This window comes from Oryzias latipes, chromosome 10, assembly GCF_002234675.1.
Source record: "Oryzias latipes chromosome 10, ASM223467v1".
In the NCBI taxonomy this organism is placed as follows: domain Eukaryota; kingdom Metazoa; phylum Chordata; class Actinopteri; order Beloniformes; family Adrianichthyidae; genus Oryzias; species Oryzias latipes.
In genome coordinates, this window is record NC_019868.2 from 20,182,698 (window position 1) to 20,254,786 (window position 72,089).

Sequence of the window (72,089 nt, forward strand, 5' to 3'; positions counted from 1 at the left end):
CAGTTTATAAAAACATGCTTTACAGGCCATAAACTGGCCCTAGTTGTGCATGTGAAGCGTTTGTATGTGTTTGGCCGTTCAACAGACTGGTAAGCTGTTCCGAGTGCATTCCACCTTTGCCTAGCTGGGTTGGCTCCAGCAACTATTTGACCACTTAAGGAATTCAGCAGGGTCTGAACATGAGTGGATTACTTCAAACACACGTAAACATGTGAAACTGTGTATTGAAAAAAACTTCAGCATTATCAAAATCCATCCATCTTTTAAACCTTTCAGAGTCACAGGGCTATGAGCGCCTATTCCAGCTACTGTTGGGTGAGAACAGGGTATCATACAGGTAGGTCACCAGTCCATTACACTGTAGCTGTGTAAAGCTTGTATGTCTGTGTGTGTGACCTAACGTCCCCACATCTGCAGGTGCAGAGTTGATATATTTGAGTTGAAACATAACAGGGGGGGTGGGGAAAACAACTATTCCTACGAGAACTTTGATATTTCTCGTGGTGTGGTGTGAAATCCTGCCAAAAAGCCAAGGCTTGTGAGTTGATCACATCCAAGTCCTTCCAACTACACATGCCTCCCCTCTAAAATTATCATCTCAAGTAAAGTATTTTCAATTGATGGTTATACATTTTAAGTTATATTAAAAAAAAAGTTACCCTTCTGCGGGTGGTTACTCACACAAGCTCGGGTCCTCTACCAGAGGCCTGGGAGCTTCAGGGTCCTGCACAGTATCTTAGCTGTTCCTAGCACTGCGCTCTGTTGGACTGAGAGGTCTGAGGTCTTTCCAAGGATCTGTTGTAGCCACTCCTCCAGCTTGGAGGTTACTGCCCCGAGTGCTCCAATTACCACAGGCACCACTGTCACCTTCACTTTCCAGGCTTTCTCCAGTTCTTCTCTGAGTCCCTGGTATTTCTCCAGTTTCTCATGTTCCTTCTTCCTGATGTTCCCATCTTTTGGTACTGCCACATCCACCACAACGGCTTTCCTCTGTTCTTTATCGACCACTACAATGTCTGGTTGGTTCGCCATTACCATCCAATCAGTCTGGATCTGGAAGTCCCACAGGATCTTTGCCCTCTCATTCTCTACCACCTTCGGAGGTGTTTCCCATTTTGACCTTGGGGTTTCCAGTCCATATTCTGCACACATGTTCCTGTGTATGGTTCCAGCCACTTGATTGTGGCGCTCCATGTATGCTTTCCCTGCCAGCATCTTACACCCTGCAGTTATGTGCTGGATTGTTTCAGGCACCTCTTTGCACAGCCTACACCTTGGGTCTTGTCTGGTGTGGTAGATCTGAGCCTCTATGGCTCTGGTGCTCAGGGCTTGTTCCTGAGCTGCCAGCATGAGCGCTGTAGGCCAGCCCTTTCTAGCCATTGGTAGAACTTCTTGATATCAGCCGCTTCAGTTATGGTCCGGTGGTACATCCAATGCAGGGGTTTGTCCTCCCATGAGGATCTGTTCTCCATCACTGTATCCTCTGCTCTGACTTTACTTTGCTAAACGTCACTTTACTGCTGCCGCAGAAAACAGAATTTCCCTCATTGTGGAATAAATAAAGTTAAATCTCATCTCATATTGGCCTAATGGTGGCGCTAGAGAACAGGTCAACCCACTGATCTGTTTCATTATCAAGGGGTTATTTATGTTTCAACAAATGGCTCGGTTGGCTGGGTGGCTCGGTTGGTAAGGTGAGAGGCTACCACGCAGGAATCCAGGGTTCAATTCCCGGAGGGGAATAAACAATGGTACTGAGTCAATTACCATATCAATGGCGAGCAATGAACATCACCCAGTGAGGGTCCTTAGGCAAGGCCCTTAGCGCTACTGCCTCCCGAGCACAGTTAGGCTGCAGCTCACCGCTCCCCCATGGGATGGGTCAAATGCGGAGACGAATTTCCCCATTGTGGGATCAATAAAGTACCAATTAAACAACATGCTTTACGCTTTACATAAAAACTTGATAAAAAATTACATGTAAATTATTTTCTGGAGCCAAATATCCCTGGGGTCAAATTTAGCCCAAGGGTGAAATGTGTGAGTAATATTTGAGGATAATACGAGGGTTAAGATATTCACTTAACATATTAGCAATTTTTTAGGATATTCTTGGACTCTGGGAGAAAACTGGAGAAAACCGACGCATGCATTGGATGGAAAACTACAAACTCTATGCAGAAAGGACCCGGCAGGGATTAGAACCACGAAGCAGATTTAAATCATTCACCAAATAAAGAACCTATGTGTGGCTCAAATATAATATTACCATTAAAGGGAAATGTCCTAGAAATGTCAAATTTGTGAAATCCGTTCATAAAAAAAAAATTAAAAAAAACAATACAAGGAATATATCTTAAACTTTTAAGGTTCTTGAAAAGAATTAGGGGGGTTCTTGCTCTGATAGTTTTCAGAAGATCATTTCGCCAGTGTGGAACAATGTGTGAGAACACTGTAGACTGAAGGCTGTGCCTAATTGAAAACTCTAAAAGCTCTCCTCAATGGAGGAGCTCATGAATAAAGACTCAGGCATCTCTGCAGGACAACAGAACTTTGTGTGCTGGAGTGTTTAGAAAAATTGCTGGCTAATACAGAGCATTCACACTGCCAATGCAATCTGCCCTGTCCATCATTCTCTGTGCTAAATTATTAAATGAATAGCACACTGTTCATCTAATGCTAGATGTCAGGTTCTGTATTTAATCTCTGGGGTGAAAACTGTAATCACTCATGTGTCACTCCTCAGTCAACCACCTGTAAGCCTAGATGACACATTGAAGGTCACAATTGAACAAGTTGTTGCATCCATAAATCAGGTGACTTTAGCACCGCTGTTTGTGTCAAAGCTATTTACTGCATCTTGAAATGTTGCCCAGAAAACAATTTAAGTTAAATATTGTTGTCACAACTTTATTAATTAATCATCTCACCCCCCTCACTTCTGCTAGACACAAACAGCCTAAATGAATTCAAGGACATTTTGATGGAAATTTAAGAGACTCTTTCTCACTCAGGGGTACAAGACATAACTATGTGGTGCTTAAAGAAATACTCTATACAATCCTCCAGACCTCTTCAGATTATTGGTGAATCCTTCAGTGTGATTATACAATGAGAACAGTCTCAGAGATTTGTTGAGGGTATTTTTCAGAAGGGCTCTTGTAATTAAAGGTGGATAGTGTGCAGGGACTTCAAAAGCCATGTGCTGTGATCGCTTGAGCTTATAAGCACACGCGTTACTGGCCACCATCATGGCAATCATTACTTCTGGAATGCATGTTATTCAGTGTTCCATGCTATTGGAGCCAGAATCTGACCTTTAAACATCTCATTCTGCTGAAATCCAACCTTCATGCAATAAAAATGGAGTAGAGAGAGGATTTAGGTTTTGTTATGAAAAGAAAAAGACATAAAACTGTGCCTACGTTCAAAAAAGAACGTAGGCACAGCTCATCACTGACGGAGTCGGAGCAAATTGTTTAACTAGATACATCTCTTAAAAAAGGCATGACAGCATTTCATGCAAGGAATTGTGCTCTTATGAGCAAAAAAAAGCAGAATTTAGTTTTTTTCCTAAATCACAGAGCTCTATTTTAGTCTTTTATTATCCGAGTGTCATTTTCTTATGTTTTAATGTACAATTTATGTATTGTTTTACATCTGTGTCTTGAACTATTTTTTTGTGAGGCACTGCAGATGCAAATTAGCTTTAAAAGCTATGGTTGGATTGCAAAGCTTATTTTCCTCATGTGATTGATGTTGATGTAGACCAGTATGGCCTTTATTTAATATACTTTATCTATTCATTAAAAGATAAATATTTTATACAGTGTCTGGCATTTTGCTTTGTGTAGATTTCCAAGTCACATGGCATGCCAGCAGTACTTCCTTATGATATCCTTAAAAAGTAATTGTGACGGGGTTCTTTTTTTTGACTGTGAAAAATAAACTAAGATAAATCAAATAAGATAAAATAAGACTAAAAAATAACATGGTACAGTCAGAGATTTAGAAGAAAAAAATGAACAAAAAACAATGGGATTTTGTTGTTCCCAAACAAAACACAGAACAGCATTTTGGAGAACACGTTACCACCACTGTAACCAAGACTGCTCTCTCCCTGGAACTGGAAAAATGTCCTTGTTATACAAGGTTTAGCCCCTCCTACAGGCCAATTAATTAAACATAATTTGCTATACAAATTACTATCTTTGCAAATACAATTTAGAAATGTACTAAACATGAGCCAAAATAGAAATATTTTAAAGAGGATGCATACTTCTGAATAAAGACACAAGCTTGAGTTAAGAAACCTTTAAATCATTTCAATAGGAGAAATACAAACATTTGACACGTGAAGTCACTTCCTGTTTCCTGTTGTAAATGGGTACATATGATGATGTGTGCAATGCTCCGGTTTGAAAGTGTGTAGTAAGAAGTCTTGACAGTGAGTACAATTCTAATTAAAACTTTATGCACCCTTAGATTTAAACAAAATTCACTGTACAGTGTGTTGAAATCAAGTGATTTATTTGTGCCTTAAATCCCTGCACAATTCTTACAGGAAATGTTAGCTTTAAATTGCTTCTCAAAAGATAATGAAGCATCCACTGCAAGCCAAAATATTCTCGGCCACAATGGCAAATGTAGGTGGATTGTTCAGGCAATCAAACAGAGGAGGTCACATATGTCATTTTTAAAACAAAAAAAACCAAATGCTTGAATATCTGAAAAAAAGCCCAAACTAACGCATATTGGAAAATTGGACAGATGTTTTGCAGTGAAAAGGTGCAAGTACCTATAAACTTAGAGAGATGTCTCTATAAAAAAATGTTTTACTGATTTACGTTTTGTGTAACCTTTTTATCTATAAATAAATGATCATGCAGAAAGTTTCATTTATTTATACATCTGTTGAATAACAAAACAAGGAAATAGAAGGATTGTTCATATTATGAGAAAAAGATTGATGGTAATCCAAAAGAAGGAAAAAAATATTAGACAAATTTTAGGACAGTTCCAATTAAAAGTTTTGCAAAAACAACGTTTCAAAATAACTTGTGAATCACATAAAATGATTTTGCACGTTAAATTCCTAAAACTTTCAATTTTAAGTAGCTTTGGAAACTTTGTACTTGAAAAGCACACAGTGGGTGGACAAAATGTTTTCCACCTGGCACTGTTGTACAAGATTTTTATGAAGGTTTCCCTTTTTCTGACAAAATTCTGGCAAATCTGTATTTCTGACAAACTGCCAAAGAAAGATTGAAAAAGGAAATTGTAAAGTTGTTTTTTTACAGTTGTGTGTTTCATTCCAATATTTGCACACAAACAATCTACACAATTAACCTTTTTCCACCTGAATCAAAGAGTGCACATAATGAGAGTAATTTGTGCAGGAAATCAGTTTCATGCTTGCATAGCCTGCCAGTAACAACAATCATGTAGCTCACGTTACTAAATTTATAGTATCCTGATTGGCAAGAGGTCTGCAGGTAAACAGCCACGTTGTCTCTGGTAAACTGTTTTAGACCAGTGTTTTGCAACCTTTTTTGAACCACGGCACACTTTAACCTTGACAAAAACTTGAGAAACTCATAGTCTGTATTGATCTACAGCCCCTCCGCAATCTCACATGCATGTTTGTGATAATTGTGGCAGAAAAAGCTTGAAGTTGCAGCAATAATAAAAGTTAAGTCAGAAGATTTAAAAGCTGTTTGATGTGTGTTTGTTGTGGTTTTAAGACGTTTAACAAGGAATACTTATTGTGCGCTGAGACGCTGTCACTTTAACCCAATGCATCATGGGAGATGTAGTGCAAATAGCCGCCGAACGCAGAAAGACTCGCGTCTCTGAGCTTCATTGTTTTGTTCACTTAATCCACGGTCTGATACCGGATCCCGCGGAAAACTACATCGCTAAAGACGAGCTTTAGCTGGTATTTTTGTTGGAACTGAGAGACTTTATGAGCAGAATCGGAACAAGGAAGTGAAGACTTTAACCACTTCTGATTGGGCAGACTGATGACATGTGATTAAGCCTCCAAGACTGATTGGTGGAGATAGTTAAAGGGGCGGGACTTTTCAGAAAACTTCTGATGCTACGGCTAAATCACGGTACAATTATTCTTATCAAAATGTCTTTATTGGAAACTAACACAAAGAAAAAAGTATTTTATGATATTTCATATTCCTAACTACTCAGTGTTTTATCAGGGCCTGTTTGGATGACCAAAGAGCTGATATCCTGGAGATGGTAAATGTTCTTAGATCAGTTAATGAGGGCAATTTCCCACGGCACACATGACCATCTCCCACGGCACACTAGTGTGCTGCGGCAGACTGGTTGAAAAACACTGTTTTAGACAAATGTGGAATGAGTGGGCAGATTTTTGGTCTATTAGGTAACATTTTTGGAACTCACCTGTAGAAATTGATGTTGGATTGTCAGTTTGGGTGAAATGGCTATTTTGATTAATATTAATTTATTTTTTTTTGGCAAACAATTTTAGCAAAAGACTTCAATCTTTGACTTTTGTTTTTACTTGGGGAATTTTAGCTATTTGGAAATCCGTCTCTTTTCCTCATTTGTACTTCCACATTAATGGCATTATTTGCATTGGGAATTTGTTGATTTCTGTTGTCTTCTAAAGAATTGAAATGAAATCAGCTGGAAGCAACGAGAGTAGTGGTAGCTTAGTGGTTAGTAAAAAAGGGTCTCAATTCAAAAGGTCATTGGTTTCAAGACATTAGACTAGCAACATTTTTAATGGGTGGTCAAGATGCTGACCCACCGTGATGTAAGAGAGAGAAGCCTTAAATCCTAATTTATTGTAGACGAAAATTAGTTGCTCAGAGGCCATATGTGGATCTTAGCATTGTTCATGTCTTCACACTTTGACTAGCTTTTTCAAATGCTACTGTACTTGAAGTGAAATGAGGAAAGCATGTTTGGCAACATTTTGGTACAAACTTCAAAAGAGCATGCATGGCTGGTGAACAAATTTTGCTGAATTTGTGGGCCATCTGACTTCACAACACTACAGAGCGTTGTGGGTGGTGGTGAACAGTCCTCTGTGCTTCATTATGTCCCCCAGAAACCTGTCAGCACTTTGCCACATTCATGTTGATTAAAATACAGTCTACAGCAAAGCAATGCTTGTTAATACTTCCTAAACTCATCAGTGTATTTCATTAAGACTAATAAAAGCAATTATGTAAATTAAAAAAATTAGAAAAGTCTGGTCATAGAATAGGGCAACTGTCTCCTCACAGGGGTAATACATCTTCCAGCAGATGTATTGTAGGGTTTAGTTACCTGAAAAGAACACATCAAACTTGAACATTTGCTATAATAAACGAGCACAGTTGTTTTTGCTTTAGGGCAATCTCAGAATAACTCAGTGCCGGTCAAAAAGCTTTTAAGAACAATTTATAATTATTACTGCTGTGATCTGGGCATAATTCTAATGGAAGTTTCATTTCATGAAAGTCTTTTATGTTTCAGAATACTGATTCCTCAGAGATCAAAGCAAAGGAGCTTTTTTTTATTTCTTTTTTTTAAAAGAGCAAACGGCTTATAGAGTGGGCACAAAGTCTGGTAACAGTTGGTGGTACAAATAAGTGCTTATAAGCCAATTTCACACTTTTATGACAACAGAAATTAAAAAAAAAAAGTGGAGAGTAAACAGGTTTAAACTTACTCTCTGCCATGATTGGGAACATTTTCAATGACTTAAATGGCCCTAATGAGGTAATCAGGACTGTTTAAAGATTAATGAATAAACTAGTTCTTGGTCTGACCACCTACGTCTTTGTCAGGAAAATTTGCAAGCTGTCCAGTTAGAGCTCCAGGCTCCCCCCTTAGTGACTGTCAGGTGATACAATCTGCTTTCCCGGGTTTACTATCAGCAAGATGCAGTCAATACTTATCACACCTCCAACAAAGCCCGCCACATGTGGCTGATGGATCTGCTGTTTTGAATACATTGTGCATCATTTAAGCTGCCCAGAAACCTCCATTGATGCTGACACTTGAGAGAAAGAAGGTAACAGTGCAATTTGCAGCTCAACGTTAGCGTGCACATAGCAGCTGGTTTAAGGCTCGTTCTGGTTCCAGCTACAAATGAATGAGACGTTTCTGTTTCCTGTAAATGTAAGCATTGAATATAATAAACAAGTATACCTACTGTTTTACACAATGTGCCAAACCTGGAAAACTACATTCTGTCCAGCTGCTAAACACAAACTAGACATTTTTAGTGAAAACCTTCAACACGTGGGTCTGACTGGGATGCTCTGCAATAAATAGCCAACGGGTTTGGGTGCATAAATTCCACCATTTTTCCTGTCTCCTTTTCCAAAACGTTAGAGGTGGAGTGACAGTTTACACATTATTGTCTGGTGCTGTAAGGTAACAGTACATCCCCCTGAGGCAGCCATGTACCACTGTGCTATCTGTCTGGCACACTGCTGTCAGCAGAGTGTGGACTGTCCTTGTCCTCTGTAATCGAGGAAACAACATCGCTTTTCCAGTCTAGAGCTGAGCTTCTCTCTGAAGTAAATGGGACAAAGGCTGACAGGATCTTCAAGATGATAGAAGCAGTTCTTGAAAAGAAAAACAACTGGACTCTCATCTTTCATCTTTTCAGTGAAACGACTACAGGGCTGCTTATATTTCCATCATATCAATACAAAAATACAGGTAATAAATCTTGTGACGTGTGATGGTAAAATGTAATATTTTATATATGATAGCATTTTATATATGATAGCATACAAATATTAATCACTTAATCATTAATCACAGGTGCAAATATAGGAATATTAGAATGTGCAGGTAAAGGAAAGAAAAGTTATGCAACTCCTAAAAATCTGTAATAATACATAGTCAGAAAAAAATGTAGCTTGTTTGAAAAAGAAAAACAAGAAAAAAAATCCACATATGTATTAAAGTATTAATTACTGTGTTTATTTGTAAATCCAGTTGAAATATGAACGTATTTATCAAAAGGTTTCCCAAGTTTATCTTTCATAAATTGTTTTTTTCCTTGCGATGATTGTGGATGAATGTTTGCATCTGTGTGTGTTTGTATTTGTTGCTTTACGAGGACAATGCCTGGCATCAAAACTGAAATGGGAGGGACTCTTTTCTTTATAGGGACATTTAATAGAAGAGTGCAGTTTCTCTACTTCTAGTTTGGTGCAACAATAAAGTGTAAACAGTGGTTCACTCTAGGTTGAGGTTAGGCATCATCTGTTTGGGTTAAGCTGTGTGGTTGATGGAAGCTAATAAAAAGTCCCTATAAGAACTGTGTGTGTGTGGCTCAGTAAGTTCACATAAGTAAAGAATGTTCATATCATCTATTAGAAGAGTATAAATGAGGTCTACTGTCCACCAAAGGCATGTCATAAAAAAAGCTATTACACCATAAAATGAGTGCTTAAGAATATTAACCTGTTATGCCACTACCTCCTGGTCATATTAAAGTGTTGCACTCCTCCACTAAAGTAAAAAACAAAACAAAAAAAAACATGCAACTACAGACTTGTTTTACATGCAGAGCAGTAAAGCAAAAAAGGCTAATGTTAAGCAGAAAGCAAAATTAAATGGATATAGAAATTACAAAAACCCACAGTGAGTTGTTTTATTTAAAAAATCAAGATTTTTTTTACAGATTTTCCCCCCAGTCTGTTAAAAATAAAAGCAACTTGAAAATTGTTCAAAATATTTCTAGCGTCACCTTGTTGACACACTTCTGACCAACAGTGTACAACTCCTGTGCTTTGTTCAAATTGTATCAGATACACAGTTACTGTAAAACTGACACAATTATCACTGAACTGTAAACGCTAATGACACGGAATCAGTCTGTTAAAATTCAATTATTTTTGACTCGGGCAAGGTTTCTCATGCTAATTTGAACAACGTGGACAAAATTTTATTTTTCCCGTTGCCACTTATGCAATGCAACAATCTATGATGTCAAAGTTGGAGGGTGATCTGTCCGTCCGTCCGTCCTTTTTTTTATTGTATTGAAAAATCTGTTCTCTGAAATGTTGCGATTGACTGATTTCCCAAACTGCAATAAGGGTTATGCAGAGGATATTTCTGTGAGGAGATTGCATGTTCTCTTGCTGCCTGCACATTTTTCCTTCAATTCAAAAAGAAGCAGGTTACACGGTATGAAGAATAGTTAGAAACTGCCTTTAACTTTTATTACACTAACTTTTACTTTTTATTACACTAATGGTTTAAACTTGATTCATTATGTATTGTCATCTTATATTACATTTGAAGAAAGCACAGCCAAACTATTTTTCTCACAGTTTCTTCTCATACTCCCTTTTTTCTGTGCATGCGTGATCTGCTGAGCAGGCCTCAGAATTATCTTCACTTTAGCCTTGGAGCTCCTCTCCAGCAGCGACCTGGGGGCGTGAATTTTACACGGGGTCCATCGGACGATCTTCTGAATATGCAAATGCAGGGTTTATATACCAAGCCCGTCTCTGAGCTCGTTGGTTCGGACTTTGAATGCACCATGTTCATCTGTCTGTCCCCTTCGTGTTTGCACGAAGTAAAACCTCCACAAAAGATAAGTAACTGTCTCTAAGTCATTATTCATTTATTTTTGTGTGCAAGAAACTGATGGGGTATGAACCTAATATATTTAATACAGTCCTTTCTAGAAAATCCAGTTTCTTCACACATGGAAAGATGATAGTGGCAGTAGTGGTGGTAGTAAATCTCCTCTTTGCCTGATCAGAGCTGATTTCAATGGATTCAGAAAGTGTACTGAGATTTGCTTATACCATATTGTCCACACCATAACTTTAAAACTTTAACACTATAATGTGGCTAATGCTTCTAATATGGCTAACATGTAGCATGTCACAAGCAAGTTCTAGAATTACTGTAAGTGCTATTTATACTGTCTGACTGACTGACTGATATCTGATGCTTATTTCGCCTTATGCATGACAAAAGTTGATGCATTGATGGTGCGCCTTATAATCTAATGTTCCCTATAGTGCCAAAAATGTGGTACTTTAATTCTAAACTATTTTAAAATTTGTGTTAATATTTAATCCATGTAGGTTTCATTATGTTCCTCCCCCCCAAAAAAAGTCCTCCTGACAGGGTTGTTCTTGTTCAAGTCCAACGCAGACCATATTTGACACTGGAGTGAACAAATGAAGCAATTAGATCACAAATAAAATAACTGCTGCTCTTTGCGTATCTTAATGTTGGTCTTTGAAATACCAGATGACTGTGAATCTTCATTAAACAGTGATATAATGTTGCCCCACAGACTATTTCTGCTTTACAATTTTATTGTCTAATTGTAATATCTACTCTTACTGCTTGCACGTATTGTAAAACAATAAAAGTCCTATTAAGCAAAATTTAAGTACTGCCTATTTATCTGCCCACAGCAGTGCTATATCTGCCCCCTCCTCCCACCCAGTAAGAATATCAATTATTAATTTCCCAATCCTGAATGTTGGCTTTTAAAAAGAAAACTCATAAATAGTTGACTAAGAGGACCACGAGGATAGATTACTGTGACCATACTTGTTAGTTACTAAATGTAAACTATACTTTAACAACCAAAAAAATTCATGAACTTATTTCTATTTAATGTTTCAGTCTATTTAACATTTTCAGAGCAACATTTTTAAATAGGAAATGTAGAAACTACGCTGTGTGAATTTATAAAAAAAAAAGTGAATGGCAAAGCAAGGTCACAGAAACGAAGAAAAAAATCATTTTGGTGCACCTCGAGGCATACTTACTGTGTGCTGCTAACATGGATGAAAAGGCCCTTCATCATCACCACCTCCACAAGATTCTATAAAGATGTATGAAACCTGAGGGGGACTGATGGCATCAGCAGAAGCACATGCCGAAGCATTTTTGAAAGAGAGTGAAACATGACGGAAACTGTGCTCTCTGACCAATACATGGTTATTTGTTTTATACCAGGCCAGCGATAGCTGATGTTTCACAAATTTACAATAACTATGAAAAATAGATGTAAGCTGCAGCATCAGTGACTCTACATATGAAATATTAAAGATTAATGCATAAATGTGTGACAGTGTAATGATGTGTAAAATTCGTCACAGTGCAACACTTCTTTTTACTTGTTTCAAGTCTTCTATAATCAGTTCAGACTTTAAATATAGTATTTCTATCTGTCACTACCTACAGATATTATAAAATAAATGTAGCTAGTATACATATTCCATCTACCCTAACGCCAACTATCCTGTCAGTGTTCTTACCCCTAATTCTTAATTAAGCAATACATACTAATACATCAGCACATGGCAACCTCACACGCAAATGTCTCTTTTTACAAACAAGATTTGCATTTCCTTCCACCATCACAGTTCAAAATAGCTCATGAAGCTCAATAATTAAAAAGGTAATTAAAGCATTTTCTACGTGTTTCCTTTGGATACAATTAAAACTAAGCTCAAAAGAGATGTTGTCTGCATGTAATCAAACACACAGCCTTTTGAATAAGCAGGATGGGAAAGAGATGTACAGATTTTCCTTGAAAACCATGATGGCTTACTGGTCAGTAGTGTTGTCACCACCGGATGCTCCAGACTGACTTCCTGCCTTCTGTCAGTGGACATTGGGACGGGATCACTGTCAGCTTCATCAAGAATAACTCAAACTGCACAGAGGATCAAGGAATGATCGCCCAACATGAGACTGAATTGTTGCACAACTATTTACTCCATTTGTCAAGGGTGAAGGAAGAAGTATCAAAATCGTAGAAAGCACAATAAAGAGCTAACGGACAGTTTTCTGTGTAAACTGATCTCTGAAGTCCAAACTCTCAAATGAATCACACATCTGTTTATAATAAACCTAATGATCTGTTCAGAGAACTCTGGTTTACAGTGATGGACTGGCAAGTTGTGGCTGAAGTGACTGGTGTTTGTAAAAAAGCAAAGTTCTTGGGTTGCAGGTTCTTGGGAAACCTTGTCCAAAATTGCATACATCTGCTTGAAACAGAAAGATGACCAGCAGAACGGTGGCAGAAGAGCCTGCAAGGCACATTAACGTTGGGAGTGGGGTCATCTGGACCCCACAAGATAGTACAAGGGTTATTCGCTGGTCTTCAAAAATGTCTGAGTTTTATCTTTAATGAGAACTTCTCAGTAAATACATGCTCTCTGTATTTTTAAAGTGCTGCTGCTTTACCTTAGATATAGGTGTATTAACTTATCTTTTTTCTTAATTACTTATATACTTTATAAGTGTAACTAGTGGAAAATGCACAGAAATGCTGTTTGGGAGAGTGTCAAAGCACAAACAGAAAAAAATGCTATGACTTGGGATGTGAAACAGATAACAGAATTTGGCAGGTTAAGCAAGACTGGAGACTGCAAATTGTGCAGCTGTGTCATCTTTCTTTTTTTTTTCATCAATATTGCGACTTTTTCTGGTGAATTTATTCGGTTTGGTGAGCAATGTCTGGATCTATCATTCTTATTTCTAATGGAATGATCGAGGTATGAAGAAGCTTTTTGAGGGTATGCACAACTGTGTAATTCCACTGATCCTTGTAATTTTACTGAAGAAAAAGGAGGTATCAATGAAAAAGGTGACCACAGATGAAACAATGCTTTCAAAATATTTTCAAATGAGAAATTTCTCCCAGTAGGCAAAACTAGCATGCTCATGCCAGCATAACGCAGGGTGCCTGAAGGGTTGATGAGCTCCCTTCCAAACTCACCCTCTGTAGTTAATCATCAACATCATTACCTCCACCAGCTGCCGGGTTTGAAAGATGTGTATTGTAGTGCCAGTAGTGAGAAAACCAGGGAGAAATTTAAACCCTTCACAAGAATAAAATATGTAATATTGGGATACAAATTACCTGTGCTGCTCAGGACATAGTCATTGTTTCATAGATAACTGTCTCCCTAGAATTATTCAGTGCTGCCTCTGCTTACACAAGGATCAATATTATGACTGAGAGGAAGTCCTCCACTGTGTCCTTGATATTCTGCACTGTAAATGAGTTACAGAAATCTTGTAACTTGTCTGCCAATAGCCAAGAGCGGTCAACACAACGTGAACATCTCGTAAAGACTTTGGCATTATTCAAATCAGTGTTGAAACATTGAAATTATCCATCTGCCAAAACATGTAGATTAGCAGTAGTTAAAAATATTTTTAATTTACAAAATCTGTGACCAGGTGTGAATTCATGATAATTTTAGTTTTTAGAATTGTTGTAAGGATATTTTAACAAAGAAAAATGTATTCCCTCAAAAAATACTTTTTTTTTTATTTGGCCAAAATGGTTTATAGTCTTTCTACTGACTTTTGAATTTGTTGTGTTATTCTTTGGTTTTTGTTGCTAATCTACAACTAGTTTAGGCTAAAGATCATGTTGCATTATAAGACATTTAGCCTCCTTCCTTGACATCTAAGTCAAAGCGTAACTCTTTACTTCCTGTTTAAGGCCTATTTAAAAAATAAAAGCAGTTTGATTAGTAAAATTCGTGAATACCTTTAGTCTGGTTCAATGCCTTTTTCATTTTTATTTTTTATTTGAAATCAAAACCAGTGAGGTGAATTTTAAATACCAAGTCCTTTTATTTCATACATTCAGATTAAAACCTAGTTTTGATAGGGTTTTGGCCATCTGATAGACAGATGAATGAACTCCTCATCTTTAGAACAGCCAAACCTAATATGCTAAAAGAGCTGTTAAGGCTTGTTTGTCCTCCTTGTTTGCTCAATTTGGGAAAGATTGCGGTTTGGTGATGTCACTTTCAGCCTAGATGGCAGCAAGCTGAAAAAAAAGCTGGCTTTACTACAGCTCAATGCTGGTGACGCCACACACCTTCTGTCCATCCGTTTACACTCATTGATCCAGACTGCAAGTGCAACATGATTGATAACATAGCTAATTGTTGCATCACCTCTGCAAGAATGATCGAGAGAGAAATTTCGTTGATCTAAAGGCGCCATCAGAGGCAACAGAGTAAACATGAGCATATGATAGAAATGATGATGGAAATGCAATGGGACACTGGCTAATTTTGGTATTTTAACACATTAAGTTGTGTCAAACAAAATTAGGCCCATTCCCACACATAAGCCTGGGAACTACAAAATTAATGTGTGAACCACTTAGTTCACTTAATTAAATCGCTAACCACATATGCACTATATTGTAATTACTTTTTATACTTTATGATAGGTAAGAAAAATACATAATAAAAATAATAATGATAATAACAATAACAATAATAAAACCACATACAGCATAGTGGTAATGCATGCTGCACAGTCCATCCCTCTTTTCAAATGGAAAGTTCTTTAGGATTGGTTTTAAAAATGCAGGATCAATTGAGGGGAAAAAGTTAAAGATTTTGAAGTAAATAATAGGGGTGTGAATTGGTAAGAGTCTGGCGATACGATGCGTATCATGATACGCATATCAAGATGTGATATATATATACTGATATACTGTATCCCAAGATGGTACAAGAGACAATATTTCACTTTCTTTTTAAGAGTAAAACTTTGTCTGAATATGAATACACCTCTCCCATAAATAAAATGGTAATAAAAACATTTCATTTAATGATCAGAACAGTAAGCCCTGTAACTTTTTCTCATATACAGGTTGCCTTTACCCAAAACAAGTCCATTGTGCTTTTCTTTTGGTAAAATAAGAAATGTGTTTTTTACACTCAACATTGTCTGATTTTTCAACTATTTTTTTTCAGTATAGGAAAAATATAGAATATAAAAATATAAATAAGAAAAAAAAGAAAGAATAAATGTGTTTCAAGTATGGTTAGGTGCCTCAAGTATGGTTGAGAAAATAAAATGCTGTTTCTTTCCAACACTGATAAATGTAGACGAGCAAGTACTTTTAAAATGGTGCTTCAAAAATGAAAAATAAAATAAAACAAAAAAATGTGCCAGTTCTTTCCAGAAGCATTTCAGCGTGAGGAATTGGCATGACAGGGTGAAGGAGAGAGAGTGGATGTGGCTAAGATGCTTTATTTCCTTCTTTCTGACACAAGCTTAAGTAAACATGTATTTCACCACTAATCACCACAACTGTTTTCTGTTTTGTTTTTTTCATATATATTATTTTACATGCCACTCTGATCCATCAGGTCCCTGAAATTTTTAAATTGAAGTTCAGCAGCTCTTGAAGCAGGAACAGAAATCCAGTTACTTTTTCTAACAATGTTGGAGAAATGACCTTAAATGTCTTTTATGGCCAGATTAAAACACAAGCCAATAAAGAATTCAATTTGAAGACTAAAGATGAAGAAAAATGTGAAAATAAAAAGGTTTAAAACATAGAATAAACGTTCAACTTTGCATTTTTTTAGGAGATATTGGTGTAATTTAATTTTATTATAGTATATCAGGTTGTGTTTTTATTTGGTTTCTTCAGTGAAAATTTTATCTAAAAACTGTTATTTCTAATGTTTTTTTGTTTTCTTTTTCTCAGAATTAAAGTTTTGTTGTCTATGCAAGGTCACATGTTGTGTTGTTCTGAACAATCTTTATAAATTAAATATTCAAGGTGGAGTGGTAGCAGGGTTAGCCTGATTGCAGGCGGGGCTGTGGGTGTAAACCGTGAGCGGGAGCTGAGAAATAAAGCAGCAAACAGGAGAACATGGAGCTCCACCATGACACCCATAAATGTAATTGCTACATCTATTTAAAAGTTTAATTCAAATGCTTGCTCTTTGTTGACCTTGATGGACATGCTGTTAGAGAGGAAGTGCCTTCAACAATGTATTGATCTACATCAAGTGGGGGCTTTTGTCTCTGCCTTTTGCATCAAAGCGACTTTTAAGATTTGTCCTTTTTTTTCATTAAGAAGTATATAAAAGAAGCCTAATTTATTTGGAGTAGAAAAAGAAGTGTGCAAGCCAGCATAGCCATTAGGCTGCATCAATGCTGCAACAAAAATTACATTAGAGCAAAACGGACTGAGACAGAATACATCTGCATTTTACTTAATGAGCTTCCACAAAGGCTTTTTTGTTGTGATTCATGTTGCCACAGCAAGTTTGATTCTTAGCCATGTAAAAAAATTCTAATTATAAGCAAAGCTCGGACCTAAACAGACAGAATTCACACTTGCAAATTCTTCTTAGCTTAGTGGTGTAAACGTTTTGTCCGTGTGAGGTACACTGACAGCTTGTTAGTGCCCGCACAACACCACTGTCTAAACTGCTGTTCATTACATATGGCACCATTTCCTTTGGGCGTACAGCATAATTAGCTGTTCTCTAACTGGTTCTGGTATTAGGCAACTTGCTTATCTTTAAAGCAAATTACCAGGGAACATGTGCAAGGACGACCAATGACTGGTGCTCACTTATTACTCGGCAGCGATGCCATTTCAGGTTCTTAAGGACTGCAAGACAAAGACCAAAAGCCAATACTGTTCAGGCACCGCAATTAATTCTGAGCACAAAGTCCATAGTGCAGCTCAGTAATTGGATAATCCTGCTCTGCTATGTCTAGGATGTTTACTACAAATCTCATTTGAACCGAATTTCATCAACATTACTTAAAGCTTCAACAGCAGAAATGTTCTTGTTCTGAACCCGAACAGGAGCAAACAAATTGTAGCCTGTGGTGTCAAACCACGCTGATAAATGTTCCTCCTGCTGGTTGGCTGTGTCTTTGCGTTCACACAGTTATTATCACACTTTACAAGTGTTTGCTCAAGAATTTTCACCACATGGGAAATGTTACTTCCCTCAACATGTGTCCTGGAAAGGAAAACAAAACAAAGCAAAAAAGCTTACCAGTATTTCCAAATGACTATGTCAGACCCTCAAGTTCCTTCACCAAAGGAAAAGTAAGGGCATTTGAATTACAGGCAAGACAGGATGATATATCAGACCTCGATCAAAGAATTCCATTGGAGTCAGCACTATTTGGCAGCATTTTGCTGTGATGATAGAGAAGCTGAGTGAAAGCTTTTGAAGACAAATTTGTCATGGGGGTTATTTTTACCTTTATGATGACCTTGCAGTAAATGAAATAAGCAACAAAACTATCACACTTATGAACCACACAACTCTTTCTTTACTCTGGGTTTCGCTCACATGTTGAGGCCACATTTTGATTCAGACTGTCCAGTTTGACCTAAAACGTCCTACATTCAACAGAAGTATAATTTTGAAGGCTCTAGCAATCAAAGCATCTAATATCTAGCAAATGTTTACTTTCAGAAAAAAATGACCTGGTGCGGCACCAGCTTTGGAAGATTTTCTTCCTTAAAAAGTGTCTGTATGTTTTGCGCCTGCTTCTCTGTTTGAATTTCTTCTTTAGGAGACAAAGCCTTCAGCAAAGTGGAATTTATTCACACTTTTCTTGCTTGGTGCTCCTTGTTTCACTGCAGACTGATTGATTTGACTTTGGCAAACAGTCTGAGTGTGATTTATGACCAAACTGCACCTGAACTGAGGATTTATTATCCATTACTGCTGTCTGTCAGACAACATTACAATACACACCGTTGTTTAACTCAGTCTACCAAGCACTGAGGTACCACTCAGAGGATACATATATTCGGATAAATGACATTTAAGACATGCAAAGTATTGGACACTAATAAGGTGTCAGAGAGGCTGTTTTCTTATCTTCAAGCTGCTCAGTACTTATAAAGCATAGTAGCAGTAAAGAGAGGAATAATACGAAAAAAATTTTTTTTTTTGCATTTTTAATTTTAGCCACAGCAATAACCTTATTTTTAAACTAACAATAATGTTAAACAGAGCTCCAACTTTACATTGGTTGCTCACATACAGTGTGGGGAAAGTGGTTTAAATGACTAGCTGTAAACCAAAGGCCTGGCCCCGGTGAACAATGTGTCAAATGAAAACCACTCCAATCAAGCAGAGTGGTCTGAGCAAGGCATCCAGAAGTTTCACAGATGTGACACTTGATGCCTTTACACAATTGATTTTCTCCATTTTTTCTTTTTTCTGAGAGGTTCTGGTGAAACGTCTAAATTTACAAAGAATCAAAACTAACCAGAACAAGGTTTTATAGGACTAGTCTTATTAACACTTTGTTGACTTTAGCTGATGTTTCAAACAATGTGGCCCTCCTCTTTTGGATTTTCCTGTATGTATCCCCACGGTGAATCATTCACCTCTATCTGACTTTCTCCTCTTCATGCTTCTTGCTTACAACAAATATCCTCCTATGAAGTTCATCCTTGTCTTTCTCTTCTTTCCTGGTAGTTCCAACCCTTTTGCCAACATCATCTCTGCACCTCCTCTCAACATTTTCAAATCAGCTTAACCTACCTTCCTGCATTCTTTGTAAACTTTGAATCTTAAAAATGGGAAGAAAAAAATATTCCTTTTAGAAAACATTAACTCTAATTATGTTCAGTGGTAAAATTGACAATTCAAAGCCGCAATTAAGGAGGACCACATGCTGATTACGTTGTACTTTGAAATTAATTTAATTAAGCATTTCTCAGTGTCTTCTATTACATTCTACTTAAACCTCTGGGTTGCTAAGCATACTTGCTGTTTGGTTTAATTTAAACTACTTCTTACCACTTAGCTTAATTTGAAAGCTAATTAGGAGCCTTAAACATTGTTGGTTTCTTTCTAAGCATCAAGAAAAATCCCACTAATATATTCAGTTCTAAATCTGTATTTTTTTATCCCAACCCTCCATTCACCTGCCACTCAACTGTCTGACTATCTGTCTCCCACAGACCACTGAATGACAACTGACTGACACCAAGATCTGCTCAGTGGAGCCCTTCCCTTAATGACGGGGTCGTATGGAGATGTGCATTGGTTTTCATATGTGCTTTAGGGTTTTTGAATTTCATTTACTCAGTGGTGAATCGATGAGCTAGGGAACATTACTACCTGAAGAATTGAGAAGGAGCTGAGTTTATGTGTTGTGTTATAAAAGCAGAAGGTTTCTTCCAAATTTCCCATAAACTAACATCAGCAGCATAGTTGCACAGATCTTTACAGTCTCTTACTCATTTTGTCATGGAACTTATTGATTCTAAGAAGACATTTTGCAATGTCAAAAAATGTTTTAACTCAAAATAATACAATTTTAAGGTTATCCTATTTTTTAACTGTACAATCATGGTTTACCTATGTTTAATTCTAGCCAAAAGACACATTCTATGAAAGTTCTTCCATCAACACAGAGAATGTAAATTTATGCTTTAAATTTGCAAAACACTGCCTTCAGAGAGTCCAGGAACAACGATGCCTAATAGAGTAAGCACATCTTTTAAGGACAAAATCAAAAGAATAAAGGAGAAATGTAGTTGTTGTACTGCCTTCTGCGATTAAAAAAAAATTATCTTATGCTTTTACCTACTTGATCAAAAAGGAAACAAAAAAAAAAGACTATTCGCACGTAATTTTTTAAATATGTGCACCCAGTGCTGAACTTTTTTCCAGGGTTATGGGTAGGGTTACGGTGAGGTTAATACGTGGAACCAACAACAACATTTATAGCAACAATATTTTGCCTTCTAGTAGCCTTCTACGGGTCACACTTAAATACGTACGGATAACAATATATATATATATATATATATATATATATATATATACATACATATATATATACATATATACATATACCTCCAACAGTTAAGGCAAGTCCTGAGAAGCCAGCTCAATGGCAAGAATAAGACCCGGACAATAAACAGCTACGCATTGCCAGTTGTCAGATACCCTGCAGGAATAATAAGATGGCCAAAGGCAGAGATACAGACCACGGATGTTAAGACACGAAAGCTCCTCACCATGCATGGAGGGTTCCATCCCAAATCCAGCACCCTAAGACTGTATGCTAGCCGAGGGAGGAAGGAGGCCGAGGACTAGTGAGCGTGGAAGCCACTTACCAGGATAAAACATCCATGTTGCATGAATACACAAAGCTCAAGGCCCCAACTGCGATGTGCTCAGTGAATATCTCGGGCAATGGAGAGCAGAGGATACAGTGCTGGAGGACAGATCCTCATGGGAGGACAAACCCCTGCATGGGATGTACCACCGGACCATAACTAAAGCGGCTGATATCAAGAAGTCCTACCAATGGCTAGAAAGGGCTGGCCTACAGGAAAGCACTGAAGCACTCATCCTGGCAGCTCAGGAACAAGCCCTGAGCACCAGAGCCATAGAGGCTCAGATCTACCACACCAGAAAAGACCCAAGGTGTAGGCTGTGCAAAGAGGTGCCTGAAACAGTCCAGCACATAACTGCAAAGTGTAAGATGCTGTCAGGGAAAGCATACATGGAGCACCACAATCAAGTGGCTGGAATAATATACAGGAACATGTATGCAGAATATGGACTGGAAACCCCAAGGTCAAAATGGGAAACGCCCCCGAAGGTGGTAGAGAATTAAAGGGCAAAGATCCCGTGGGACTTCCAAATCCAGACTGATAGGATGGTAATGGGGAACCAACCAGACATTGTAGAGGTGGATAAAGAACAGAGGAAAGCCGTTGTGGTGGATGTGGCAGTGCCAAGCGCTGGGAACATCAGGAAGAAGGATCATGAGAAACTGGAGAAATACCAGGGACTCAGAGAAGAACTGGAGAAAGCCTGAAAAGTGAAGGTGTCAGTGGTGCCTGTGGTAATTGGAGTACTTGGGGCAGTAACCCCCAAGCTGGAGGAGTGGCTACAACAGATACCTGGGAAGACCTCAGATCTCTCAATCCAGAAAAGTGCAGTGCTAGGAACAGCTAAGATACAGCAGGACCCTCAAGCTCCCAGGCCTCTGGTAGAGGACCCGAGGTAGTCTCATCCTCCAATATTCCAAAATACTCTTTAGAGCTTTTACTAAAGAAATGCTCAAATTTAAAACTGAACTATATCTTGGGAACTAGATGCAATTTTTTAATCATTACGCCTCAAACAATGTAAATTAAATTAAAGCAAGAACTTAACAGAATCGGTGATTTATTTTGAAAGAATAATGTTGCGGTGCAGCAATTTAAATCCTGGCTAGTTCTTTCTGTGTAGAGTTTGCATGTTCTCCCCGTGCATGCGTGTCCGGGTACTCACACTTCCTCCTACAATTTGAAGACATGCTTCATAGGTTAATTGATAATTATAAAAATTGTCTCTTGGTGTGAATGTGAATGTGGTTGTGTGGCCCTGTGATAGACGGGCGACCCTTCATCAGAAGGATAGGCTCTAGCAGCCTCGTGAGGGAGCCAGCAGGTTCACAAAATGGATAAATGAATGGAAATTCATTCTGGAAAATTACCACGGCTCTCATATTTCCATCACTTACAAGGTCCAAAGGTTTATTGTGTCACTAGATAGAATTCTCATCTTATATGTCCTCTGTGTAGTAAGAACACAGGTAATTAATTTTGATTGCTACCAGTAAATTTTGTATTGTTACCGTTCATATTCACCTCTATTTAAAAACAAGTGATTTAAGAAAACAAGCCTTAGTTGGCCTTCGGTTTACGTAATGCTAGGTATTCGTACTAGGGGTGTAAGAAAAAATCGATTCGGCAATATATCGCAATACGACATTTGGCAATACTTGTATCGATTCAAAATGCTGCCAGATCGATATTTGTTTAATTATTTCTGAGCGTCCTTCAGCGTCTGACTCTTGTTGTCCACTTCACCCTCCGACCGCTAGTTGGCAGCAGAGCACACGGAGCCTCTTTGAGCAGCTCTGGTCTGCACAAGACAGCAGGAAGACTGCCGCCAGAGGTAGCTTTTTCTGTTGTTATGAGACATGAACTATTTAGTTTTTACTTGGAATGGATACAAAACAGAAACTCTGAGCCATGTTGCTGCCAGTAAGATATGAAAACGTGGATTGCTGTGCTTTTTAGCGGCTCAGATAAATAAGATAGACAATGAAGCACGGCAGCAGCTAATAGGCTAATGCGCTTAGGGAATGATCAGGGATGATGAGGCAGACTCAGGTGTGAGGAACAGACAAGGCAGGAAGGGGAAGGTCTGGAACGAGAGGTAGGTTAGACTTTCAAAATAAAACAGGAAACCTCACACGAGACAACAGGAAGCTTGATGAGACATGACAGAACCCCCCCCTTAAGGACCGACTCCTGACGGTCCAGGAGCCCCAGACCTAAAGAAATCCGTCAGGAGTGACCTGTCCACAATAAAGCGTTCCGGAATCCACTGCCGCTCCTCCGGACCGTAACCCTTCCAGTCCACCAAGAACTGGCGACCCCGGCCCCGCTTCCGGACAGCCAGAATCTTCTGCACCATGTACACCGGACCCCCACCCACCATTCTGGGCGGAGGGGGTGGCTCCTAAGGAGGCATCAGGGAACTGTCCACCACCGGCTTCACCTTGCTGACATGGAACGTGGGATGGACCTGGAGGGACCGGGGCAGCCGAAGGCGGACTGCTGCGGGGTTGACGACCTTGGTGACGGGAAATGGACCCACGAATCTTGGAGCCAACTTTCTGCTAGGAACGTGCAGGTTGAGATCCTTGGTTGAGAGCCAGACCTTCTGACCGAGACGGTAAGTGGGGGCGGGACGCCTCCGGCGGTCAGCAGCCACCTTGACCCTGTTCTGTTGACGAACCAGAACCTGCCGGGCTGCTGCCCAGACGCGGCGGCAGCGGCGGACCAGGGTGTGGACAGACGGAACCGCAACATCTGGTTCCAAGGCTGCAAACAGGGGAGGCTCGTATCCGAAGACACACTTGAAGGGTGAGATGCCGGTAGCCGAAGTGGGCATGGTGTTGTGTGCATACTCAACCCAGATCAAGTGCCTGCTCCATGTTGAGGGGTTCTGAGAGACCAAGCACCGGAGGCCGGTTTCCAGCTGCTGATTAAGGCGTTCAGTCTGGCCATTGGATTCTGGATGGTATCCAGAGGTCAAGCTGACCGTAGCACCGATGAGCCGGCAGAACTCCTTCCAGAACCGGGATATGAACTGAGGCCCCCGGTCCGACACAATGTCCTTCGGGAAACTATGGTACCTCACAATCTGGTTCATGATAATTTCAGCCGTGCCTTTAGCTGAAGGCAGTCTAGGCAGGGCGATGAACCGTACCATCTTGGAGAACCTGTCCACAACTGTTAGAACCGTGGTGTGTCCACGTGAGACAGGAAGGCCGGTGACGAAGTCCATGGAAATGTCCGCCCACGGTCTGGAAGGAACAGGAAGCGGTTGTAGGAGCCCCATGCGACGACTGGTGGAAGACTTGTTCCTAGCACAGACTGAACAGGCGGAAACGTACTCCCGGACCTCCTGCTCCATGCGAGGCCACCAGAACCTCCGAGAGATGGCGTGCATGGTCCACCTTACTCCCGGATGACAGGAAAGCAGAGAGGTGTGGGCCCAGTGGATCACCCTAGACCGCAGTGTCGGGGGTACAAATAGGCGATTCGTCGGGCAACCACTGGGCGTTTGCACCCCACCGCTAGCCCGCATTACCTCAGATTCTATCTGCCAAGAAACCGCTCCAACCACACAAGTCAGTGGAAGAATAGGTTCAGGTTCTGTGGCAACAGGCGCGGGGTCGAACTGACGAGACAGGGCATCCGGCTTGACGTTCTTGGACCCCGGCCTGTAAGAGAGGGAGAAAGAGAAACGATCAAAAAAGAGCCGCCATCGGGCCTGGCGAGCATTTAGTCTCTTGGCAGTCCTGATATACTCAAGGTTTCTGTGATCTGTCCAGACAATGAAGGGGTGCTCCGCCCCCTCCAGCCAGTGCCACCACTCCTCCAGAGCCACCTTGACCGCCAACAGCTCCCGATTGCTGATTTTGCCTGATTGAACCTTCCCATCCTGCTCCGACCGCTGTGACAGGACAGCCCCTAACCCTTCATTGGAGGCGTCCACCTCCACGATGAACTGACGGTGAGGATCAGGCATAGTGAGCAGCGGAGCGGATGTGAAGCGGTGCTTCAGCGCCCGGAAAGCGACCTCGGCTGCAGGCGTCCATCGGTACTGCACCCGTGGAGACGTGAGGGCATGAAGGGGCGCTGCAATGGAGCTGAAACCCCGGATAAAGCGTCTATAAAAGTTCGCAAAGCCTAGGAACTGCTGCAGCTTCTTACGGCTGTCAGGTGTCGGCCAGTCCTTGACTGCGCTGACCTTGGCATGATCCATCTTTACCGCCCCTGCTGACACAATAAAACTTAGGAAGGCGACGGTGGAGACGTGGAACTCACTCTTTTCGGCTTTGACGTAAAGGTGGTTATCCAGAAGTCGCTGGAGGACTGCGGAGACATGGGAGACATGAGAGTACAGGTCCGGGGAGTAAATCAAGATGTCATCCAAATAAACATACACAAAATGATCCAAGAAGTCCCTGAGGACATCATTGATCATGGAAAACGGCAGGGGCGTTAGTGAGTCCAAAGGGCATGACCAGGTATTCATAGTGGCCTCTTGGGGTATTGAACCCTGTTTTCCACTCGTCCCCCTCTCTGATCCTGACCAAATGATAGGCGTTACGGAGATCGAGCTTAGTAAACACCCTGGCCTGCTGGAGCTGGTCGAAGACAGAGGACATGAGCGGCAACGGATATCTGTTTTTGACGGTTATGTTGTTGAGCGCGCTGTAATCTATGCAGGGTCGGAGGGTCCCATCCTTCTTTCCGACAAAGAAGAACCCGGCGCCAGCTGCGGATGAGGAAGGACGAATGAAACCTGCTGCCAGAGATTCGTCAATGTATTTATTAAGTGCCTGGCGTTCCGAAGCTGATATTGAATACAGCTGTCCTTTAGGAACGATGGATCCCGGAACCAGGTCGATGGCGCAGTCGTAGGGGCGATGGGGTGGAAGGCTCAGAGCCCGGGATTTATTGAAGACCTCAGACAGATGATGGTAACAGGAGGGTATTGTGCTCAGGTCAGGGGCCTCTGGACCTGGAGCAGGACGAACAGGAACAGGGTTATTGTCTATGATGGTTCGTTTACCTGCAGCATGGGGAATTCTGTGTCCGTCACATCCTGGCCCCCCACTCCAGTATTTTCCCGGTCGCTGTCGTTCCTCCGCCGAAAGTCGTGTCCTTCCCACCTGCATGGGCTCTTCACAGCTGTCCGCCGCGACGGAGGGATGCGGGTCGGATGAGGATCGGCGAAGATTTCGCCTTTCCGCAGATTCAGCCCCGCGAGAAGACCCGCCTCCTGATGATCCGCTGCCGCGTCGGGAGACGAGTTCACGGAGTCGGTTATCCGTGCGGATGGCGAGAGCGATCAGAGAGTCGAGACCCTGAGGTAAGTCCAACGGAATGAGCTGCTCCTGAATGCGCGGAGCCAGCCCTTTCATGAAGACGTCATACAACGCCACCGAGTTCCACCCGCTCTCAGCTGCTAGGGTACGGAATCGGATGGCGTAATCGCAGACAGAGTCCCCCCCTTGGCGTATGATGGTGATCTCACGGGCTTTATCCCGGCTGGTAGACACCGAGTCGAAAGTGTTCTGAAGCGCCTCCTGGAAGGCGACGAGAGATGAGCAGAGCGGGGAGTCACGAGCCCACTCAGCCATGGCCCATGCGCGAGCCCTTCCTGCTAGATGGGAAATCATGAAGGCGATCCTGGCTCTGTCAGAAACGAAGGCATGGGGAGAATTTTCATAATGACTAGAACAGTCAGTGAGGAAGGGCTTACACAGTCCCGGTTCTCCAGAGTAACGATCGGGAGGGGCGAGCTTGATTTCCTGGCTCCTGGCAGGCATGGAGGTAGGAGGAACTGGGATGGACACAGAGGGTCCTGGAGGAGGGTAGGTCCAGGGTGAACTTGAACGGAGGTCTTGAACTTGGGTAGAGACCTGAACCAAATGAGATGCCAGGGCCTTCTGGAAGTCCTCCTGTTGACAAAGGCGAGCTTCCAGGCGTTGCAGGATAGATGTCAAACTACTGCTCTCTGCTGAGTCCATTCTGGCCTGTTTGTACTGACAAGGCAGAACACAGGACCGGACTCAGATGCAGAGCTTAAGGATTTAATTGCTTGATTCAGATTTCAAGAGATGAGCTTGCTTTGGCAGGTGAAAGCACATGACTAACAGGCACAGGACAAAGGGAAACACAGGCTAGAAATACATGAGGAGGGGAAGCACAGGTGGGAATGATCAGGGATGATGAGGCAGACTCAGGTGTGAGGAACAGACAAGGCAGGAAGGGGAAGGTCTGGAACGAGAGGTAGGTTAGACTTTCAAAATAAAACAGGGAACCCCACACGAGACAACAGGAAGCTTGATGAGACATGACACTACAGAGCTGATATGTAAACAAAGCACCTTTTGTCACATTAAAGCAACTTTCCTTCGTTCTGTCATGGTGCCTCATTATCACACTTTATTGTTTCTGGAAAGAATCAGTGTGTGTCCCACACCCTTTATTTTTAAAGCACCATTCAGGCTCCTGAACTGTTTAAAAGCACTAGAGAAGCTACATTAATGCTGAAAATAAACAGCATTTTATTTCCCCCAATAGAAACTTATTGGTTAAGGCTCATTCATTCTTTGTTTTTTCTTACACTTAAAAATATATATATATTTTTTTTAAATCAGACAATGTTGACTGTTCCCTTTCTATATTTTAACTTACCAAAATAAAAGCACTATGGATTTGCTTTGGTAAACGCAACTTATATATGAGATACAGTTGCAGTGTTTAACATTGTGATCATTGAACCGAATTTGACCATTTTATTACAGTGGAAGACATTAAAATTCAGGTTGAGTTTTTCAAAGTCATATTTAAAAAAACAGAAAGAAAACATGTTTTGGTAAAATATCGGGATACCTATCGTATCACAGGGCGCGTATCGGTATACGTATCCTGTCAATACACACCCCTAATTCGTACTGTACCTCTGTCAAGAAGAGAAACGCTTTATAGCAGACAGCTGTTATCTTTTGCAGTTTTCTGAAGGTCAACTCTTTAGACGGAAATATGTTTGCAGGGGAGAAATTTTATGTAGCACAAGCTTAAAATGTTTTCCTCTGTTAACAAATCCTCTTACGTTTGTCTGGTTTAGACAGAAGTTTGCAGATGACTGGAGTTACAGTTTAATTTGATCAGGCAGTTACAAAGACAGCCAGCAGCTGGGATCTTGGGAAGTCTACCAATCACAAACGAACCAGCGAAAGGGGCGGAGAATCATCCAAAACAGCTTGAAACTGACAGGAGCGAGTTGCAGGAGGATCAGAAAGGATTGGTTTAAATTAGATATGATTGTTTGAAACCAACACAAAAATGAATGCTGATGCAAATATATGTGTGAGTATTATTCCATAATTTAGTTACATTGCTGTCATGATCCTATTTGTTTAAATTGAATCTTTTCTACTTGATTATATAGCTGTCAGGAAAAAAAAAACATTAAAGAATAACATTTATTTCATCATAAATGACTTATTCCTTCTGTAAATGACAGAATAGATCACATTCACTTTTTGTGTTGCTTGAAACCAACACAAAAATGAATGCTGATGCAAATATATGTGTGAGTATTATACCATAATTTAGTTACATTGCTGTCATGATCCTATTTGTTTAAATTGAATCTTTTCTACTTGATTATATAGCTGTCAGGAAAAAAAAACATTAAAGAATAACATTTATTTCATCATAAATGACTTATTCCTTCTGTAAATGACAGAATAGATCACATTCACTTTATTTAACTAAAGTTGGTAAAAGAAAAAACAAAAAAAAACAAGAATATCACTGCTGTGAAAAGCATATTCAGATTAAGCACTACCACATGGGTGTCAGCAGTGAGGAACAGCATTTGAGATTTGTAGATGCATCAGAGGGCTAAACACAGCTCCATGTCACAACAAGCAGTTGTCACATTAAAAAAAAACAGATAAAGATGGTTAATTGACAAATTTTCTCTTCTAAGTGTATTCCTTGTCTGATTGTGGTGTGTCACCTCTGTTTTCTGTGTTAAGAATGGTCCACCAGCAAAAGAGTTCACTAAGGGTACAAGAACCTTATATATATTGGTTCCAGGGAGGGAACCAAAATAATCGTAAAGTTAAGAGGGGAGATATAGAGTAGTAATTTTATTATTGGGGTGAATTATTGAAATGGTTAAGAACAGTTCAGTGATTTCTATTTTTTATGGGTAAATATCTATTTTTATAGGGGTTTGGGAAACTTTGAATGTACATATTTAATCTTTTGTGTAAATTGATTATCTGTGGGAACCTGGGTTGATGGTAGCTCCCAAAGAAGAAATCATATAAAGGTGGGGTTTGTAACCATTTGGAGGGTGGTTAGTGGTTAGAGCTTGGGGCTTGACTGTGAAATGGAAACTGAAGGAGTGGATAAAAAAGATTTGAGCTAAACGCAACAGGGAGACAGTGGCTCAGGCGGTTGAGCGGGTCGTCTAATGAACGAATGGTCGGCGGTTCAATCCCCGCTCCCACCACCCAAATGTCGTTGTGTCCTTGGACAAGACACTTCACCCTCCTTGCCTCCAATGTGGCTCCACTGGTGTGTGAATGTGCATGAATGATTCCGGTGATGGTCAGAGGGGCCGTAGGCGCAAACTGGCAGCCACGCCTCTGTCTGTCTGCCCCAGGGTAGCTGTGGCTACATCAGTAGCTACCATCACCAAGTATGAATGAGGAGTGAATGAATAATGGACACAATGTAAGCGCTTTGAGTGTCTGGAATAGCACAGAAAAATCCAATCCATTATTATTATTATTAAGTCCTGAGACTCCTCTTGTGCTTCTACCATGGTGATGGCCTCCGAGACCACGAGCTGAACGTGACGCTCCACATGAAAGATGCATTCCCATGGCATCATTTTTCACTTGGCTGAAGCTGTCACCTATGTGAGAGGAAATAATGAACATGTGCTGGTTATAAGGCGGATAAAACGTTAACAATACCAAATGCAGACTCAACTCCTTTCCCGGAAACCATCAATTGAATCTCTCAAAGTTATTAAATGCTGTAATTAAATTCCACTCACACTATGTTTGGTGTTTATTTTAAAACCTCGGTTGTGAAATGATATGAAAGGAACTTTGCATTTATAAATTATGCCTTTAAGTTTAAAACTTTAAATTTCTATAGTAATTAGTTAAAATAAATAGTATCTTATTCGTGCTTTTTTTTATCAAAATGCACAAGGAATTTAAAAAGATCTATTTTTCTTTTGAAATCCAGACCAGCCTTTGATTTTAGACCATTTTCAGGATGTAAAACATCCTGTAGTGAAATCCTGCCGGCGCTGATCCGCAACTGTACATTAGCAGTACACTTTACAAAACCTTTGTCCGAATTACCACCCTAACCCCTACATAGTGCACTATATAGGGCGTTCGTTTCGTAGTGCTGTCCAAAACTGCAATTCCAAAATTGAGTGCCCTGGAAATTTCCTAGAGGTCTCTGCGAAAAACCAGTGTGCAATGATGCTCACTAGATGGGCGAATACAGACTACAATGCATTGCGTCACAACAATTTTTGCAAAAAATTTATTTTTTCAACAAACCATCAACATTTTTATCTTCAGAAGACAATGTACTGATAAATAATTGTCGCAAAACGCTCATTTTAATTAGATTTTAACTTAGTGAAATCAATGACGTCATATCTGCTGTTAAAAAAAAAAAAATGTGTGAATGGAGTCAGAATTGCCTTAAACATTCAGGGCACTATACAGAGCCACACTATATAGTTTTTAGTAGTGGGAATTTGGACAGAGCTAAAGCTTTCCTAGCTTTCTTGATGTCATACAAAAATACATAAATTATGAAAGAGATGGAAGAAATACTAACTAACAGTGGCCTAAAGGTTAAAGTAAAAACACTCTTTATAAAAAATGTATGGTTTCTACAGTGTAAGAGCTTTCACAGTGGTGTAATGGTTAGCCCTGTCATTACAAATCTAAAATACTATAGCTCAAATCCCGGCTGTGTTTTGTTAGGAGTTTGCATGTTTTTTTAGTGCATGCATGATCTTTCTCCACCTAGAGATGCCAGAAAAGACTGCCAGACCTGCTCAAAGTGTACCTATATTACTTATCTTTTTCACCTGGTCTATTTCATCTCACAATTAGGATGCTCCCTCTGAGCCCTTTAAACATTTGTCAGAAGATGACCCCCAGTTTAGTAATATTTAACTCTAAGAGCAAAGTCGTTGGGTGGTTATAGATTAATTCCAAGCAAAAAAAATTTACTCTAGCAGTGTTTTACTCGGTTACTCCCCTAGGGCGGTTCAGTTAATCAACTCACCTGTTCAGTGTCCTATTTAAGTCCAGGTGTGCAAGTTGTTCGTCGGCCCACCCTCCTCCCCAGCTTCCACCTGTGAGCTCCGTTAGGGGTAGTTATTACCCAAGGTTTTATGGAAATTTTATCCCATGGAATTGTACGGAGCCCTATGCCAAACGAAAAAAATGTGAATGCCAGACTTAAAGAACGTGAATGCCAAATCTAAAAGAATGTGAAAATAAATATTTTTCACTGCATGAGTTGTCTACCTGAAATGCTATTAAGTAATATTGGATTCACAACTAAACATGGACGGGTTATGAATTAGATTTTGCAACCATTAAAAGTCATTACTGCTATGAAAGCATGTTTTGGTGAAATATTTGTTAGACTGGGCGTGAAAACTAATTCCACATTTTAGTATACAATAGAAACAAGGGAAGTATGTGTTAAGATTATGTAGTATCACATTTTGCCATGTGATTGGCTGAGGGAAAGGGGCAGACAAATGGCTGCTGTTTGGTTTCCCATGTGCCGGTCCTACATGCGGCCAACTGAGCCATCCAGCCGGTACATGAGTGTAGACAAGATATATTCCATTATATTTTTATATAAAATATAAAATGTTCGACTCGAATTTGTGTCCATAGATCTCTATGAGTAAGTGCATTCTCGAACAAAACCAACAAAAAAGTTTGCATTTCTTTGTTTCCATTTTGAGGACCTGAAAAACATTTCTGATGACATGGAACATTTTTGCAAAACATTTTAAAAGATGCTCAACTATTTATTACAGCCACAAATGTATTTTACCCAAGGATGAACTGGAATTACAAAATAACAAAATTATTCTGCTTTTTCAGATTCTTTTTTTGTACGTGCAAACATGCAGTTTGCAGCAAACCTCACTGACATGTATCAATAAACTACAAACTGAGAAACACTGCTAAAACTATGCAACTCTACTAGACGTCATCAGCTTGAAAAGACAGAAAAGAAATCTATGAAGGAGAGATGTGCAATTGACTGAGTCACCAAATTTAGCAAGTAATCAATTAAACTGCAATTCTAGACTTGGTGCTGGAAATGATTATATATTTGAAAAATCAACTCCTGAGTTTAGTTCCTAAATGTCACATATGATCCTGCTAAACCCGTACTTCCTTTGTCTTCATGTGTGTTTTAATAGTGTTGTTGCAGTGTTTTGTGCTAAAATGCAATAGTTGCATATAGCTCTTCATGAAAAATATGACGTTCTTTTAGAGTGCTGTATTGGTTTGAAAGAAGTAGACACAAAGTATAAACTTAGTATTGTTGTTTTATTTTCCTAATCTTCTTAAGATGTAGCTTATCTAAACAGCATGTTCAGATAAGCTACAGTTGCAGTGAACAGCATCACCCACTGTTTTGAATTTGGTTTTCCAGCAGCAAGACCCAGGGTGGCATGAAGACTTGAAGTATGGAGCATGCTCAAACTTAAAATCCTAGCATGATCAAAGCTCTCCATATTGAAGACTTAAATGCTGATTACAGAACTGGTAATCCTGATCAAAAGTAAAACCTCTTTTTGCAGATCTGATATTCTCAGCTGTCATAATGGCCATGTCCCATTAAAATCTGGACACATCTGTGTGCCATGGGCAGCCATTCTTGGTGTCCAGATGTCATAATCTAGCTTTTACAGTCAATACTGCAGTTCATTTTTGTGTGCATTGATACCAAATTAATTTTAAGTCAAACTTTAAAAGAAAAAAAATCTGTTTTTTAAGTCCAATTAAATTGATGGCGTAAATGTCGTATACTTATAAAGCGCCTTACAACCTCCCTAGATGGTCCAAAGTGCTTTACAGCACACACACATTCACACACTGATGGCAGCTCTGCTACCAAACACTAGCACCAACCAATAACCACCAAAAGAAAATGTGAGGTTCACTGTCTTGCGAAAAAACACTGTGACACATAGTGGGAACCTCTAATCAGAGGTCAACCGCTCTACCTCTTCACCACATCCATCGCAATCAATTAAATTGATCTCACAAAGTAAATGTAAATGTTAACTTTGATTTGTGTTTTCCCTGTTTTAGTCAGCAAGCAGCATCCATCGCTCTACATTTTGTTTTTGTCCATGGAACCAGCAAATGTCATGACTTTTACATTAACGTCTGCCATTTTATTCTGTTTCCTTACTTAAGAATGTTTTTCTACAATGTTCTATAACTTTATTTTTGTGAAAAGTTATCGAATGAAACAGGTTTCCAGCCAAAATGTAACTACTTTAACAATAATTTATTCAAAGTACTATTTCATTTACCTTTATGGTAACTTTCAAACAGTCCAGTCCATTTCGATCGGATTTGCTCTGTTTGGCAGTGAGGGTGACAAAGACAAATGGTTGTAGCCTACATTGAGATCCCTTAAGTCTAGATATAAGTTTTATTTCCTCAGGTGCCAAAAATAATGCTACAGCTTTGGCAGACCAGACTCTCTTCTTATCAATACAGTTTGTGTGCATACATGTGGAAGGAGTGTATCCTGGTCTCTGTAATGATATCTGTTTGAGACAAGTTTGAAAAACGGGGGCCGCAGAGTCCCCCAATGATGTTCCGGGTCTGCGTCTGTCAGATGAAGAAGTAAAGAAGTCAACACTGTATTTAATAGTTCTTGTCAATCATGATGGCTTTGCTCTGCTCATTTTTTTCCCTCTGGGATGTATTAGAAAATAGCAGCCCTGCTTGCAAAATAGGTCTCCATTTCCGATGTGGAGCTTTGTACAAAAAAAACTTTCAACAAGTTTTGATGCTTCCTGTCAGGTAGTGTAAATTCCAAGGTCAAAATACTTGATAAAAAAAGGTATTTTTTCTCTGTCCTTCAAATCCCCATGCTACATTGTGATTTGAACATGCATGTGAAGCATTTTTCTCTCTGCGTAGCATTAAAATTCATCAGCTAAGAGAGGGTTTCACCCTGAATGACATCATGAAAAAAGATTGAATCGTTGAAGGTTTGACGGTTCCTGTGAGAAACCATGCAAACAAAAGCTAAAGTGTTTACATCCCAGGAATGCTCTTCTCAGAGAAATACAGGAGGTAGAAATTGAATTAAAACCTAAATTCATTTTTTGCAACTATGAGCTATATAGACTAGATTTTAGACTGATTAAGCAATTTGGTTGACATCAAATATTATTAGTTAAAAAAGATATCCACCATATGGTAATTTTTAATGTTAATTTTTTTGCATTCACTGTGTGGATTTGAATGCATTAAAATAAGCTTTTATTGGAATGGAAAAAACAAAAACAACACAGAATGTTTAGTGATTTTAATATTGTCTCCTGCCTTTACCAAGACCTTCACCTACTTTCAGTTTGCAGCAGCTCTAATGCATTTTGCCTGTTTGCAACTCAAATGTTTGTAGACTTTTGTCTATCGGCCATCATCCCGTCTTCACCATTGCTGATGAACTCCTGACAAGTTCTTGTGACCCTCCTGCTTCAGTAACATTGACCCTGACCTAAACATTCAGTTTTCTCCACAAAAAAAACAAGCAACCACAATCTATTGGTTTTCACGATTATTTTTTCTTCCCTGCATTGCTTGAAGTTCATCATTAGATTGTTTTTAAAAACCTCTTGGGTCATCAAAAATGAGTAATTCAATTTTTTTTTAGCATTTTAGATGTTTGAGTCTTTTACACTCCAGGATACTTTAAATCAGCTTGTTAGAATCAGTAAACTAAAACAAAACAAAACAATTTTATAAGATGTGTTAAGTTCATCAGGCTAAGTATTGCTTTGTTGTGTGTGCATTTTCTTTAGTTCACCCTTTTGCCGTTTTGCTTCCTTATTTTCATTTGTACAACACTCCCTTCATTGACACAGGATTTTTTTTATTAAATAGAAATTAACTGCTCAGTGACTTTTTTTATTACGTATAAGTTTCATTATTTTTTTCAAAAATAATATTTTGTTAATCAATATTAATAAAAATATTAATATTAATAAAAAAAAGACTCAAATAGACACACTTGGAAAAAAAAGTAAATCCTGCATTTAATTTGGTGCATTGATAAGTCAAATCCAAACAAGTTTAGAGTTGTTTTCAACACTTAAAATCATATTTTCCTACTTATCTCTCTATACTTCTCCTATACAGATGCCTGCCTATTTACACCTAATGACTGAATGACAGCTATGGAGTAATTTTGACGATCCGTCAGGTAGAACTGTAATAACAAGGAACAAAGTATCTGCAAAGATATTCTGCTAGAAACTGGAAAATACTACTAAAAACTAATCTTTTTTATTTTCTCGGAACTAACCTCATTTTCAAAAACTAATTTAAAAAATGTTTTTAAACATCTATTGTGGTAAAAAAAAGAAGGAAAGACTGACAACAATAAATACATTAAAACTGAATTAAGTTAAAATAAAAGTTGCTTAGACTTTTGACAGATTTTTTAAATACCTTTATTTTTTCTAATTTTTCCAAATAAATGTTAATGATCCCTTTGATCACATCTCGTTTTCTATGGATTGTTTTTCCTCAATCCTGTAATGAAGTTTTGGAATTATTATGAAATCCCATTAGACGTTGTCCTTGAGGCTGTTGAGAACAACATAATAATAGGCCTTAGCTCCAATCAAGTGGGAACTATGACATACTGTCAAGAGCTCATTTAGGGATAGAAGTGAAGTGTTTGCTTTGTCAAAGAGTTTTGTTATCAGGGCCCTCTCAAAGTAAGTTGTTTGGAAAGGAGAGAAGCGGGAGAGACTCAGTCGTTTGTTTCTCCAGGGAACTCTTGGATTGAGGGAGCAGATGTTGAGGAGGAGAACATCCTGTTTCTAGAAGTATATTTGGTCATTAGCATGTATCCCATGCAAACAGAGTGGCATAGGTTCAGGACTTTCAGAACCCAGAAATGTTATGCTGTGCTCTAGAAAGTGCTCTTATCTGCCAGGACTGTAGGACTTCTGGGTGTCTGCTTTTGCCTGTGATCAGCCATGCATGACAGCTTCCTTTTAAAGCCAAGACAATATGTGAGTGAGGGCTGCTGGCAGAGGCAAACCATTGCTGCATCCAGAGGAATCACTGTCATGACATGATGACACTCCAACTGTTTTCATAAAGCTATTAAGATGTTGGCTTTCTCTCACAGTATTTGATTTGATTGTCTTGAATGTAGCACAAGTATTTCATTTATAATCCTTTTAATTTGTTTGTTATTCTATTTGAAAATATTTAAATGTATAATTATAATTCATATTAATGTAGTGAAGGAGACATGAAAAAAATGTATCTATTTTGCTTCTGTTCACAGATAGTGTTGTCCAACAGACTAGCTTTCACATTGCACTTTTCTGACTGGTCTATCCATCTGGACAATGTCCGGCTGTTACAGCAGCTGCTCACTTGAGGGCAGTATTGGCTAAAATGTGCAATAAAAAAAAAAAAAAAGCCAAAAAGAACTTGAAGAGAGCTTGTCTAAAGTCCATAGTCATGTCCACTCAGACAGGGTCCCCAACACTGTGGACTGGCACTGGTCCTTGGGTCAATTGGTGCACAGAAAGAAATACATAACTTACAATGTTTCCATTTTGTATAATCTGATTTAGTAAAACTACCAGATTCTCTCCTCCATATACAGTATGTCTTTGACTCCCTCTTGGATGGTTGTCAAGATTCTCACCTTGGTCACATGTCCACTGGGTTCTTAAAGGTGCTGCCCTGGCTGGTAACACATAATTCAATTTTGCTAAATTGAAACCCCCAACTTTGCAAAGTTAACAAAAAAAAAATCCAGTTTTTGGCTAAAGTTTATTTGTGCAAAAAGATTTTCAATGTATTGCCCTGTGCACTGTAGTTTTATTTTTTGAAACACTCAACATGCACAACGCTAATTTTGTGTAGATCAATGCAACGGCATTCATTGATCTGGTAGGCAAGCATACCAGATCATCTGGTCAAGCAGCTTGTGTGGTCCACTCCAGAATTTAAGTGAGATTTCCCAACTGCCCATGAGAAGCAGACCCTCCAAAAATATAATTATCCTGACTAAACAGCTGAGAGTGAAATTAAAAGAAAACATTTCTGTTTGCATGAAAATACAAATTAGTAAAAGGAAAGACGGGGAAAATGTTTGGGTACCCATTCCGTAGTCACTCATATTATATAGAATTGACAAACATAGGGTACAAGCACACTGGCTTACAGCCCTCCATTACAGTGCTATTTAGTGTTTCTCTGTGTTTCGTCAAAAGTAATATATAGTGAGAATTAATTGACAGGGATAAGGAATAAGGAAGCAGAACAGGGAAAGAAAAAACACAAATGAAGTATTTTTGCTTTTTCAAAATCCTGGAGAAAGTAACTCATCCCCCAAGATCACAGAGAGATCAGCAGGCATCAGGATCTGCAGTGCCGGTGTGGTTGTAAGAAAGATGCAACGTCCACAATGTTTTGTTCAATATTTGATCAATAAGTGATAAAATAGACAAATAAAGACTCCTGATGATTACAAAAAGAAGGATCAATGACTGCAGTGTTTTGTTGATCACAGAGACCTGGATCCACCTAGGATTTCAGATCATGGCTCTGTGTTACAATAGGCTCTCCCCTAATCAGCACCAGTTCTCCACTGGGCTGTGTACTGAGCCCCTCCTCCACTGTACACTCATTACTCCACCCCTCCCTCCCACTCATGTAATGGCATTATTACATTTGCTGATCAGACAGTAAGGCACATGTCTGGAGGGAATAACAGTCAGGGATTAAGTTCACAGGCTGTTTGTGGTGTGAAGAGGACAACCAGCCGCTGGACACCTTGAAAACTGATAATTCATTTTAGGAACTGAACTTTCTCCAATACATATCAATGGATTCTGTGTGGAGAGGGTTTTAGATTACTTTGGAGGGGCATTTAGGACTGCATCTCAACAACACCTGGACTCCCAACATAAAGAAGGCCCAGCAGCTTCTGTACTCCTGAAAGACCCATTCCAATGAAGATCTTGTTTTTTTTGTGTGTTTTCAATATTATTATGGCACTTTTCTCATGTTGGAGGACATGTATGTTAAAAATATGGCTTAAAATTGCATTTCTGAGTATTCCTTCATTTAAATCGTTGTGAATCAGAAGCAGATGAGAAAATGAAGTAGAACATAAAATGGCAAGCTGAAAGCTCTCTGCTCCACTCCATTCTGATGCATCCTCTTGCAGACAAATAGATCCACATTGGTCTTTGTTTTCCTTGTCAGAGCTCAAAACTGTATGGCTGGACAGCTCCAATATTGATCGCCAGTTTTGTTGCACTGCAGAAACTGTCCTATAAAAAATACAGTTTTTGTGGTTTTGGCTAAAAATGTCATAATTGTAATCAAAACACAACTGCTTTGAAAATAGATCAAATGTTGATCGAGCGGGACATAAGGGGTACTCGGCAGACATAACTTGTGCATCAAACTGCTTCTGTCCTTCTACCAGTGCTGCCTTGAAAGTCTATATATCTATTGCATCATAGCCATGTTTTCCAATTGCAGAGCATGTCAAACGGTTGCTCCAGAGGATCATCTCGACAGAAGAAGTAATCATCTGCAGCTATCTTTGCCCCCTTGATGGCATTTACAGAACACACTGCCTAAGAAAAGCAAACTGCATTCTGAGTGACTCGTCTCATCCTGGTCATCACATGTTTGAGTTGTTTCCTTCAGGGAGAAGATACAGAACCCTGAAGTCAACAAGACAAACGAACTGAGCAACAGCGTTTATGCCAGGGCCATTAGAAACAGTCAATAGTGCTGGAAAATATCACCAAAACCTTTTTGTTTTGGTTTTGTTTGTTTTTAATTATTACTAAACTCCCACTCTGATTGTCTTTTGAGCTAATCTAAAGATGTTTCCAGATGTCTCTTAATTATCATGCTGTTTTAGCCCAAATCCTTTCTAGGACTTAGTTTCTGCAGCAGGAGTTCAGTTGAAATTCGCCTCTTAATTGTGGGCAGGATTGTTGGCACGGAGTAAGCCTGCCCCCATTTTCCATCATCCATCTGTTTGCATGCTCCCCTGCTAGCTTACAGCCCCTCACAACACCACTCTGACAATACCGGCCCAACAGAAATGTTGTGCAATATTGGAGCTTTTCAGCCGTAAAGTTTTGAGCCAGATGTGAAGACATACAAAGTCTTACATGAATCTGAATTGTCTACAAGTAAATGCATCAGAATGGAACAGACTAAAGCTTGACATCGTAGCTTCTACATCACAGCTACAATTTTTTCCCAAAAGCATATATGTTCCTGTTTCACAAAACTTTAATAAAGAAATACAATTCAGTTCAATATAATTTTGTTTATATAGCCCAATATTTACAATAATAGTCATCGCAATGCTTTAAAAATGCCCCAAGAACATGTTAAAAGGCGAAAAACATCATTTTCATTAAATAAATAATGTAAAAGTAATGCTGTTGTAATTTGTTTTGTGCATTTATTTATTGCTACATTTTAATTGATATACATTTTTTGTAACTTGTTTATGATTGGATATTATACTGTGGTTCATTCTCTGTTTAGAAATATTATTAAGGGAAAACCGGTAGAACAGCTTGTATCTCCAAGAAAGCCGTAAAACATGACACAGCAAATTCAAATTTCACATGACGGAGACCTCAAACGGTTCCTCGTACACCTCAAATAGAAGGCAACCTTTGCATTTTTGCCACCTTCCTGTGAGATATGACCCCTTAACCTAACCAGGGTGTACTAGCCAACATTCTGGAAAAATTGGGTCTGTTGCACAATTACTGCACCACATTATTGCATCAGTGACATTTAGATGGTTGTGCGTAAAGCAGCTTACAAAGACTGTTTCAAACACACACGGGGCAAACATGGGGTTAAGGACGCATCGACTGTCAAGGCCGAGAATCGAAGCGCCAACTATTGGCATGTGACTACTCCTCCCCTCTGAGCTTCATCTGCCCCAATTAGTAAACAAACATACTGAGTAATGTTCAGAAGTATAAGTGGCTGAAAATAATCCTGATAGCAACCATTTTTTATTTTATTTTTGTCGGATGATGTCCGCATTTCTCCAACAAAAACAAAAAAAAAAAGTTTTTTTTATCAAAAGCTTTTTGCTTCCCTTCCTATGTGACTCTAGATGCAATTATGTATGACTAATAGAGGATAGAAAGCATCAGTGTTTACTGCTGATGTTGTCATAATTTCCACTTTCGATCTATGTCCTGGAACTACTGTGAGTAAAACATGTTATTAACACAAATGCATTATTTGGAGCCAAAACACAGCTTTGTGCAAATGTCATGTAAAATGTCCCGTTTTGTTCTCCAGCCTGCATCTGTTGTTAATCTTTTGGCATACTGCTTTTACATAACTAACATTTTGTAGAAAAAAAAAAAAAAAAAAGAAGAGGGAAAACAAAGCCATGGCTGTCATTCTGCTTGAGACACAATGATTCGGGTGGTTTTCTAAACTTCACATTCAGACAGTTTCACTTTGATCATAAAAAGAGTGTTAATTAGAGAACCCTTTCAAGACACAAGTAGAGGATTGTGAGGTCCAGCAGTTTTACAAGGCTTGTTACTGCTATTGTGCTCAAAGCTCTCTAAAGGAACGATTATCATAAGTGATAGCTGGTTTGTTGCACGCAGACCAAAATATATTTAACTGAAACAATACTCAAATTTTAGGGAAATGACATAAGCTATTGTCTTTTTCTGCCAATTAGCAAGAGGTGATGCAAAAAATTTGACATCTCGCTTCCTTTCCTTTTCAAGTTAAACATTCATTTGTCACAATCAGTGCCCTTACATAAATGTAACAAACTAAGCACAACTGAATTTCATTTACATGTTGCTGTAATCTTTCCTTATTATGACTGGGAGAGAAAAAGAAAAGTTGCCTACAGGTATCTCTAGCATTGTGAATGAGTTTTGACTCATGGTTTAATATGAGATTTGTCACACTTTGTTTGGTCGACAAATGGCTTTCGTAAACTCTTTTCCAAAAAGCTGGATTTATTTTTTCAAAATCAATTGGCTAATTGTAAAATGTATACATTTTTCTTTTTTTATTTCTTAGTTACAGCTGTCCTTACGGTTGGATGCGAGCTGTCTGCAGGTGAAAAATAAGCAAATCTGTTGGGGAACGCAGGTGGCCCGTAGGAAATGTCCAAGTTGTAGATCGCTCTGCAAAAGTGTACATGCACATTTTTCTACCAGCATCCTGCGGGTGACAGATAGGTAAATAAGGGTGAAGTAGGTGAGACGAAGGCGAGTTGTATGAAATCTTGATTTTTTTTAACCCCCACGAACCCTGTGGATTGTGCAGCAGGGAGCCTGTTATTGCTGTTCATGTGATAAGTGCATGCTCCTTGAGCGTCCCTTGCGCACAGCCTGGCTTTTAGAAGTGAAAAAAATTAGACAAAGGTTTTAGAAAAATTTTGTCCACATGGTTCTTCTGTTGTCCAATTCTAAATTGAGGTTACCAAATAGAGGTGGATCTGTCATGACTCCATGACAGATCCATTCAAGGCTGAGCGAACCCAGATGCTGGAACCCAGAAAGAGGACCGAGACGTGGCAGGTAAGAAGGATTTATTATTTTCTTCGAGGATGGCAAAGAGAGTTGGCGAGAGGTGATCCGGGTAGTGATAGGCTGTGGCACGGCTGGAGGTACGAACACGGCAGTCCTCTGGTTCTTCCTGACAGCAGGCAGTGGTGTCCGCGCTGACGTCACTCTTGAGCGGGTTTCCTGGGACAAGGAGACAAGATTTAGAGCCAGAACTAGAAACTAGACAAGATGTGCTAGAGCTAGACGAGACCAGGCTAGTCACCATAATTGGCAACGATCTGGCGTTGATTTGTGGCGTTGGGTCTCCTTTTAAGCAGCAGAGGTTGATGAGTGGAGTGACGGCAGCTGGAGAGTAATCAGGAGCAGAGTGGAGCCAAGCTGGAGGGGGAGGAGTCTGACAGAGGCACCATGACAGGATCACCCAAATCACAGTAGCTGTAAAAGCAAAAAGAAAAACATATGGATAAAAAAGATCCACATTACTTAACACACAGCTTGGGATGAATGTGTTTCAGACTGAAGCAATAGTTTACTTAGGCTGGTCGCTCCTCCACACCAAGTGAGGCATTTGTTCTTGACACAAGAATGAAGTTTATTTAGGTCCCAACATGTTGTACTTCAAACTTAAGAGAGGCCTCTCTGTGAAGTACTCAGAGGGACCTTCAACTGGAGTTTTCATCTTATTTGCAAGGTCGTGTACATGACGAAAATCTACACCCAATGTTGTGTTTCAGGGGAGATTTATAAAAAAAAAAGCGGAACACAGCCATCTGTCACACCCTTGTCTCGTGTGATCTGCATTCACCTCCACACAGTATCCTGATTTCTATGTTTAACACACCCACTTCAAATGTTTAACCAACTGTGCAGAACAAATGTGAAAAGGATTAAACTAAAGGGTCGTGTGTCAAGACCAGTCAGCAAGGACTGGAAAAAGAAAAATGTTAACTAAATATAGCGAGTAGCATAAGTAGACAGAGTAAACTTGTATTGTACCTTTATTTATTGTTTGTTCTAATAATTTAAAAATATTATTTCGTGGACTGTGGATGTGGGGGACCCAAATCCACTAGCAAGACTACTAGTTGGGAGCTTAATATATTAAATCAATTTAACATATACAATACAGAGCAATTGAACTGATCTTCAGGCTTTTTAATACACTAAAGCAGGGTTGCCTAAATCCAGGCCTCAAGGGCCAGCCTCTTGCTGGATTTCAAGAAATCTTGCCTTATCTGCTGCTGATTACCTGGTTCAGGTGTGTTTAGCCAATAAGAAACTTAAATGGCAGGTTGGTTGGAGAACCTGTAAAAAAAACTGTCTCTCAAGGCTTGGATTTGGGCACCCCTGCACTAAAGCCTTGTTTCCACCGAGCCAGTTTGGTCCAGTTAATTCTGACAAACGTTTCCACTTTTTTAAGCCCTGCTTCCAATAAGCGGTTTGTTTTCATGGTGCATGCGTGGTGTAGACCGCTATAATTGCATCATTGTAGTGCAAGCTGCTGGTCATCCAGCAGCTCGTCTTTTGTTGCTTTACTTCTGGTACATCGTGTATAACAGGAATTTAGTGTTGTTTGAAAGAAGATTGCTGGCAGCTAAGAATGCTTACAAACATTGGAAACATTAGCTTAAATGAGCGCTATGTTGGTGCTTACGAGGCAGAAAGAGTTGTCATCACTTCCCGCCAATAAATGGGGGGCTACAGCGGCTCTGCTCCATCCATTCTGTTCCACTTCTCAATGGACCTACAACTGATGGGGGACTCCAAGAGGTACGGTTTGGTTATGTTTCATGAGTCCATTTTACAATGGACACACAGTGGAAATGAAGCATAAGGGTACCTGGCTGGTACCACGAACAAACTACTGACGACCAAATTCTGGTAATAACATGAAAGAAGCTCAGGTGCCAATACTAAACTGCTTACCTTCATCTGAATACAAAACAAGACATAAGCTGATTAAAATTGTGTTTTTGGTGTTTTTTACACGTTCTTGTGGCATTTTCTTATTATGGAGGACATATGTAAAGAAAATTAAGCTCAAAATTGCAATTTCACCAGCTCACTGCTCTGCACCTTTCGCTTGTTGACGAGTAGATCCATGTACATCTTTTCTTTTCCTCATATGAGCTAGCGTCTGGCTGTTAGGTTAGGGATGTGTGGGGCTGTGAGTAAGCAGGAAGCACGTAAACAAATGGGTGATGGGAAGTGGGGTTAACTCCATGCCAACAGTCCTGTAAAGTGCATAGATAGGTTCTATTTTTTTTATTTCTTTATCTATAAACTAACAATTACACCCATTTACTTACTTACTTTTTTAACCCTTTGTCCTTTTTTTCAATGTTTAACTGACGCAAACTTTACTAACAAAGTTTTGACAAATGCCTCAAAAAGTACCTTTCTCTGTGTCACAATCAGCTGTGTCACCTTGATCGCGAAAGGACTTCACTACTATGAAGTGTTGCATATGAACGCTATATATATATATATATATATGTATATATATATATATATATATATACATACATATATGTATATATATATATATATACATACATATATATGTATATATATATATATATATATATATATATATATATATATATATATATATATATATATATATATATATATATATATATGTGTGTGTATATATACGTTCATTGATAAGGTAAATCCTTTTTTTTTCTTTGCACGATAAGTACATTCTTTATCTCTGTTTTAGAGACACATTTTAAAATCAAAAGTTTTGAAAACACAGGGAAAACATGCAAACACCATATAGAAAGCTCTCTGCTGGGTCTCTAGGAAAGACCTCCTTCCTCTGCAGCAACAGCAATCATAATCACTGCCACACTTTCATAGCTTATTTCTTTTCTTTATTTTTCAGAATATTCATATATATATATTTTTTTTTTGGTTAAGCAGACTTCTATATTCTTGGCCTATTTTCCTCTTACATCTGATTGCATGATACTGATAAAAAACAACAAGAATTTGAAAATAGTGCCTTATTTTTTCTCTAAAAGTTCAGCATCATCAAAGAAAACTCCTACATTCCTGAAGGCGACGACATGTAACTTCTTACCTTGAGGCAATACAGCAAATTGTGTGTCCTTTAGTTGTCCCTTTAGGTACTGAGCTTAAACCAACTCTTGTCAATCAATTTGATGGGCATTGAGACCACATTTCAGCCTGAGGCTGCTAAAGCACGGAGCCCCCATGGACACTGAAAATATAAGGAGAGGAAGTAAAAACAATATTACATAAATGATGGATTAAAAAGCGGAAATAAGGAGACCACAAGATCATCATATCAACAAAAAAAAATTGAAAGAAATTAGTTAAGTTTTCAATTTGTTTGAAATTCAAATTTGTCAAGTACAGTATTCCACCCGTAGTCATGGGGGTTAGGTACCAGAGACACCCGCGAATACAGAGAACCACCCGTGTGGCTGAAGAATGTCCGTCATCATCCTTACTCATCAAAAACCATTTTGAAACATTTCTGATGCTTTGTAAAATGTTTATTAAAGAATATTACTCAACATAAATAATTTCTTATATTTTATTCATAGCAATAGACTGTACCGCAGCGTACTTTATAACGCAGTTCAGGAGTGTCTCTCTGTGCCTTAAACCAGAAGCCTGTGCCTCCTCCTTCATCAGTTAAGTGTGAGAGGGCATCTTCTTCCAGGAGAGGCCAGTTCCATCCATCATTTATTTATCCGGATGATAAATATTCTCCACAATTATCTTCCTCAGCGTATCAGGATATTTACTGGCCGCTTCCGATTCTGATGAATCCATTTCTCCATGCAGGGGCACAAACTTCGTCTGGTTGCGATTCATGAACCAATGGAACCAGCTGTTGCTCGCTGTTAAATGTTCTATGGCAGCCGGCCAGAAAGCCGATAGGCCGGCGTGCTCTTCATCTCTGCTCCGCTCCTCAGAAATTCCCCCAGCACCTATTTCAGACGCAAAAGTCTCATTTTAATGTCTTGAGCTGTCTAAGTTTTTGTGATGAATCAAAAAGTCAGGTGACTGAAAAAGAATTTGTGAATATTAAAAATCGTGAATAAGCACTGGGCACTTTTTATTTAGCCAAAATAATTGGCTTCTTTTTAATGGTAAGCTCCAAAATGGAAAGCATTTTTCCATATTTTTCTTTACATGAGTTTTGATAATTCTGTGGTATTTTTTACAATTAAACTATAAACATTTTCCACTTATTAATTATTCCAATTGTCTGTTTCTAGAAAAGGGCAATTGTTCAAGATTTATTTACTTTTTATTTCTGCCTATCTGTCTGCAAAGCTGACTAGTCTAGAGGTATCTATTGCCAAAAACCGTCAAAATAAATGCATGCAAAACCTAATTTTAGCTAAACAAAGTTGTGGGAACTGCCAGCTTGTTACTTTTTGGGTAATAATTTGTTTTTCACTCACTCACCTTTATTTCTAGACCGAAACAGTTTTAACTTACTAATTTACAAAGTAACAGACAGTGGCAAAATAACTAAGATGCAAGAGTTAATTTAAAAAAAAATCCTTCAAACAAAAATATTGAAATGTCAATATAACGTGTGCAGAAATATCTAGAATTTGATCAAAAATGATAATGGCGTGTTGGCACCACTTGAAGCTCATGTTTTTACTTTTGCTGATTTGATGAAACGAATCTGCAAAAAGATGAAAATGAACCAAAATATTTAAGTGCGTGGGCTTGTAGTGGTGGATGCCACTAAAAACCAGCATGAGTCTAAATATTATAACCAAACACTGTGAGCAAACCCAGAAACAGAGAGGAGCCACTAAAAACACATTCATGAACCAAAAAAAAGTGGCACTTCATGAAAGCTACAATTAACTATGTAAACATGACCACTGTTGATCGTGGATTTAAGCATCAGAAGGTTTTAAAATTTAAAAAACTAATATTTGAAATATAAAAAAGTGAACAACTATGTCTGTGTTCAGATCTTCTGATCCATGTTTTATGTTTAAGTACGTTTAAGGTTATTTATGCAAATTTCAGAATATATATTTGAGTCTATTTTATGACATGAAATGAAACTGATGGCCATCCTATAATGGCCATCAGAATCCTGGCAACTGCACAAAATGTGAGTCACTCTGAGAGCTAAAATAAAAATGTTAATCGATTTGCAATACTTATGTGCAGGTACCTCAATTCAAGACATTAAATAAATCATGTATATTATCCAAAGCAGGTTCAGGGTGTCATGTTAACCCTAATAGAACATCAGGAGAAAAACCTTTCACAGCTCTAAAACTTTAAACTTTTCCAATAAAATAAAACATTTCAAGAAGCAATCCAGAAAATTTTCCAAATCATATTTTTTCTTTTTCTAGACTGCTGAGATTTTATACATACAAACATCATGCCTTGGTGCCTTTTTTTCAGCAAAGGGACCGAGATTACTGATCCGTGTAAAGGAAAGAATGAATGTGGCCATGTATCATCAGATTTTGAATGAAAACCTCCTTCCATCGCCAAGGGCATTGAGGATGAAACATGGCCGGGTCTTTCAGCATGACAACAATCCCAAACACTCTGCCCGGTTAACAAAGGAGTGGCTCTGTTAGAAGCATTTCAAGGCCCTGCCGTGGTCTAGCCAGTCTCCAGATCTCAACCCCATAGAAAATCTTTGAAGGGAGTTGAAGGTCTGTGTTGCCCAGCGACAGCCCCAAAACATCACTGCTCTAGAGGAGATCTGCATGGAGGAATGGGCCAAAACACCAGCAACAGTTTGTGAAAACATTGTGAAGAAACACTGACAACATTTGACTGCTGTCAATGCCAACAAAGTGTACATAAAAAGTTGAGTTGAACTTTTGTTATTGACAAAATCCTTATTTTCCACCACAATTTACAAATAAATTCTTTAAAAAAATCACATAATGTGATTTTCTAGACTTGTTTTCTCATTTTGTCTCTCAAAGTTGAGGAATGATGAAAATTGCAGGACTCTCACGTCTTCTTTAGGTGGGAATATTTACACAATTGGTGGCTGACCAAAAATACTTTTGTGCCCCAATATGTAAATATTTATACATAAATTGGTAATAATTACAGAAATATTTTTTATCAATAATTTACTTTTTTTAATTGTGTCCGTACTAGCAAATGTGTTCTTGTTAGTAACAATAAAAGCATCATTTTTATGTCATATAATGTTTATTTTTTTATTCTGATATTAAGCTACGATCCAAAACAAAAAAAACTTGCCTGATAACAATTGCAAGCATGTTTATTTTTGATATAAGTGCATGTTACCTTGGGGATCAGTGGTTGCAGTTACACAGCTGTTCTGCTGTTTGTGCTGCTATTATGTGCTATTACTGAGGAAGGTAACATTACAGAAGTCGAAAGGATGACAGCAAGTTCCAAAAACCTTGGAACTAACAGAAAATTAAAATGTCTAATAGCCATTTCAATGTGTATATAGTGTCAGGAATTCAAAATGCAAGAAACTATAGTGGCAGAAATTGAAACGTTACCTCAATTAGAAAAAAAAAAAAACTCAGAACAAAGTGACCGAACAAAAGCCATAACGAAAATTAGACAAAGAAATTTCAACTCAAGGGCACAATCCTTACATGCATGCTTTAGTAAACGTCACAAAGACTCTGTTGGGGTTGTTCTTAAATCAAATAAATCTATTTGTGTCACGTGACAGCTTCAAACATAAACATGTGTCCAAAGCATGAGTATGACATTTTATTTTGCATGAGAAAAACACACGTCAACATATGTTTACAAATTGGGCAGGATGCAGGGTTATTTTATGAGATTTCACTTGCAGAGCCTTTTTTATTCTCCGTGGATAATCCACACAGTTTGGAAACGACTTGTGTTTGAATAAGCTTTGGTCAATAATATCAATGAACATGTTTCTGGAGCAAAAATTGTGGGGTGTTTTTTTTGCCAGCTTATGTGAAATTTTCCTTCCCCAACCGCTAATGTCAAGTCAGTTCATAATTGTCAAAGGTGTCATTTTACTTCAGTGTGATCTATACTTACACATGCATTAATATGAGAAATGGTGCACAATAACACAGCACACATTTACAGCAAGTGTGCCAATGACACATAACCTGTGGTGGAGAAACTGTAAGGCGAGGTACTTGTGTGTAAGTGGGAGTAACACTGGTCTAGCCCAAGGACATTTACACATGTGGAGGTGTGAAGATCAAACCGCTGACCTTTCCCTTGTTGGCTGACTACTCTTTCATTTGATTCTTGGCTGACCCGTATGAGGTTAAACCACAAACATGAATAATACCTTTGTTTTTAGTGTTGTACATGTGATGCATGTTGAGTAGATTTAGCTTCACACAATCCCTCTGACCTTTTACAAATTAGTGAGACATGTAAACCAAGTGTACAATTTAATCCGTTAAGTGATCTTATATATTTCCTGTATCTTTAAGTCCAGAGACAATATGCTGAATATGTTGTTGGCTCTGTGTGCGTCTGGACACTTAGTTTGAGCAGAACACTGTTATTTTCATCTGTAGAGTGATTTTAAAAGCCAGTGCTTTTTATGATTGGTCATCTTATGAATTGTGGTTTTCTGTAATTTAACACTCTAATGTATCAGAACTTGGGGTAAAAGACTACGTTTTTCTGCCTCCAAGCTGTGTTCGAGAAGCACAAGGGAGACATCTCTTGAGCTCCAAGGACTACTTGTGGTTAGCTTTAGGGTTATCATCTGTCACTAAGGTAAACAAGGCATGGGAGCTTGGCTTGTGTTTGGTGAGAGGTTTCTGCACTTAGTCTTTGACAAATTGTAGCACCTAACCACCATTTACTGTTGCATTCACAGCCAGCTGTTAAAGCCTCACACCTGCCTGTCAATAGAAATAAAAGGGTTGTTTTCCTTCATACTTGCCATTAGTGACACGCATTCCTACATCATTTCCTTTATTATCCATTACCAAACAATGACCAGCTTTGCATCCCTGCTTTTGCACATGCAACCTGTGTTTTAAAGAGGAAAATAAAAGGTACACATATCAGTTTTTTCTGCTGCTCTTGGAGAAGGATTTTGGTTAGTTGGTGATTCCAATGCAGGGCACAAATATAAGGGTGCATAAAGACCCTAAAGGAAGTACAACTAAAGGAACTAAAAAGGAACTAGAGACAGAAATGATGAATGAAGTCCTGCCCTTTACAGTCCTTTTTGAGGTAGTTCAGACAAAGTTTATATCTTGCTGAGCAATTTTAAACGTCTGTATCAACGTCAGGCTCAACACTTTCTACTCGCTTTTTTGGTCTGGTGGAGTCATGTTGCAGGGCGGTTACTGTCAAGAAGACATTTAACAAAGTACACTGATAAGTTTTTATTACATATAGATTGGGGGGAAAACAGTGATAGGCAATGTGTATCACGTTAAAGTCGTTTTGATGAGCCTGCATTTATCCAACCACATTTCAGTGAGTCGCTGTGTCTCATCATTGTGGTGTTTTGGCATTGTTTTGAGAGAATTCTGTTAAGGAACTACAAGGTAGCTTTTAGGACATTACAGATGCGCATGCCATGTAATACTTAATGCTTAACACTTAAGTAAAAAATGCACTTTACAGTTATATGCTTATATTTATCCCTCCATATCTGGGACAATCAGAGGGCCAAACCAGCAGGCGTTATGTGATAAAATGCCCCCTGACACAGATCATCACTTTAACCAAGTTAACTGCTGTGTTGTTTTTTTCAACTACTTCTACTTTTTGTCAGGTGTTTTAAGATTATACATCTACTTTTGAGTAAGGATCAATCCACCCTACGATAATAAGAACAATGATTTGTTAAAAATGTGATTGTTTTTCTGTATACCATGACAGACAATGTTGGGAGTGTGTTATTGTTTTCACTTTTTGTCCCCATGAGATTGTGTAGGGGCACATTTATACTGGACAGTTGGATTCCCAACAGATTTCATTGGAGCAGATCAAACATGCAAACTAAGCTTCCCTTAACCCTTTAACACTGGAGCTGTTGCTGGCAACATCTATATAACTCACACTTTTTGATATACCGTAAATCTCTGATTGTATACACGATCAATGTAGGTCATGGGAAAAAAAGGCGTTTCATATCGGGCTTGCACCGTTATAAAACATGGTAATACTATGAAGCTCCTTTCCTCCACTTCAGAATCCGCTGGAATGACTTTAATTGTGTCAATGACTGAAGAGTTATGGTGGTCGAAAGGACGTAAACACTGGTGCTAGTTGTTCATTTCAAACCAGTTGTCCAGACATAGGTGAAAGTATCATGGGTTGACACTTAGCAAGAAGTTGTCTGTTGCTACAAAAATTGATCATAAAAAAGAATAGATGTAAACACAAGGAAAAAAGTAAAATGTAATGACTTAAGTTTGGAAAAACAAATATTTCAGTGAAATATAGTACACTGATTTCACACATTTAAATTAATTTATGTCATAAGACTTAATAATTTTATGAGCAGCAATTTAATCAGAGTTGTCTCTCTAGTCATATCCTTTAGCTCTTCCAGGAGAACGATTAAACATTTTCCAACCAGCTGAGTGATGTGGTCTCCCCCTAAGTCTCTTTCCTGTTAAAAACTTACATAGTAAATGGACTCCAGTTTACAAAAATGCCCACATCTATGCATTTCCTATTAACTGCCACATTAAGACTTCCACCAACAAAGACATTCACATGTCGTGCATTAAAAACAATCAAAACAAGACATTACTTTCTCAATTTTTCTGTCCATTGCAGAGTTGAAGCAAAGCGGGGGTTGTTTGCAAGTCAGTCACGATCTCATGCATGCTAAGTGTTGGCATAAATTAGATGTGCAAACATTTAATCTCATGTAGTGTCAATTTTGGGGTGTTCCTGTTATGAAAAATGAGCTCTTCCGTGGCTTGGCATATGTCTTGGAGTTAAAACTATCTATCAAATCAAAAACCCGTACATTATACAACCCACTTACCATGCATCCATTTCAGCCAGAAAATGTGTCATTCAGTGACTTGTTGAGATTTACAGGGTATTTTTACTTCATAGACCCAGATCAGAGTTGAACAATCTATCTCCCCCATCTTTATCTCTTCCCAACATGCCATCACACTCTATTTCTTGTTTCTCAGAAGTGGTTTTACAAAGCTTTGCCTCTATAAAGAGATGTATCCTCCAGAAGAGGTAGGTGGAGAGAAGTGGAGCAGCTCACTTCACCACTTAAAACAAACTTTAAAATAACAGAAATGAAGAAGTCTGATTGAAGCAACTGTCTTTTGTGCTATATCATTGTAATAACTTGATCAAAACATTTGTTAAACTCAAATACAATATATCAGTCATTTCTGCTAAAACTTTAAGGTAAATATGACCCTATAAAAAAATTAAAAAATAAATAAAAAAAAGTTCCCTTTTGGAAAAAGGGGAAAAAAATGAATTTGTACGTTGCATCTTTTTAGTATGGGTAAGGTGCAAATGCTGTAGGAAAATGATGACAAGGAGAGCAGATGTCTACAGGTAAAGTGATGGAAGACACACTGTAATGCTACATTTTATTCATGTCATTCAGCTATTTTTATATTGACTCCTGATTTTTTTATACAAGCCAAAATAAATGTTAAAAAAAAATGGCTTGTATTTTTGACAGTGTTCAATCTCTAAGCATGACTATACTCCTTGGTTGTGATGCACTGCCCTTGAACCCAATGTGATTGATGGCTTCAATCACCAAACTCAATGTGATGCTGCACTGAACAAGGTCTGTGCGAAAGTGTTCTGTAAATACAGGATACAGTAAAAATAAAAAGAACAGATTCTAGGACAAACAAAGCTTGAATAGTTTACATAATGGCCATGACCAGCACAGAGGAATGAATGAAACGACAATTAAAGCATAAACTCTTGAAGCAATACATTGCATTTCTCAGAAACCTTCTGTTGTATTTTATTTACTTAAGACTTCTTTTTACCATGGCCCATTTTGAGCTAAATGAAATACTTGGAATCATACAAAAACTTTAAGCAGAGTTTGCTTAATCATCCATTCACTCAGTCACGTATTCTGTCAGCCTCTTATGGGCATATGTGGAGCGTTCCCACCCAGCGGCTAATCTCTAGTTCCCTGTGCTAGATTTGCTTGAATGCACTGTAATGACATTTATATCATTTAGTGAGTAGCATCCTCATATTCCTTATAATTCCACCCACTCACAAATGTGCATGACATTATGCTGCATATGGGGAAAACATTGTGATTACAGACTAAATTGTAAATTGTAGTGAATCACTAAAATTGTCCATCATTGCTCTTCTGTACTGCGTTTTGCTGCTTGGTTGGTTAGCATTAATTTTCATGCGGCATATGCGTTAAATATGAATTCTTCCACAAAACGTTTAATCAACAGTGCATGTACTTTGAGTGCTTCTAGAGGCCCAGAAGGTGTTAAATGAATCATGGATTGCAGCTGGTCCTCCAGTACAGAGGCTCGCAAGGTCACGTCTGGTTTAGAGGGTGGAAGGCTAATAAACTACTCTGACAAATGACTTTCTACAATTGTAAAAGTAATACCAACTTATTCTTAACAATGGATGTCATTTTCCTATCACCTTGGGACCTGCTCTTTACTTGTTACATTAAATAGGGCTTATTGTGACTTGTACCCCAGAAATTGGCAGATAGCTGCTGTCTTTAAAATGAGGCGTTACATTATTAAGCAGACTGACAAAAAGAGTCATTTCATGTCTGATTTATAGACAGGGCCTCAAGCACAAGTTTTTTTTTATTTGAAAAAAAAAAAAAGAGTTTCTAATTAGGTCTCATTGAATTTGCTTTTAGTGTGAGAACATTTGTTAAATTAATTTCTGCACCATTAATACAAAAAAGTGAACATAAAAACATAATTAAACTTTTTTTATTGCTACTAAAATATCTTTCTTGTTTTAGAATAATGTGATCAATAAAAAATCTTGTAAAACCCACACAATTATTACACAAATCTTTCATTACAAACTGCTCAATTCACCATATGGCGTGAGACTGGCTAGCTGTCTACAATAACAGTACTGCTATTCAAGGGTTATCCGGCATAATTTGTAGTCAAGGATGCATCTGGTTGGTATTTTAGAGTACCGGGACAGCTTTTACATATGAAAAGTGGGTTGAGAGGAGTCAAGTAGCTCACAATATCCCTTATAACCAGTGAATGTGGGTACAAAAACATGGTTACGTAGGGTAGTAGCTGCACTGCTACATGGTAGTTTGCCAGATCATATTAAATACACTGAAATTACCCAAACAAGAGATTATAGGAACAGTAAATAAATATTTTTTAAATCTTCTTTGCCTTTCAGTTGCTAAGGTTTCATTAGTGAATGGTCTGCCTCCATCTAATCCTCTCTGGAGTTTCCTCCCACCAATTACCCTCATGCCCTTCTTCCTACCATTCACACATTTCCTATTTAATCCTTGTAACTGGGCGTCTTTTGGACATTGGTAGATCCAACCTTAGCATTCTTGTACTTCTTCTACACACCCATCCACTCATGCTGACACTCTTTTGTCATAAAGGAGGGTCTAAGGGCAGGGATGCCCAGTTTAGTTTAGTCTGTTTTGTTAGATTCAGTTCAGTATTTTCCTTTTGAATTCTGAGTATTCATGTTCCTTTTAATTTGATGTTTGCTTTACAATTATCGGTACGCAGCCCATTGAGACGAATATTTTTATGATTTTGGGATATACAAATAAAATTGAACTGAATTGAATTGAACAAATCACACATGACACCTCCCTCCACTCATTCCAACCTGCGTCAAAATCCCTCTTCATTTTTTTCTGCACTCTCTGTTGCTCTAGATTGTTTACTTCACATACCGGTACTTCAAGTCCTCCATTTTCCTCACCTCTGCTCGATAATACCTCTCAGTTTGATTTGACCTGTGACGTTTTCATTGTACATAGATGCTCTGTCCTACTGTGGCTGACCTCCTTTCCGAAGCAAACCTCCACCTCTCTAGCTGTTCCGCCACCTTCTCCATGCTCTCACTACAGAATAAAATGTCATCTGCAAAAATCATGGTCCACAGAGATTTCCGTCTATTCTAATGTGTCAGTTATCTGTTACTACAGCAATCAGAAAAAGGCTCAAAGCTGATCCTTGGTGCAGTCTCACCTTCACCTTAGTCTTTTTTTTTTTTACTTGTTCTGTCCAACAGCTAAGTAAATAGATAAAAGCTGAAGGCCTCTTGTGTTGGACATATTTTACTGTTACAATAGGAGGTTATGAATCTTCTGGTTCACAAGATGTATTTGCATAAACCCCTTTTGTAATTTAGGCAACATTTATTTATTTTTATATTGATTATTTTTTTAACTGTTTTTGTCAGACTGCACTGAAAAAAAGAGGAGGGAAGAGGAGAGAGGAATGTTGGAGACAGTGGAGGGTATGGGCACAAAAGAAAGGACGACAAGGGGGGGGGGGGGGGGGTTGAGGAAACAGAAGGATAATTATAAAAAGGGGGGTAGAATCATAAAGCAATAAGCAACAAGTTACCGGAAGTTTTTAATCATCACTGTCAGGTGTAAGTATTAGTCTAAAAGGGGTGGGGTCTGTCCACACACACACTCAGATATTACTAACATACCTGTTGGCTCACCAAAATTTTCAAATACAAGCATGTCAACATGTCCACAATACAACTACAGTTCACACTGTGCTAAGGTGAGCTAACATCTGTGCTCGAGTGAGTGTTTATGTTCTGCTGGGGTGGATGATGGAGTGTAAAATAAAAAGAAGGAGAGCACTTAGTCATCCCCGCACGAAGACCCCTGCAAAAGCAGCATTAATAATAATAATAATAATACATTTTCAAGCGCTTTTCAGGTCACCTAAGGTCGCTGTACAAGGTTAAAAATAAGAAAAACAGAATAAAACATCAATAAGAAATTATCAGAGTAAAACATGAATAAACATAAAGACATAAAAACAGAATAGAAAAACAGACAAATGAGGTTGTGTTAACTGAATGGATTAACTGTACGATTGTTTGAAGAGATGAGTCTTGAGTTTGGATTTGAACAGTGGCAGCGAGTCGGTATTGCGTTGATCTGGAGGAAGAGAATTCCATAGCTGGGGGGCGGAGCGACTGAAAGTTCTGCCCCCCCATGGTGGCAAGACAGGCAGGTGGGACATTAAGTTGGAGAGAGGAAGTGGAGCGGAGAGATCGGGAGGGAATGGAAACGTGAAAAAGATCAGAAATGTAGGGTGGAGCCAGGTTATGGAGTGCTTTGAATGTTATGAGGAGAATCTTGAAACTAATCCTTTGTTTTATGGGAAGCCAGTGTAAGTTCTGGGGAACTGATGTGATGTGGTGGGATAACGGGGTCCTGATGATGATGCGGGCTGCAGAATTTTGGAGAAGCTGCAGTTTCTTGAGAGTTTTATTGGGTAAACCAAACAGGAGGGAATTACAATAATCGATTTGAGAAGTGTCAAGACTATGAACAATGAACAGCAGTTGGACGAGGAGTGAGAGAAGGGCAGAGACGAGATATATTGCGGAGATGAAAGTAAGCAGAAAGAGTGACGTTATTAATATGAGATTGGAAAGAAGGTGAGCTGTCGAGGATGACATTCAGACTCTTTACCTGAGGAGAGGGTAGGACAGAGAAGTCGTTGATAGAGATGGAGAAGCTATTGGATTTGGAAATAGTGGATGAAGTGCCTACATGGAGGACTTCAGTTTTGGAACTGTTAAGTTGGAGAAAATTGGAAGAGAACCAGGAATGGATTTCTTGCAGACAGAGGGTAAGGGAGGAAGGCGGAAGTGATGAGGAGGATTTAGTAGAAATGTAGAGCTGGGTGTCGTCCGCATAGCAATGGAAATTAATGTTGTGTTTATGGAAGGGAAAACCAAGAGGGAGGATGTAAATTATGAAGAGAAGGGGACCTAGAACAGAGCCCTGGGGAATGCCAGCAGAGAGTGGGAAGGTGTTTGACATTTGAGGTTTAATCTGGATAAATTGACTACGATCTGATAGATATGAAGAAAACCAAGACAGTGGGGTGTGAGAAATGCCAATAGTTTGATGTCTGTGAATAAGAATATTGTGGGAAATGGTGTCAAAAGCAGCAGTTAAATCAAGGAGAATGAGAATGGACAGTGAACCGGAGTCAGAAGCTAAGAGGAGGTCATTTGTGATTTTTAAAAGAGCCGTTTCTGTACTATAAAGCATTGGTAGCCAGGACCCACTGACAACCATATATGGTATAGTAGATAGAAGAAATCCAGCCGCCGGGCAGACCAGGGCCCCCCAACGCCAGAGAGCAGGGGAGCACAGAGAGTGCAAGCTCCAGCCCAATCAGAGGAAAAGCCTCTCCTGCCGTGCCCAGGGGCCCAGCGCGTGGGAGAGCAGCCACAGACATGCAGTCCTCCACCACCCAGGAGCTCTGAGCATCCCCTAACCCCAGGCTTGAGCCAGGGCCATCCCACGCTGCAGGCAGGACCCACCCAGACTGCGGGAGGTCCACGAAAGAGCAAGGCAGGGGTCGCCCATCCCTGCCTAGGAGGAGGACACTCAAGAGAAGGAGGTCCCTTTAGAGTGTTAAACCTGGCCTGACCAGGCTTACCAACTGTTGGTATTTTGGCGAGGCCAAATGAGGATATCTGAGAGGACATCTCCTGATTGCTCACAGTGATGTCCAAGACCTTAAAGTCTTCAGCACAACTTGCCACTGTCTTTCAGCTCCCACGCATGTCCTAAACAACTCCAAGATTCTTTTAAACCATTCCCAATGGCCTCACACAAACCAGAGCTCCTCCCTCTGCACTTTGTCATAGGCTTTCTTAAAACACTTTAAAATTACAAGTCCCATTCACACACTGATGGTAGAAGAGATGCTATGGAAGTGGTGGATCTAGTTCTAGATCTAGCTTCAGCCATGGCTGCCTCTAAACTGACTCCAGAGACACAATGCAACTCCATATTGCCTTCTCAGAAGCATTCTGAAAGCAAACATTACATCTGTAGTTCTATTCTTTGGCATGAAACCATACTGTTGCTCACAAATGCTCACTTCTGACCTCAACCAAGCATACATTCATTTTGTGACTCAAAAACGTAAGGGGAACTTATGTTGATGCCTCTGTAGTTTCCATAGCACTGCATGTCTCCTTTCTGACTAAAATGAGCATCGGGAAACTTCTTCAATCCTCGGGCATCTTTTTACTCTATAATATCCTGTTAAATAGTCAGGTCACAAAGTCTACTCCCGTCTCTGCTCAACACTTCCATCCCTCCACAGGTCTGTTGTCAGGATCAACTTCCTTTCCTCTCTTGCTCCTCTTAAATGCCTCCCTTTATCCTTTCTGATCTTTGCTACTATCTGACACAAGAATCAACTTGTGTGCTCCTCCTTCCACTCGTTTATGCCATCATACGTTTGTCTCTTTTCTGGTAAAGGTGTTGAGACCCTTTATAGCAAAATCCACCACCATCTGTCCTATTGCATCCCTCAAAATAAATACATACCGTATTTCAAATATGTGTAAAAATTACATGTAGTGGGTGGAGAAACGATAAAGTCAAGGCCATTATAACACACTGCATTGTAGATGCATCCAATAATCTAACCTGTCACCAGCAAAAGTCTATAAATACAAGGAAAAAAAATGAGGTCGTGTTGGTAATAATTCCCCTTCCTCTGTTACTGACTTCACACAATCTACCAAGAATCCACTTCCTGCTGGGGTTTTTTCAGTGGGTAACTGGACTTTTAATCATCGCTTTATGCCAATTTTGTTTGTTTTGTTTTGTTTTAACAAAGTAATTCCATGCTGTAATAAGCCAAGAAACACTACCGGATTTCATTTTTTTTTTTTTTTTTTTACTAGTCCTTTCCAACAGCTAAGCACACAGACATCAGCTGAAGGCCTCTTGTGTTGGACATATTTTACTGTTGCAACAGGGGGTTCTGGATCTAACTCACTAGGTGTGTATTTGTATAAACCCCTTTTGTAATTTAGGCTAAACTTTATATAAATCGAGTACATTTGTTTCCTTTTTTTGTTTTTGTTTGGCCTGATGGAAAAAAAAGAAGATGAAAGAAGGGAGGGATATTGGAGACAGTAGAGGCACAGAGGGAAGAGGGAAAAGGAGAGTTAGGGAAATCAGGAGGATGATGGTGGTGCTGGGGGGGGAGTCAATCCTAAAGCAACAAGATGCTGGAGGATAATGATTATAACTGTCTGGTGTAAATGTTAGTCAAAGGGGCGGGGCCTGTCCACACACATACTTAAGTGTTACAAAGATACCTTTTGGCCTCCAAAAATCTTCACATGCAATCATGTCAACATGTACTCAAGACAAGTACATTTCACACGTCCATATGCATACAAACAAACACATGTAAGCATTTCAATCTGTCATACATACTTTTTGTGCAAAGTTTGTCCAAGTAAGTTGCACCTGCAGTTTTTATTTGGGCAAAGTACCAGGAAGGACAGATTTTATAGCTATTTTGGAATAAATAAATAACTGCCAAATTAGACCAAAAAAAAGGTCTTATCTGACCTTAGCTGACGTCACTTAAACATTTTTTCACTTTTTTTTTCTTCTTTAGCTAAATCTGGATGGAAAACCAATAAAGTACATGTGACGGGGGGAGCCAGGAGAGAAAACCTAATAGCAGGAAGGAACGACTCGGATCCAGTTTCCAAAACGAGAAGGCTTCAATGCCAAAACCACAAACGTAAACTGGAGCATAGAAAGGAGATGCTCCGACACAGAATCAAGAACAGTCATGGCTTAAGTAGACCCAAACATAATTAACACAAAATCAGAACACCTGTGACACTCGCAGAGAACCTCAGGAAGGAGGAGGGACTCCAGGAGAGATCACAGCAGAGAGAAAGTCAGGCCTTTTCATGACAGTACAGGGTAATTTATTTAAAAAAAAACAATATAAAAGAATGAAATGGGTAAAAAAAAAGATTAGACTACAGAAATTTTCTTTTAGCAAAGGCACAAATGTGTCCAGGTAATATTTGTGCAAGGCGAGACAGACAAGCTTAGCTATTAGACATTTTCAGCAAAGTTTGGTGATTTCAGTTAGTTTTCATAGATGCGTAAATCATGTAATCTATATTCTTTTGTGGAGCTAAATTTTTTATTTGTCTAAAAATGAGAAAGCAGTTTTCCATGAGTGTGACATTTTAGTATGTAGACCATAAAGATTTTTCTAGCACATTCACAGTTTTACACACAAATGTGTTCCTGCAGTATGTGTGCACAGTCATTACAATGGAGTATAAGGTTCTACACTTGATCTCACAGAACATATTTTAATTGCATTTTTTCAAATAAACCAGTTAAGTTAAAAGATGGAGGTCCACAGAAGGACTTGCCAAAACCAATTTTGCCAATATTAATCCTTTAACACGGGAGTTGTAGCATTGATTTAAGGAAGTAGCGTAATTCCAAGGTATTTTGAAGCAAAGAAAAGTAGCTTTGCTCTGATATGCAAAACTTAAAAACAATTATACCATCAATGCAATTTCAATGGATTCTGAAGCTAATTACATACAAAAACAGTTATTTTAATTAAAAGAGCATCTGTTATTTCCCGTCTCCGGTGACAGCTCTGGGTGTTTGTATCAAAAAAATACAAAAGGCACATAAGTCTGTCTTAGTTTTATTCAATCATAATGTTAATTCTTGTTTGTTTGTTTTAATCTGAATTCTATTTTTTCAGTGCAAAAGTCATCTTTAATGCTACAGCTTCTCCCATTCTTCTTCTTGATGTTTTAATCCATTCTGGATGATGTCTTGCCTCTGCTAACAATAGAGAGTTCTCATTGGCTAATTTCTTAGGGTACCACATGGTGAGTGTCTTTTAATTAGCTTACTGTTTTGAACTGTGACCTGGTATCATCTAAGATGGGTGGGAGGAAATTTATCCACAATAATTACACAAATTAAAAAGACTCTTGGCCAGTTAGTGTCTGCACTCCCTGATTTTAGTAGCAGCTTTGTGACAAAATTGAATTACAAAATAGTTTTGTTGACTGACCTGTTTTCTATAAAGTAGTAAAAAAATGACAAGCAAATCCTCCAGAGTCCCCTTTCTATCCTTGACCCTGTAAGTGGCACTATAGCTCCAGTGTTGACATTCTATTGAATGACACTTTTCAACCGTTTACACAATTAACTTAATTCCAGCTGATTCTTAGGTAGAAAAAAGCAGCAGTAGTGAAATGCTAACGCAATCCACAAAAATCCGCTGATTCTGTCGTAAAATAAAAGGCTTTGTGCCGTTATGCAACATTTCGTTAGTAATATGTTTCATATTGGTGCATATGGATATGAAAAGCCGCTTTTCACCATTTCAGAACCAGCTGATTCACATTGATCCCATAAACAAACATTTTTTGTATGTCAAAATTTGTGTCATAAGTGACATATCTGCCACTAAAGGGGTTTAAAATAACCCACAACTTTCTGCCTGTTAAAAACGATTTTTTGTGAGAGATAAATAATTCTGCTGTCCAGCTAAATAAATACATGAATGAATAAATAAAGCTTTTCGGTATAAACAGAAAGCCAAGAGTTACAGCTTATAGGCAGAACAGTAGACACAGTTACAAATATGATGAGAAAAATACTGCCATGTGATCCGTATCAATCCCTAAGGGGACTTCCTTGGACAAATAGCATGAGACTCCCTGAAGCACTGCAGTTGTTAGCATCCTCTGAGTTAAAGCTCACATGGCACGTCTCCTAACCAGTAACAGCCTTACAGCATGCCTCTGCTGTACCAAAGTAACTAGTAAAAAGTTTTGTTCCCAAAAACTGGTAATCGAAATATAAAGTTATAATAAGTTAATTGTCCCGAAAAGAAATATAAAGCGCAGCATCTCCACCTTTTTCTTGTTTTGATCTGCCCCTCGTAGTTCCTGGCCAATGGCTGAAGAGATCTTTAGTCACTTGTTTTTTTTTTTTACTAGCTTTGGTCCGTAACAAAATGGTACGCTTGATGCCAGTCTGAATACACACCAAACGTAAGGCTCGGGACTGGATCCGGAACATATTAAGTGGACCCATTCTGGAACAAAGGATTTTTCTAAACTGAATACACCATTAATACATATCAAATTTTCTTTGAGCTTATCCTTAGTTTTTGGTACATTGGAATACAGCAGGTCTGATCTGGGTGACCGTGGTGGAGAATAAAGATGCAGCAGCTCAGAGATGTCTGCCGGAGCAGCACCATTTAAAATTTAAAAGTAAATAAATGAAAGGTTATAATGGATCCTAAAGTGGACAAGCAGCTAGTAAGGTGAAGACAAAATTGGGGAAATATGCTTTTGTTTTTGAGTCCCTGTTAGCAGCATTTTTGACAAGCTGTAGTCTAGGGGCAAATAATTGACTGACACATTCAAAGCTGCCATCCCAGTAATGTAGAGTACAAAAGGTAATTGCAGAAACATTAACAACTCTGACATCTACAAAAGACTTTAGGCCATCAAGTCAAAATCTGAATACAATCACTGTTGCACAATCGAAAAAAGCTCAGTCATCAAAACACAATGACCATAAAATGTATATATGCGTGTTTGCAAAAAAGACAGGGGTTTAACTGGAATGTTACACGTGAGCTCCGATGGTAATTTGGGATGTTGGTGTTCAGCACAAAAACACTGCACACCATCAACCTCTTTGACAGCATTCAAGGAAAAAACAACTTGCTCATTGGTGCAAAACACCAAGATTCAACTTTGCTAAAGAGCATGAAAAGACATCTAATGATTAATGAAGGGACATTCTTCTGTCAGATGGGAACATGATAAATTCGTTCTTCTCAGATGGGGTCCAGTATGTTTGGAGCAATCTGGGATCCCAGCAGCTACAGTTTAATGACTATTCCTCTTGGGGCGATGGCCAGTATTTCTGCGTTTCTGCTAAACCATCAGATAAGACAGAGATCTAAGCTGCAGCATCGTGTTCTGATCAGAGATTAAATGCAAAGACAGATAAGTGGGCTAAAAATGAGCTAAAATGATTTCCAGTGGTAGCCTGCGGTTTTAAAAGTTCTTTTCCTACCAAACTATGTTCACATGCATCAAAATAAATTTTAAAAAATCACTTAATTGTCAGTACTTTTGGAACTTTAAGATGGATTCACCCCTAAAAAAACTTTAAGCATCTTGACCAAATGCAACCTTTTTGTTTTAGAATTTCTTTCCTTTTTTCATTTTTTTTATGAGAAAAAAATTAAAACGAAAAACTTTGGAGTCTAATTAGATTTCTAAATTTTCTCTTAGTATTTTATCTGCAAAAATATTCAAAAATCCATTTAAAAAATACCTAAAAAAGTAAACGCTAAATTTCAGTACAGATTTACCTGGTGAGTCTTTTACAATGTGTTTTTTTCTAGACTGATATTTCACATGGGTGTAGTGTTGTTCTTGCTGTGAACTTGACATTTTAAGCACTAAATGCCACCTGTCTCTATAAAGTCATATTCCAAATGTACTTCACCCTCACTCAAATATTGCAGACACTTACAAAGCATAACTTACAGAGCAAAAAAGACTTGTTTGTTGTGACCTTGTAATTATCCTTCAAATGTCTTAGACTTACTAAAACTGACTTTAAGCTTACACGTAAACTGACTTTAAGCTGCTCCTGGGTTTATTTCTAAATCTGGTTGAGTTTGAGTGAGTTTGTCAGAAAAATGTCCAAGTGTAGCATTGTTTCATTGTTTCAACGAAAACCATCATCCATCACTGTATAAACAGGAACCGTAGAAATAAGTCAAAAATTCTTACAATTTGTTAAAATATAATATTATTTATAGGTGAAATGGAAAATGGTCCTATAAAGAACTCTTAAGCCTTGTTTCCAGTTAGAGGTACAGTGCCATCCAGTCCAGTAGGGCATTTTGAGCCTTTCCATTATAAGATGGACCTATTAAGCCGGACCGAACCATACCTGTCACGGTGTGGGGTGGCTTGAGAGCCGGTTGGACCCAGTAGCAGAGGCGGAGGCAGACGGTTCAGGGACAAGGGGGTTTAATGCAAAACAAAAGGCGCTGCAGAGCAGGATTAGAGAACAAACAAAAACTTACTGTGGCGTGGCGAGGGACATGGAAACATGAGCGTGGAAAACATGGAACATGAACACCATGACAAAGGCTAATGGACCAGCACAGGAGGAAGGCAGAGACAAGACTTATATACAGACAGGGCAGACAAGACACAGGTGAACACGATCAGGGCAGATGGGGACCAAAGGAAGTAAAACTCAAGAAACATGACAAGACAGGAAACCTTTCAAAATAAAACAGGAAACAGAACCAAACAAGACAGAACAAGAACTAAAACGAAAAACAAGACACAACAAACTGAAAACCATGACAATACCATTTTTGGGTCCCCTGTTGGTTGTTGATTCATAGAAAGATGGAATGAACCGCTTACGATGGAGCTTCTATTGAAACCCATTGATTGGCTGAAGGTCATCACGATAAAAGAATCCTACATTACTGTATTCTCCTTCGCCGTCCGCAATCTTCTCTCAAACAACACTAAATGCTCTGTATGGACAAGGAAACAAAAGCCAAGCAGAAAAAAAGGAACTGCTAGATGACCGGCATTGTTGTTGTTAGCTTCACCCTGCATGCGCCGTGTCAGTCCAACTTCGCTCACCTGAATTGCCTGGATTACCTGAAACGCTCACCTGAATTGCCTGGACTACTCTAAATAGGGCTGGACCGCACCATACTGTACCGCTCCGTGGAAAGGATTCTAGACATTTTTTTTCCTAAACCAAGATTATTTTGCTATTTTATTTTTACAATGTTGAGCTAAAGATACATGTTATCACAGATAAGCAATAAAACAGGCCATCATAAATTACACTGTGTTGTAGCTAAAGCGGAAGTCTTTCTGTCAATGCCTAACTGGCACTGCATTAAAATGCGTCAAGCAGTGGCAATCGAGTGTTTTGTTGTTCCCCCACAAAATAGAAAAAGTTAGTCACCCAAAACAGTTTCAAATGTTAACAGAAAGTACATTTTTCTTCCATCCTAACTATCTAAATGAGGACACAGTTTGATTTACCCCATAAGAACCCCTAGTGCCATCAGTGTTACAGAAAAAAAAAAAAAACATTGTAAATGTGTTCTGTGAGGCATTTGATCTGTGGTGTATCCCACATAGTTTCCTTTAAGGAAAAATGGCTGTGCGTTTTTATGGGTTAAAGCAACTTTTATATCTCATCAGTCCAGTGGCAGCTGTGGTACTAGTTGAAATGGTGAAAACACTAGAGCAAAATAGTCGGTCACAGCCTATAAAGTCAAAGCCTCTGTTCACTATAGAAGGCTCATTAAACCTGAGCAACTGCAGACCAGAGGTTGTTGGCTTGAAAATTTTTGCAAACACTTTTTTGCAGGAGGGTCCCCTACAGTGAAATAAACACTATATATATATATATATATATATATATATAATTATAAATTATTATTATTATTATATTATATATTATTATATTATATTATTATTAAAATATTACCTTGCAGCGACACTAAGATTATACTTTGACATCAGATCAAAATGTCTTCCATCACTAGACTAAATTAAGTATTAGTCTCAGCATAATTACCTTATCAGCAGCAATTAAAAAAACATTACAATAGACAATATAACACGCTGGAGGCAGTCTTCTGTTTCCAGATCCATGGATCTCTTCCTTATAGCTTGGCTCCACAGGGAGTGGAAGTGTGACAACATACTGTTTTCTGTTTCTCCCCACCTTACTGCCTACACAAGCTTTCTTGCATTCCTCCTGGGATGTTCACTTGGCTGTTATAACTTTACCAGACTTTATTTTGCTTTAATTGTCCTGTCCCTAAGCAGAGAAAATGTACCGTGTCTACTCCCAGATGCACGTTGAGTTGGTTTTATAGATTTTACGGTGAAAGCTACAGCAGCTCCCACTGTTGTAGGAGATTAGAGGAGAGGGTTTCTATTGAAAAGAAACTACTTTTTACACATTTGTTTTAACAGTAACAGATCACGCAATGTTGAATCTTACACAAGGATGGAAAGCCATGTCTTCAACAAACTCATGAATGCCGTGCAAACTCCAAAAAGGATTCAGGCGTGCAGGGATAGCATGACTGCATAGTTTAGTGACTCCACTTCTAGTCATTTAGCTATTTACTGTTTGAAATGTTTCCTTTACAAACCATGCTTATGTAAATGACATATTAAAAAAAAAGACTGTCTCTCGGCTTTCGTGCTTGGCACACAGTTAAAGTTTAACCATCTGTTTTTTATGCATGACCTTTCTTTAAATAACCCAAATTAGACGTAGAAAAAAAATGTCAGTTCACTACTGTCCAACCCTTATATTGAAGAAACAAATGTTATTTACCCTGACAGATAGCACCAGGGAGCTATGTCTGTGTCAGCTGGTTTGCACCTGTTCACATTCAACACCTGCCCAGAGCTAGTTTGGTTCATTTCGAACGGCTAAGGTGAGCCTTCTAATCCTCAGCAACCTTTGCTGCAGTAATCTGCAGCTTGTGTATGCAGGCCTGCCATTATTTAGAGGTGCTGCAGTATCGCATGGTAATTACTTCCTTGTGATAATAACTTCTTGGAATATTGAATATGAGAAGCTGCAGGGATAATAAAGTTGGTCTTAATGATTCAAAGACGGCAGATTCATCAACAGCGTCGCTCGATACACACTTCCTTGCGATCTCGTTAACATGTTGCCCAATATTGCTTGTTTGTTGCATAATATGGTTTCTTTTAAATTAATACAAAGGAACAAATGGTCTTAAAGGAACACTCTTTCATTCAGGTTTTTGTGCTGATTCCCACATTCAGTATTCAGTCGGTGCACAGCTAATCAGGCAGGTTTGTGGTGCACGGCAGATTACTCTGCAGCTCTCAATGCGACTTATGTGGATGAAAAATTTTAAGGATAATGCTCTCATGGTAGATATTTGATTTCTTTCAGCCCTCTAATTAGGCCACTTGTCTGCATGGCATTAATATACAAAAGAAACTGGCAGTTATTTATTATAAACTATTCATCTGATAAGCTTGTTGCTGAACACAGGAGATCACATCAAATTCAGGAGATCACAAAATTCAACTAACTTGTAAACTGCAGTAGTTACATGTCATGGGACTTGTTTCCTTTGCTGACTTTTTTTTTTTAAATCATCATGTTTTGCTCTTGCACGCCTTGTTGGTAGCCTGTTTGGATTAACAAGGACTAATATCTCCGTTGATGACAGTCTCAAAAATGAAATAAAATCTTCAAAATAAATAGGTGAACTAACCTGAGGTTGCAAGCTTCTGGGTGTGCGATATAACTGCTCACTTCTGTCACAACTCTTCAACATCATGTCAGCATCAGAACATGATAGCAACATAGCATTAGAGAACATCTTTTTTTAATAGTACTTCTAGGTAAAGGTGCTTACATATAGTGTCTTTTGTGACTCTGTATATCAAAGCCAGTGTGATTACTATAACAAATTTAAACTGTTTCTTTTTTAAAGCACACAATCACTCCACCTTTTCATCCAGTGGGATCTGAATCTGGTTTCACATGCTGCAGAGGCTGCAGTCTCTAAAACTGATGAAGAGTTAGAGCCAAACTGCAGTGGTTGCCTTGGTATTGAATCATTCTGACCAAGACATGTCACAGAACATCTAAAAGTTTAAAACCTTTTATACAAAGAAAAAAATACTTTTTTTTTTTTTTTTGCATCTCACATATGTGTCTCACATACCTCATGGAACAATTCCAGCATTTTGATGTATAATTCGTCTTGTATTTATTTTTGGTTCAAATCCTGCTGTATTTTTCTGTGGTTTGAAGGGAAAGGAATCTGGGGAAATGCAAGGAGCTGCTATGCTTCTGATAACAAGGCAAGCACAGGGAAAACATCCACTCTGTAGAACATCACCTCTGTGTCTTCTTGTTTGTTCCCTTTCAGTGGAAACAAGCAGAGGGAGACGTATGACAGTCTGCCATGGTGATCCATAAAATATTGAGCCTTGTTAAATTATAGTGACACCTTCAAGTAAGTTTTCCAATGTTCTGCTTTCATTATTTAATTCAAACAAAACTATTTGGCCTCAGTGGAGGTCATGCTGTTGTTTTAATGGTGGTCAGTGCCTCAGCTAGTGGACGTATGCATAGCTGTTGGGTGGAGGTTTCAGGGTCATGCACATGCCTCCAGGAAAGCGTGTAATGAAGCTTTAGACACAGCTGGTGCTTGCCAGGGCAGGCCCCAAGTTGCAACCAAAAATAAAAGGTCATTTTTCGACCAAAACTGCTGTAGATGATCAGTGGGTTTTGTGGTGTGTGTGGGGAAGGGGCCTGCACTAACGCCTGGTACTGTATACTGCAGGCAAACCGTAGTGTGTGTGTGTCTTGCCGGACAGCCAAAAAACTGGGGGAAGATTACAAATGTCTTTGAAAGCCTGCTCTTGACCACCTAACACCTTTGTCGATGTACACCTCTAAAAAAAGCACAGAAAAGCAAAGCTCATCAAGTAATGTATAGCAGCAACACAATGAACGATGAAGGGTAGCCCAGGGGTAATCAATACTTTGAGCCACTAATCTGTTCCAGGTGCTTTATGATCTGACTGAGGTAATTATCACCAGATCAATAAAAGAATTTGTTGTACAGGCACACGGCAGAAGGAGGAGTATTTGGTTTCTCTTACTAAATCCATTTCTGCGTGTATTTTTTCAACCACAGCTGTTTTTCTTTCCTATAGAAGTAGAAAACATCTCTTGTAAAAATGCTTTTAGCATCTGTATTTAAAACTGATCATGGGCTGGTTTTCCTGCTTTAACCTAGAAGAACCTGGACCAATTCTTCCTTAAATGTACATTATATGTGCTATACCAATAAAAAACACATTTCTGATGTTCTTCTGTTACACTGATGTCATGATAGGGCTCGTATGGGTTAAAGTTCCACTCCAATCATCTTTTGATCTGTAACTGAGCTTTCTGCTCACACTCTCTCCTACTAGCTTACAGCCCCTCACAACCCCCACCTAACATTACCAGTGCAACAACAATGACGAGTTGTATTGGAGCTATGTAGGTGTACAGATTTGAGCCAGATCCCAGCTCAGACAAGGAAAATGAAAACATATTTGGATCTATTTGTCTGCAAGTGGCTGCCATGAAATGGAGTGGAGCAGGGAGCTTGTGGCTTTCACCAACGTCACCACTACAAGCTTTTTCCAAAGGCATTTTTGTCTGCTTCCGATTCACAACAGTTTGAATGAAGAATCACTCAGAATCAACATTGTAAGCTTTATTTTCTTTTCCATTATGAGAAAAAAGCCCAAAAACCTGTTAAAAACACCAAAAATAGGGATTTTTTAATTAGATTGGGTCTTTAATAAACTGGGGACTCGGGGTGATTTGTGGTACATAAAAATAAAATGATACAGAAACGATCAGATAAGGAAAAACACTGCTTTCTTTGTAACCTTTGCTTTTGGCAGCTTTTGCATTTATCATCTGAAATGAGTCCCTCTTTTGTCTTGCCTCATCTTTTCCTGTGTTATGGACTTGTTACTAGGGCTACAGCAAGTCAAATGATACAAACAGCAACCAACAATTTCAGAATCCCCTTCTACTTAACAATCATTTTCTATAAGAAAACCTTGATTCATAATTGTTTCTCAATCAGGGTGCCCCCAAAAAAAGGGAATAAACAATGGCCGGCATTAATTCAAACAGTTGTTGTTTGTAATCAACTCAAATCAAGTGAGCAGACCATACAATTAGCCAGTTCACACGTCCTGCCATTCTGGATTTGATGGCACTCTCAGATACCACATTTTCCTTTTTTATTTTTACGTGACACAGAGTTGAACCTGTAACATTAACTAACCACCAAAAAAAAAAAAAAACACAGAGCCATTCCGTTTTCTTTCTTTGTCATCACTGATCTGTTTATGTAACAAGCTTTTTGAAATATTTGATATACAATTGGTTTATCATAAATAAACACCTCAGACTGTAGCATTTATAATTGTAATATTTTAGGAAGTGCAAAACAAAAACTATGTAAAGTGCTGTTGCTAAACGGTGTCAATGGTACTTGAATGTGCTTTATTTCCAGGAAAGTCACAGATAAGGCACGAGAAGAGTTTCCATTAGCAGCTTTTTTTGTTTTTTGAGTGACTTGAACTTTAGCTGTTTGTCTTTCCTCCCACACTTAAATCTCCCATTTTAACAGGTGAAAGAGTTAACCTGTAACAGTGTGGAATGGTGTTTTGGGCTATACTTAGTGAATTATGTATCTGTGGTGTGAACATTGCAAACTAATGTAGATGCAGTTTTTTTGAGAAAAACATGCAAATTGCTGACAAGTTTCACCTGGTTTGTGTGACACTTGTGCCCTGCCATGTCACTTTGTCAATTCCCGCACAGGTGTGTTATGTTTGTGTTCTTTCTGACTCAATAAAGAAATCAAGAATTTGATGTCAGACAGGGAAATTTGAAACAACAGTATTTTTTGAGACAGTATTTGCCGCACACATTTGCATATAACATTTATATTATTATATATGAAATTTTAATTTAAAAAAGGTTCAGTTTTTCAGGGAAAAAAATGATAAAGTCCTGCAAATATTGACATCGATCATTTTTTACGAGGTGTTATTGCATGATATTATAGAGAGTATTGAAAAAGTAAACTGTTTGCTTTTTGGTGTTTTAACTGGTGGCATTTTTTTGATGATGGAGGACATTTATGAAGAAAATTAAGCTTAAAAGTGTATTTCTGAGCATTTTTTTTCAAATGGTGAATCAGGAGCAGATGAAAAAAATGCTGTTTGAATAAGAGTTGCGTAGATTGACGTAGAAAATACGCTGGGTGCGCCACAAGCTCCCTGCTCCACTCCATTCTGATGCATTCACTTCCAGACACATAGATCCATGTACGTCTTCGTTTTCCTCATCTGAGCTGGCATCTGGCTCAAAGCTGTACAGCTGGATAGCTCCAATATTGCTCAACATTTTTGTTGCCCCAGTAAAGTTAGGTCGGGGTTGTAAGCTGGTGGGAGAGCACGTAGACATAGAGCTCAGTTATGTGGGACGGGAGGTTTGGGGGCGGGGTTACTCCATGTCAACAGGCCACAACACAGAGGTAAATTTCGAATGAGCTATTTCTTGAACTACTTTCTGCTGAGACTTAGGCCTAGAAAATGACGCGGGTTTTTTGATTTTGGCTGATAAACGGCATCATCATAATGACAGGACCACTGGGAATGCTTTTAAAACAGATCAAAAGATGATAAAAGTGAGTCTTTAATGTTTTCTGGAAAAATAATTGAACCCACCAAATATATTAACGTTAGCAAGTTTAAAAAAAATGGTTTTGCCCTTTCCTTATTTCTGATTGCTTGCCTTGGTGCTGGTTGTGTTGCAGCTGTAATCAACCTGATTTCTTTCACCTGGGCACTGTCTGTTCAAGCACACAGGTCTCAATCAACTTGCAAGATCATGTCTTCAATTTTCCCTGGGATTTTAGTGTACCTCTACCAGACAATCAACTTCTTTAAACCTGTCTATAGACTTTGATTCTTTTCTTTTTTTGACTTGAGGCCAGATTATTGATTCTTCGTAGTAATGTGATACATGATGCAAGTGTGATGGAGATGGTTTTTCATATAGTCTTACAGAACTAACATCTTAACTATCTTTAAATCTAATGATTTATGAGTCGGTTGGTTAAATTAACAAAATAAATAAATGACTGATTCCAGCTCTAGATAATAAATGTGAATGTAAAAAAGGCCTGCTTTTAATATTTTAAGATGACAATTTGTGATTGGAATCCAGGTGCTGCTAATTAAATGCATTTAGTTACTCATCAGCATCTGAGAAAAACATCTGGAATATTCAGCTGTGTACGTGTACAAATAGTAGAAAAAAAACATGAATAATAATCTTTATTACTCAATTGTTGGTATTCATCAGTTTATGAAAGCTTGTGAGACTTTTACTATAGTGTATTTGAAGTAATGTGCATTAGCAGAATTGTTCAAAATTTTTGACAGATTTTTGTGCAGGTTTTTCAGTCACAGTTTGCTGAATTTCTTTCAAAAACTTTTTATATTTTATGAAATGTTTGACATTCAAATAATTTTACTAATGAAATAGTCCATGTGATGTTTTTTTGATCAATTTTGAAATAGCTACCT